General features: G+C 35.1%; 2 protein-coding genes across 2 annotated transcripts in view; both read right to left on the bottom strand.

The window, feature by feature from the left end:
• Positions 1 to 14,144: 14,144 nt before the first annotated feature.
• On the bottom strand, positions 14,145 to 40,024 carry LOC126964844 (protein spaetzle). Its single transcript, XM_050808164.1, has 6 exons — positions 39,825 to 40,024; positions 21,909 to 22,032; positions 21,223 to 21,371; positions 19,210 to 19,323; positions 16,701 to 16,801; positions 14,145 to 14,364 (listed from the first exon to the last, which is right to left on the bottom strand). Exons 1-6 carry the CDS (start codon positions 39,855 to 39,857, stop codon positions 14,190 to 14,192), a joined length of 696 nt encoding a protein of 231 aa, XP_050664121.1. The 5' UTR covers positions 39,858 to 40,024; the 3' UTR covers positions 14,145 to 14,189.
• Positions 40,025 to 57,526: 17,502 nt separating this feature from the next.
• Positions 57,527 to 72,089, bottom strand: part of LOC126964845 (uncharacterized) — a 14,848-nt gene continuing 285 nt past the window's right edge. Inside the window, exons 2-6 of the mRNA XM_050808165.1 lie at positions 67,146 to 67,194; positions 63,598 to 63,740; positions 62,757 to 62,846; positions 60,893 to 60,999; positions 57,527 to 59,517 (exon numbers count right to left, since the gene is read on the bottom strand). Of these exons, the coding sequence (XP_050664122.1) occupies positions 59,310 to 59,517; positions 60,893 to 60,999; positions 62,757 to 62,846; positions 63,598 to 63,740; positions 67,146 to 67,194 (597 nt within the window). The 3' untranslated portion in view covers positions 57,527 to 59,309. The remainder of the gene's footprint in view (positions 59,518 to 60,892; positions 61,000 to 62,756; positions 62,847 to 63,597; positions 63,741 to 67,145; positions 67,195 to 72,089) is intronic.

Here is a 72,089-nt window from a genome sequence, read left to right as displayed (position 1 = left end):
TCTTATACTACTAGATACTTCTACCGCTTCGGAAAGAAATGGAGCTCTGAGAGAGAAGAAGCGGCGCAAGAAACTCTCCCAGCATTCTTTTTTCGCTCTTTTCAATAAAAATATACAATATTGTACAGTAGTTAGTATAATTGCGAATAGCTCTCGAATTTGACTTGCTGTGGCCGTTTGGGCCGCTTCATTCATAGCTAACTCCCAATGATTATCGTTTTCTAGTAAACCCAATCTTTGACATGCTTCGCGATATGTCTCACAAATGTCGTCGAGCGACCATTAACCGTTTAAAGGTCTTCAAAACACGTTGGACCACGAATTGTGTGAAGTAATAAACGTAGATAGAAACATGCGGCATTTTTGGGATGCATTGAGTAGACTCGTCCTATTGTGGTACTCTTGAAAACTCCATCATGTCCTTCTACTGGCATTCCACGTTTTCGAGGACGAAATTGTTTATTTGTTGTATCCCATGTGTAATAGTTGTTCGAGTTTGTGGTTCCGTTGCAACTTTTTGTGCCGTTTCTGCTGTGAAAAACACACGTTCTCAATTTCCTAGATGTGTACAGATAAATGGAGAACCGGTGGATCTCGATCGTGTATTGGAAAATTAAAAATTCGCCAAATCGCTTCGTTAGTGTTAATGTAACGCCCCATTTGATATTGTACTATTTCATCGTACTGGTTTTCTTTGGTTACCGTGAAAACAGCCATATCACTGCCTTTATTAATATATTTGCATATATACTTTATCGATTTGACAGAACTGCAATATTCGACATTGATATGGGCATTGAACATTTTAGATAGAAGTGAATTATATGGTACTACACATTGATTATTAACTTGAATTTCCTCATTAACTCGTATTTTAATTTTGGCGGTAAATCCACATTGTTCTGGTGATCGACCTCTATATTTAGGATTACCGTCTTCGCCTGTAACTGTTTCATTCAAGAATGGCTTCGGATAACGTTTCGTACACTTTTCATCTACACGGGCCATGAACCATGCTTTTTACGATTATACTATAAAGATCAGGATCTTCTTCCGGGTTTGGAAACTCAGCCTTGATGATATCATCTATTTGATTCGGATGAATTTTGTTTTAAAACCAAAAGTTGTGAGAATGTGGCAGTCCTCGTTTCTGCCATTCAATTGAAAACATCCAACAGATAACAGCACCAAATATTTGATTTTTCCCGATGGCATCAATAAATTTAATTTGTTTTTGACGGAAAACTCGGGCAACAATATCATGTCGATCGCTGGCCGTCTGCCCTGAAGAATTGCATGTAAATGTTATAAATAGATCTAGTCTGCCATGTTTTCTGACATAAGTTATCGCATCCTGAGCATATTCATGCATGTGACGTGAACTTCCAGTAAATTTTAATGGCAGGATGACCAATTTTCCCATATTATCGACGTTTCCATCATTTATCATTGCATCTCTCCAATGAATGTATTCATCCGAACGTAACTTTCGTTGATTATGGCGAATAAATTATAATCTTTCCGTCTCAATTTTAGCATACATGTCTACAATAAACTGCTGAAATAACAGCCGGCAGTTTAAAATATGGAAAGAGAGAGAAATTTAAGAAATGGTGAATATAATTCACCATTCCTTTCTATTTTCTCTTTCACCATTCACCAGTCATAATTCGATATGCATAAAACTGCATAGCTGATACTTTTTTATTAGTTTCGGCACCTGTAGCTGCATCAATTTGTTGAATATTGAAGTGATAACCATCCTCGCCTTGCCAAAAAATTAGCGGATACTGTAGCGCATCATACCTACGATGTGTTTCAGCAATACGTTGTAATTGATTACTTCGGCGTTGAATAATAATATCACGACGACTACATTCGTTTGAGATGCATTGAATATTCTTTCGTGTTGACCGGCTGGTCTTTTATCTGCTCGAATGACGATCTTATAACTATCTGCACCCATTTGGTCCAGAGAAGTCTTAAACACATTGATTAGTTGATTATGATTATGAAGTAGACGTTGTAATTTTTCAATATTATCTCGTAGTAGTCCCTGAAAGTTAGAGCAACGTTGATCTGTTTCAAGTTCATCGTTACCAACAAAATATATTTGCAGAAATTTTGGAGTTTCATCAGACATCGGCGAAAGTGAGCCTCATCCGTGATAAATTTGGCCTTGAACCTTAAAAACCGGGCTGAAATTTTCTTCCTGGCATATTAATAAAGCTCCAAATGAAGTCATTTGGAAACAACAATTGTATCGACGTATTTTTTATAGAAAATTATTGTAATTTGGTGCTTCTCCAGTCATATATGCAAGTCATTGTGGTGGTGGTACATTTAATGCTGGTAAATTGACTTTGCCACTTGAACAGCATATACCAGCGGTTTGCCTTTAAACTTCCGTGCATGACAATACTCGCATATCGTATCCATTTTTCCGATGACAATATTTGGTGAACATCCATGTATTGTTTTTTGCAATCATAATGGAACGCCTGAAGTTCTAAATTCTCAATTTTACTTGTAGCAGATCGTTTTTTGCGTAAAGGAGCCATTCTTTCTTTACTTTTTCTATGTTCCACTTCACGTTGGACAATAGATTAACGATTTCTAAGTGTTCTCATTCGGGATCGCACTTCTTCATTAATATGTGTTCTTTCTTCTTCAGTTAAATTTTCTCTATTTTTTTTACTCCTTTACGAATATTTGAAAGGCGTTTCTCTCTTTCCTACTCGGACTATAGCCGCCCTCGCTGCGCTCGGGTGTCTAAATACCCTCGGTTAACAATCTACTATTTTACGCTGGCTTGGCATTGTATATATTATGAAATATAATTAAGTTACACAAAATTAATCATTTGAATACTAGTACGATATCTTTTTCTGTTCTTTCTTATTTGTCAAAATAACATGAATTTGTATAATAACTGATTACTGTCAATTCCAATTTATCTTTACTCGACTGCAAACACGATCAAACTGACATAAAGTCACTGAATTTCGGTTTATATATCCTAATATATCGAAATTTCTAGTACCAGAACACTCTAGAATATTCAAATAGTTTGTTCTTTTTCACTTCACAAAACAACTTAAATTTGTTTAATAACTGTTCACTGTCAATTCCATTTTTTTATGGAATATGAGGACAAACGAGCGTACGGGTCACCTGGTGTTAAGTGATCACCGCCGCCCACAATCTTTTGCAACACCATAGGAATCACAGGAGCGTTGCCGGCCTTTAAGGAAGGTACCCATGTCGCATCGTCCCGGAAACACCGCACAAGGAAGCTCATTGCACAGCTTTGTAGTACGTGGAAGAAAACTCCTCGAAAACCGCACTGTGGAGGACCGCCACACATCCAGATGGTGGGGATGATATCCTAACTTGTGGCGTGTCGAATTCGGCGATTTTGGGATCATTTTTGAAAACCAAGGTGGCCACCACCCAAAATTATGATTACAACATTATGGGTATCATATCCAAGGTTCTCGAAGGTGCAGAGAACGATCGTGGGATCATTTTTGAAATTCAAAATGGCCGCCGCGCAAAATTATGATAACAACAATATGGATATCGTGTCCGAGGTTCTCGAGGGTGCAGAGAACGATTTTGGGATCAGTTTTGGAATCCAAGATGGCCACCGCTCAAAATTCGTCCTCGACACCCTCGAGAACCTCGGATACGATACCCATATTGCTGAAATCATAATTTTGTGCGGTGGCCATCTTGGATTTCAAAAATGATCACACAATCGTTCTCTGCACCCTCGAAAGCCTCGGACACGATATCCATATTGCTGAAATCATAATTTTGTGCGGCGGCCATCTTGGATTTCAAAAATGATCACATAATCGTTCTCTGCACCCTCGAGAACCTCGGATACGATACCCATATTGCTGAAATCATAATTTTGTGCGACAGCCATTTTGGATCTCAAAACTAATCCCAAAATCGTTCTCTGCACCCACGAAAACCTCGGACACGATATCCATATTGCTGAAATCATAATTTTGTGCGGCGGCCATCTTGGATTTCAAAAATGATCACATAATCGTTCTCTGCACCCTCGAGAACCTCGGACACGATATCCATATTGCTGAAATCATAAATTTGTGCGGCGGCCATCTTGGATTTCAAAAATGATCACACAATCGTTCTCTGCACCCTCGAGAACCTCGGACATGATATCCATATTGCTGAAATCATAAATTTGTGCGGCGGCCATCTTGGATTTCAAAAATGATCACAAAATCGTTCTCTGCACCCTCGAGAACCTCGGACACGATATCCATATTGCTGAAATCATAATTTTGTGCGGCGGCCATCTTGGATTTAAAAAATGATCACAAAATCGTTCTCTGCACCCTCGAGTATCTCGGATACGATACCCATATTGCTGAAATCATAATTTTGTGCGGTGGCCATCTTGGATTTCAAAAAAAATCCCAAAATCGTTCTCTGCACCCTCGAGAACCTCGGACACGATATCCATATTGATGAAATCATAATTTTGTGCGGCGGCCATCTTGGATTTATCTATCTTCCTTAAAGTACATACATACAAATTCCCGCGTGGCAATATATTCAAAATAATATTACGTAAATATTATTTTAGTACTTTCCGACTTCCATTTACATATATATATTTCAACAAATACGCTGTCGCATCATCATTATTTTTTTACTATGATTCCCGCTTTGTACTTGTTTGCTTAAATCTTACGTAATATGAGCCCGAGAGACACGAACACGGTACCTTCCTTGACAGTGGTCACGGGCGTGCTGCTGGCATGAGCGAGAATGCAACCAAGGCGTCGCGTTTGGTTTATTACGAAAAAAATTAATATAAAATAATTCACAAAGCGTATTGATAAATCCCACAATGAAAACTTATAAATACTAATAAACTATCGAATAAAATAAGTTTTGTGTTTATAGCTATCATAGTTTTATGATAATATAAACAATTCAAATAAAAAAGACTATTTTTCAAAAAATAAATATATCGAGATTTTTTTTCGTAATCGTGTTTTCGAAACAGCGATGTCAAAAAATTGGAACCGTAGTATTGTAAAATGTTACCTTTTAGTTACTATAGCGCCTTAATTACAAATAGAAAATATCGTTAAGATCGCTATCGGCAGGTAAGGTGCCCATGAAGCTGGCAGCGTTACTTCTTTGTATAGCCAAACTTATCCTTTGACAGAGGTCCACCAGATCTTGGGTCACCTGTTAAATCGGTTAGACGCCTGGATAGCTCTTTTACCAGTTTTTGTGCCGATTAACCCCAAGGACCACATTTCTTTCGCTTTAGGTTTTCGGCATATTCCGCCGCTGCACCTCCCGCTCTCGATGAATGTTCAATATGGGAGGGGGCTAGCGTGTCCACACAAGTCACATCCCACACCAGTGGCTTTCCACGACTCCAAGGAATCAACGTCATGCCATCAGGCCTCTTACCATCGTCACGTGAAATTCCATTCGGCTCTAGGATAGCCGGCACGTTGACGGTAGTAAAGGCCCGACGCAAGACGTCGTTTAAGGCGGCATGGCGTGAGAGACCGCCCGCACTGCGGCGGCAAGATAAGCCATGGTGACCAAGGCTGCCTACATTGCCTCCGCAGCGGCACATATGGGGAACTGTTCTAGGAATACCCAGGCGTAAACCAACTGCGATTGAGAAGCTGGACTTATCAAGAAGTGTCCCTATGTTACTCGAAGGAGTGGCCTGAAGCCAGTACCCTGAATCTCGTTCGCTAACAGCAATAAAACGAGCCTGATCCGAAATATTGTGATTTAATAATAATATCCTTTTGTGAATGATTTTGCACTGTGGCTCATCCCAAAGCTTTTGTGATCGCATGTTTACAGGGAAATCTTCACTTGGACAGGCAACTTTCCAAGCATTTTTAGCAGTTTCCGCATACACCAGTGGCAGGAACTCTAATGACGGGGAGATAATTTTATCATATAAAGTGCTGACATTGTGAACAGAGGATAAGAATGCTGGTTAGGATATACTAGATATTTTTCTGATGCCAATTCTACCAATACGAATGGGCAGAGAAGCCTGGCACCAAAAAATATCAGACAATGAACAATTTAATATTTTTGATAGTAAATTTCGTAGAGAATCGTCCAAACTTGACAAAAGTATCTCATGATTCCAAAGAGGGCAACATCGGAGAACATAGGTTAGCTTGGGGACAAAAAGACAAAACCAAATTATATTAGGCCATGTGGGAATGTATGCATAGTAAGCGGTCTGAATATTGTTCAAATTTTGAATTTTGTTCATTTATATAATATGCTGAGAAAGACTCTTCCAAAATTGGTGCACCTAAAAGGCGAAGAGATTGCTTTTCTATAATTTTTAAATTTGGGGCAATGTTGAATTGTTTAATTATCGCATCTCTTCTATCAAAAGGTACCAAATCTGAGATAAAAAGTTCGCACATTGAAAAATTTTGCTCTAAACCAATTTCATAAAACTTTTTTATCAAAAAACTGAGATTTTTTTTGAACTGTATTTATTTCACCTCCTAAAGTGCCGTCATCTAAGTACCACATATTTAATTTAGAGTTTAGTAAATTAATTATTGGGTGTATAGCGAGACTGAATATTGCCGGTCCGAGTGGATCGCCCTATTGACAACCAGTAGAAGACTGGATAACATTGTCCCTATAAAATAATTTTGACTCCGTGACCTTGTTGACCATAACATTGCCAAAGATAGCTAAATGTTTCTGGAATCGAATTTTGAATTTCTGTTAAAATGCTTGATCTACTTACAGAATTGAAGGCATTTTTTACATACACTTTGACGACTACCTCACCTCCATCATTTTTCAAAAGGGAACGGAGCGCGTGTACTGCAGCTTCGCAGCCGCCTTTCGAACCAAATCCTTGCTGCAGTGGCTGAAACTTTTCAGCAAGTTTAGTCATAATAGATTAACAACAAACTTTGGAAGCTATTCGCCTAATGCCACCATCTTTCTTTTTAAAAGCACATAGGTTGGCACCATACAGAATGGAAGCAAAATTTTGGGGTACTTTGGCTGCCAGCATGACATTTATTAAAGCGGTGATATCTGACAGGAGGGTTCGGCCGGTGTCGCCGGTAGAACCGAAGACGAGATCTTTAATATGTTGCGGTGTAAGGCCATCCAGGCCTCCAGCCGAACCATTCTTGAAAGACATCACCGCTGTCCTAACGTCTTTAATTGTGACCTGTAAAGGTAACTGAGGTGAAGCAGGCTGGAAGAGAGGAGGTGTTGCTGATAAAGGATGTTTCTCTTTTAGGGCGTTCAGAGTTTCTTGCGAATCAGGCGCAATGACGTCGTTTGAGAATAATAATTTCGCTGCACCTCCTTTCAGGTCCCTATCACTCACTTTACTCTCGACTTTCTGGGATAAAGAGCGTGTTGATGTCGGTGGTTGTCTATAATTTTTCTTATGAAAAGTATTTGGGGAAGTAAAATTTATGTTCTGTGGAGCCGTGGTTGTACAATTATTTTTAAGTGTGGATGTTAATGATTTATATTTGGAATTGGCATGTAGAACCTGAAAGGGAATGTATAGCAGCTGCTCCCAAGCACATTCTGATTTTTCATTGATGGCTTTTTTAATTTTAATTGATAAATTCTGTGCTACAACTATCCTCGCACCACGAGGAATACGCTTAACTATTGGAGTATTTAATTTTGATTGTGAAATATTTTGCCAAAATAGTTGATGTTGCGATTGAGACAGAGAATGTGTTTGAGAAATTAAATGACTAGTTGAAGTTAAGCTGCGAATAGGGGGACTTGACTGGTCGCATTGGGAGAGTGCCTTATGTGCCTTACCAATGTGAATATTCAAACCCCGTTGACCTTTATAATGACGAGCTGGTGAACAATGTGGGCATACTAACAGAGTTGTATTATTTTCATCAGTCGTTCGAGTAACATGGGACGGGCCAGCCGACTGCAACATAATATTTTTGCAACGTAAAAGATACATATAATATAATATAATATAATATAATATAATATAATATAATATAATATAATATAATATAATATAATATAATATAATATAATATAATATAATATAATATAATATAATATAATATAATATAATATAATATAATATAATATAATATAATATAATATAATATAATATAATATAATATTAAAAATTAGCAAATATCACCCGCTAAAAGTGGAACTCTCCAGGCTATGGAACACCACCGTCTCAATTATTCCGATTGTAGTAGGAGCCACGGGTGCAGTAACGAAGAGCCTTAAGCGGTATTGTGACAAATTAGATGCAAATATTAACATACACATACTACAAAAACAAGCAGCACTTCATTCTTCCACCATAATTAGTAAGGTGCTTGGAGATACCGTTTTCGTTTCACAATCATCGCAGGCACATCAACAACACACAGCAAACTCAAACACACAGTCAACGTCTTCATACCATTCATCCACATCTGACACTCAACTCCAAGGATCGACCGTTCGATCACACAATATTTTAAATGGGGGGATAGAACAGGATCATAACTCTAGATATCCTTTTTCCTGAGGGTCTTGGGACGGGATATTTAGATAAGTAACCGACACAGTCGTGAAAAAATCAAATAATATAATATAATATAATATAATATAATATAATATAATATAATATAATATAATATAATATAATATAATATAATATAATATAATATAATATAATATAATATAATATAATATAATATAATATAATATAATATAATATAATATAATATAATATAATATAATATAATATAATATAATATAATATAATATAGGTAGATATGAAATTAACAAACGCTATGATTACTTGTGCTGACAATAACTTCCCTTTGAAGAAACTTATTTTAAATAAAATTTCAACTCCTTGGTGGGAAGCTGAGTGCACTGCTGCTGCCAAAGAAAGGAAGTTAGCGGATAATAATTACAACATAATCATGTCTTTTTCCAACTGTATCCACTATAAGAAAGTTGCTGCTATATATTTATTAAAAAAAAAAGAAAAACAACTTAATAACAAGATTAACTTTCGCCAAAATTTGTCTTCAAGCATTTCATCCTCAATGGTTTGGACACATTTTGCCTTCTTGCCTCAACTCATAGTTTAGAGTCTCCTTTCTATTTTTCTGAACTCCTTCTCGCTTTAGACGGTCTAGCTGATTCTGCTCCTGGCGCAAATGGCATCCCCTATTCTTTCATCAAAAACTCATCAACTACATCCAAGGAATATTACCTAGATATTTATAATAAATAACCTTATTGATTTTGGCGTCATCCCTTTAAAAAAATGATGATGAAAGATCAGATAATTATTCCAATACTTATACCTGATCAGAATCCATCTGAAGCCACAAGCAATAGACCAATTGCTCTCTCTTCTACTCTTGCAAAAGTTTCTGAAATCATGATAAAAACAGATTCGATTGGTTTGTTGAAAACAATAATCTCCGTTCCAACTCTCAATATGGTTTCAGAAAGGGCAAGAGTTGCCTAGATAGCTTAGACATCCTTGCAACTGACATTAGAATAGCTCTCCTTAGTAAAGAACATCTTCTGGGAGTTTTCCTTGACATAGAATCTGCATATTTTAACGTATCACTTCCTCTACTCAGGAGTAATCTCAACCAGCTGAGTATCCCCGTGAAGTTTACTCGTTTCATATGTAACATGATAATGGAAAGAACAATCACTATCAAAGGTCCATCCTCTTACCTCCCTTCTAAGTCAGTTTGGAAAGGCTTTCCTCAAAGCTCAGTCCTTAGTCCCCTTCTTTACAATCTGTATACATATGACCTCAATAGCTCTATATCGCCCTTCTGCCAAATACTGCAATATGCAGATGATATTGTACTAATGAAGTAGTTTTTTTTTACAAATAAAAGACTTTTTCCTCATTGAAATTTCATTGAAATTAAAATGTATAATGTTGAGTTACCTGTTGCTACCAATGTTAAGTTTCTGGGGGTTTGATTAGATCAAAAATTATCAGGCATAAAGCATTTTGATTGTGTCTCAAATAAATGTGAGAAAAACATCAATATCCTGCGCTCTGTATATGGTCTGGTGGGGAGCTCACCCCTACACCCAAAAATTATTGTACACAATGCAATCATTTGCAGCCACTATGTTCTTGATTCCAGGAAATAAAGCAGGTCTAATAAAATAGCTTTTTATTAGACCTGCTTTATTTAATATTAATATTTAACTATTAGATGCTTGTGTGCGTGGCATCTTAACACTCAATGGCATCTTTTAAATTTTGTACATACGTTTCGTGTTATTGTATATTGAAATTAATAAAATATAAAATTTATTTATTTCCTATAGTATAATTATTACAAAGTCTTACTACGCATCCCAGCATTTTAGTTTCAATTATTAACAAAGTTTAACAGAACATGTGGCACGTCACCGTCACACGTTGTTCGAGACTGGATCGAGTTCGCCTTTTTAGCAATAATAATTTTTTTTGTATAGATACGAAATTCGATCTAATAAAAGTTTATATTTTTACGATGGTCATAATGTGATCAAACAAATAGCGGATCATGAACGCATCATGGAGTGATTATGATATTTAAGTAGGTAAATAAAATATTAATTTCATTTAAAGATAGACCAACTAGATAGCAAGTTATAAGAACCATGTATTGATTATCCTTTCATTAAAATGTTTTTAACTAAAACAAACAAATAGGTACAGTAAAACCAGCTTATGACGATTTCATAGGTTAGAGATTAATACGAACAACTAACACAATATTATGTTCTAATATCGTATATGTTAGGTATTAAATTACACATTTATAATTATTTAAATTAAATATTTTCAAATTCAAATAGATATTTATTTACTGTAAACCTGTATAAGTTATTTAGTGCAAGTCAGGTTGTAGTACAAAGTTACAATGCCTTCAAGTGAATATTATTATTAAATTAAACATCATTAACAAAATTTAGAAACATTCATTCCAACTATCTTTATCATTCAAATAATCTTTCACATTATTAGCCTTAGATGTTAATTTATCTTTTACGATACATTAAAAAAATTTAATAGGTAATATTTTAATATCATCTAGGAGTTTATTATAAAATATAACACAATCCACTTTAAAAGATTTAGCAATTTTACGGAGCCTAGTAGATGGTATTGCGAGTTTATGATTGTTTCAAGTATTGACATTATGAACATTACTATTATTTTTAAATTGGCTAATATGTTTATGAGCGTATAGGAGGTTCTCGTATATGATCTGGCAGTGTACTATAGTAATATTAATTTCACCAAACCTTTCTCTCTATGAATCCCTTGAATGTTGTCAATATCTGCGGCCCTGTTGTGGGGACACAATATAATTCCGTAGGACATGACACTATGAAAGAAGCTGAAATACACAAGTCTGCCGTTTCAACATCTGTCAGCTGGCTAATTTTTTTGTCGCAAATACTAAGAGCTTAGTCTATTACATAAGTTTTTTTATATGAGCGCCCCATTTTAGCTTAAAGTCTTATGTAATGCCTAGGAATGTTGTCGTTTCTACTACATCAAGTTTGTCATTATAAATTTTTATAGGTGTTGTGATTGGTGATTTATATTTGGAAGTGTTAACCTCATATATTTTGTTTTCCTTTCCGTTAAAAGTAAGTTATTAACCTTAAACCAATTTACTACTTTAGCAATGTCGTCGTCAACCTGACAGATTTTTTTTGCTGGCGTTTTATTTTAAATAACAATGATGTATCGTCAGCAAACAGTATGGCATGTTTATTTTAAATAAGAGTTGATAAATCATTGACTTAAACCAGGAACAAAAAAAATACATAGTGTAATTTTAATTGCGTTATTTAAAATAATCACTTGTTTTGTTTTGACAGAAAGATCTTGATGCATTAGTATTACAACATTTTCAACATAATTTAACTTTTGCAGCGCGTCTTTGCTTTGTTTTAAAGAAACTGCAAGTCGTCATCACTACAAAATCGAAGTTGACTCCTCCCCGTCTTAATCATTCTCACTTAGGGCTCCTTTTTGTGAGTTATTCACATTATCAAAAAGATCTTCAATTAATTGAATTTCATAGGGTGCCACATTGTCATCAATGGAAGAACATCCAGAAAAAAAATTGTATTAACCCCCAATACAAGGTACATAAATATACTTAACCGCATTCAACGCGACTTTACTCGATTTTTGGCATTTAAGGATCGGAGTTCTCCAGTCACTCGAAAGTCGACGAAACATAATAGATGTCATAACATTACACAAAATTATTAATGGAAAACTAAAATGTCCAAACTTTTTAGCAAATATTAATCTATATGTTCCTCACATCATTCCATGACATCCCATTGATAACTCCTTCTAACACAGTAGAACGAACCTAGGTTTAAATTCGCCCCTCAACAGAATGAAACGATCATATAACAAACTGCAAGCTAATTACGTGATATGCGGCTTCTACTGGTATTAAAAGTTTCATTTTTATGTTACTAGCCATTGAGGAGGAAGAGTCTTATGTGCAGCTGGAGTTCATGGTGAGGATTGTGTCTTATTGAGGAAATAATAGAAGGCTTGTTTCAGCTTTTGTCGAGTTAACAGCTCCTGAAGATGCCTCGTGTAGAGGTGAAACATGTTTGGAAGTGATTTTTTATGAAGATTGGCGGAAGTAACACTTAATATAAATTTTAAAACGAATTGCTACTAATTAATAAGGAGTTACCTCGTGAGGTGACAATCATCACTGCAGCAGGAGTTCGTAGTGAAAACGTGATTAGATATAGAAACTAAACTTACATATAAAATTTCGTAATCGTGCTAATAACTGTTCAAGAGTTCCCTATGGAAGAGATAATACTGGCTGCAGTGTCAGATTATGAATAATCATATAATCATATGCCACCGAAGTTATGCAGGTGTACAAAATTTTTGCTCAAGCAGTGTTATAACTTATAAACATTACTTGTCTGAACTTAAACAATTAAGTACCTTCATAGTTATTTACACGGAACAGACTAGTTTTTTCTGTTCTGTGGTTACAGAGCTACCAACCCACAAACAAGTGTTAAGTACAACCTTGTAATAAAAATAAAATGGTGAAAACTTACCGTGATGTAGGCACTCTTCCCATAAACAAAGGGATCATATAAATATAAATATTATCAAATATTTACTTACCAATTGAGATAGTAATTAAAATATAAAACATTTGATTTAAATTTAAAATTAATAAATTTATTTAAATATGCAGACATAAAATCAAATATGAAAATGGCGATTCGGTCGTTTTGTGATGTAGACTGTTCTGAATTGCTATTTGACGAGATCGCTCCTGGCATATTTCACCATACCAACACACGCCTTGAATTAAAATGTCACCCTAACCTTCTGGATGTGATGCATATAATGCGGTTTTCAAATGTTCATCAACAAACAAGCAAACCTGTTTTCTGTTCTGATGGGCACGGGATCGTGGGGTAATGGAGGGAGTTAGAGAACTGCCTAATCTGGTAGCTGATATTTATTAATAGTTTCATCTATAATAAGATGTTACTTATGAATTCTTGATTATATATTATATTATATTATATAAACAGTTGATTAAAGTTGCAGAGAAAATAAAGACTATTTTAATAGACCGTCTACCAGGTCTAAGTCTAATAGGTAACGCATACCTTTGTTTTTCCTGATCTTCCCAAAATAATATAAATTGTACAGTCTTTTTAACACGCATTTTATTAGATTCACCTGTATGTATGTTTGTTTGTAACCGACTCATTTGGGCGCGATTCTGATCCACTTTAAACGGCCAGATTTCGTTCAAGATTTGTATATTTATAGAGGACCGATAATAATACATTAATGCGATAAAATTTTTCTAGTTTTAAATTTTCAAAATAAGATTTTTGTTAATTTATATATTTTTTTCATTTATCGTCGATAAGGCAGGAATCGATGTTCATTCAACCATTATCTTTTCAACCAAAGCGTGTTTTTTAGTTTTTTTAAACTACTTTTATAAATGAAGTAATATTTAAACGGTATAGGCTGTAAATGTTTGGCATTTATCAGTACAAAGAAGACGCACGTATATAAATTAAACTTATTTATTTTGGTATCAACTAAGTCATATTTCTCAGACGACCTTTGCAACGCAGGAACAACAACTTGGCACTTGAAAGGGTCGTTCTATCACCTGATTTTTCTCATTGAGAGCCACCATTGTCCTTAGCACATATTTCTGAATACACGAAGCCTGGTAGCCTTTTTGGAAGTAGGCTATCGGAGAACATGCAGAGTTTTCACCTCCTCTGTAAATTAAGAAAATTCGAGATTTATTGATGAACACTTGAAGTACAAAATAATATATTTGTGTAAAATAAGTTTAGTGTAGAACTTAAACTTGTGGTTCTGCTGTATTTTTTTGCGGATGACATTTCACTCATATTCAAAGTGAAAAGAAGCCAAGTTTTATATGACGAAGTAAACAATGCTCTATCTGACATCGTGCACTGGTTTAGCACCACATATTGTGAAATAGTCATAAAACTAAATATATTAAATTTGTCGCACCAAATGTCAATTTCAATGTAAATGCAAATGTTTTATTAAACAGAGAGGTGGTAAAACCGGTGATATCTGCTATATTTCTTTGCATTTCACTTTATGACTGTTGCGTCTCAATATATTCTTGATAATGTTCTATATGTTCATAAGCACATTGAGGAATTTGCTATAAACTGCCACAATCATAATGTTAACACGAGGGATAAACATAAACTTGTTATGCCTACTACTCGGTTAAGTCGTGTTAGTAAGTCTTTTATTGGGATGTATATGCTTTTACAACTTGGTCCCAGAAAATGTACAAAACAAATGTGTTACGAAATTTAAAAGAATTATTAAAAACGTTTGCGTGGTAAACGTATACCGTATAACATAAATTATTTTCTTACTGAGACTAAAGACTGAGAACGGAGCGAACATCCTGAGGCTATTTAATTATAAATGTTTAATGCACGATATTACAATGTAACCTATAATTTTATGAATAAAAACCCGCTGAGTTTCTAACGTCCGTTCTTCTCAAGTCTGAGGCATACTATTTCGAATAGGTGGTAGTTTTTGACGTTCAATAAATGATTTTAAATCTTATTTTGAATATTTGAATTTCAATTATGTTAAAATATGTTTGCCTGCGATTTTTGGCATTACGTATCTATTTAATAATGCGATATTTCTTTATACATAAGAGGGGGCAAACGGACAAGAGGCTTACGTGGTAGGGAGTGGTGAGGAAACCGCCCATGGACACCGCAACACCAGGGGTGAAGAGATGGGTTGCCTTTATTTGGGAGTATGCTCTTAGCTAGGAAAGTCGTATCGTTTCGGGAAAACTGCAGCCAGTAATTGATTCCACAAAGTGGCTGTACGAGGTAAGAAATTTCTCGCAAAGCGCGCGGTCGTGTTTGTTGCGGTAGGCGAAACGTAATTCTGAAATAGTTTGTCCGTCTAATTATTAATAAAACATTGAAAATGCCATTTGTATACAATATTCAAGAGTCACTCTTTAAATAATACAATTTGGTAAAATGGTTTATTGGAAAAAAAATTGTCAATAAATAATAAAATCATTAGCAGGGCACGAACGGACATCAGGTTTTATAATTCGTTATAATCGATTCAGATGGATTTCACACGCAACATACAAGCATATATTTTTATATTACTATTCGTATCAAGTCGTTAATGGATATGGGTTCATTTACCAGGCACCACTATCGCTCCTTATCAAAGAATGACTCGGCATGAAAGGTTATTATGGATCAAATGGTTTGATACATAATAATCTTCCAACGGCCAACCATTCCATACAAATATTTTTTTATGAAAATAAGGGATGAGACTAGCAGGACGTTCAGCTGCTGGTAACTGATACACACTGCCAGTTACAATGCAGTGCCGCTCAGGATTCTTGATAAACCCAAAAATTCTGAGCGGCACTACAATTGCGCTCGTCACCTTGAGACATAAGTTGTTAAGTCTAATTTGCCCAGTAATTTCACTAGCTACGTCGCCCTTCAGACCGAAACACATTAATGTTTACACATTACTGCTTCACGGCAGAAATAATCACCGCATGGGTACCACACCCATAATCTAGCCGGCTTCCTGTGCAAAGGAGCCTCTCTTTAGTCCTTATTTATAACTTCTGCGCACTTATACACCAAATCTATCCGTACATTATCTGCTGTAGTAATTTATTAAAAAGCTCACTAAGCTGAAACTAGGATATCATTCCCACCATCTGGATGTGTGGGGTTCTTTTCAAGGGACTTTCTTCCACGTACAACAGAGCTGTGGAATGAGCTTCCTTGTGCGGTGTTTCCGGGACTGCGGACTTTCGCAACTGCGCTCGTCACCTTGAGACATAAGATGTTAAGTCTCATTTGCCCAGTAATTTAACTAGCTACGGCGCCCTTCAAACCGAAACACAGTAATGTTTACACATTACTGCTTGACGGCAGAAATAGGCGCCATTCTGGTACCCATAATCTAGCGCGCATCCTGTGCAAAGGAGCCACTGGTTAAATCAGCAATCAGCCCTAAATGGGAGAGTAACAGGAATATTAGCTGAATGTATTACCGGCATATTTCGACGCGAAATGTCTGTCGCGGTCTTTTTTCTTCGTTCACTATAATAAACCAGTCCTTGTTGACATCTTGAGCAACCTTCGGCACAAATAGCTGGAACATATAAATATTGACACTTTAAAATAATGTTAATAAGAAATATTCTTTAGCCGCGTTGGGCACTTTTTGGTAGGGGAAAAAGTATGGTTTCGCGTCACCGACATGCTCATGACTGGCGCACGCGATAAATAAATATAAAAATATAATATATTATAGATAAGATACTTTGTGGATGGGTGAAATCTCGAGTTTGCGTCACCAAAATGCTTATAGCAGTATATCTGTATTCTGTAGTTGTTGTGCAATATTAGAGCTGTATAATGCATAATAAGAATTCTTTTTGATGTCATATCTAATATACTAGATACTTCGAAAACGTACTGGCGCTCTGAGAGAGAAGAAGCGGCGCAAGAAACTCTCCCAGAATTCTTTTTCTTGCGCTCTTTTCAATAAAAATATACAATATTGTACAGTCATTTCTATCGCTCTAAAACAATCATAATCTATTCCCAGGCTGTCCGATCACTTAGATATTCAGCTGTGGAGTAGTAGGATTTTTGACAGGGACATATTTTAATAAAACATTTAAATTTATTTATAGATAATGCCTGAACAGTGGCTGGGACTTTATTATAAAAGTGTTTACTTTTACCCTTAAAGCTATTATGTATCTTATGAAGCCTACTAAAATGAGTTCCAAGCAATCCCTTATTTCTAGTGTTATTATAATGAAAATCACTATTAAGAGCAAAAAGGTGACGATTTTTGTGAACTTATATTAAATTTTCATAAATGTGCTGACAATGGACAGTCATAATATTTATTTCTTAAAATTTTTCTTTATATACTGTGCATTGTTGAAATTGTGTTTTTGTTTGATTATTATTTGAATTGATTAATTGTAGGATCATTGTTCAGTATAATAGTGACTACAAAATTGATGTTGATAATTTTAATTCAAATATTATGACATTTCAAATTTTAATACGAAAAGTATTCACTTCTATAGGCAGTCTCTTTTTTTCATCTTATTTATAAAATACAACTTTTCTGTGACTCTATGAAGAGTTTACTATTGCAAAGACGTTAAATTTCAAATAAAACTATAGCAACCTAGTTAAAAGGTTGTAGAATTATTCCTTGTGGGGTAATCCTGTCATAGTCCAACTTAAAAATAAACTACTATTATGACCAATATTGTTACTCACACGCTCTCAAATATTTGTTATGGGTAAAGGGTGGCTAAGTAAAGGGTGGCTAAGTAAAGGGTGGCTAAGTATCAGACCGTACATTATTAGTATTTCAGATCTATGACAACACTTAAGGCTGTGATCTATAGACCGTACTTAGACTCTGCTCAGACTTTACTTACCTAAAACTAAGCTAAGTGTAAGGTCGTGTAGGTAAAGCATAATCTTAGAATTCGTTATTTACAGCCACTTGACAACTGAAATTATGCTGAACTGAAGCTAAGCCAGTCCAATGCAATAGTCAATTATACGTTTTATCACACATGGTCATGGTCATTAAAATCAAAAACCAATCGTATTACTTTTAATATTACGTTTGAAAACAATAAACAATAATAAAACATATCAGAATATACACATGACAGTTAAATGTTCCATTGTAATTGGTAAATATACCTCCTTATTACCTATACTTATCTTACCTTATCTAAGCAATTATTAACAATAATTATCTTATATTCCTACATATTACAAATACCTACTGTTTTAATAATCGCTCAAATAGAGCTATGGCATTATATCAAATATTAATCTCCGATAGATCGTAAGCATGCATACTTATATCTATCATGCTCTACTTTATGTATAAGCATAGTACTACTGAAAAACATGCACTGAACAAGCACGTAAGCATACCCTTATTAGGCATTTGATTAAAAAAAATGGGTAAAAAGTTTACCCTTTGGATACGGCACCCTAATAAGCGACTATAATTATATTTCAATATGATATTCTTGATTTATTCACATTGCCCTTGTTTTGCTTACTATTGCTCAAGTCCCTCAATAACCGGATCCGACAGTCATCCCGCAAGGAATTAGCTCTTAAAACATTCTATTAGACTACATTTAATGCTCGACTGACGGTCAGCGCTGACGTCGGTCAAGCGTAGCTATAAAAATGAAAACATATGAACACTGATGAATCGCTACGCGCGTAAAGCTACGTTGCATTGACGAGAATCGTCGGTCGAGCTCGTCGGCTTGCGTACGTCGGTGCGCTGATGCGCTATGGCGATAAAATACTGCAATGATTGTACACGCGCAATCAAGTTTGCTGTCAACTTAGCACTAAACTCAAAATGGTTAGCGCGTACTGGCACAGGCTACGCTGGACCGACGTCAACGCTGACCGTCGGTCGAGCTCTAAATGCAACCTTAGGTACCTGCTTAGACTTGTATGAATACAATCAATACGATATATTGACATTACCTTTTCAGATGATGGGCATAGTTCTATAGCTTCATCTCCAGGGCTAATTCTCTCAGCAATCTGTGGAGCTTCCAATACATCATGATTGAATTTGGTTTTGTTCTCTCTGTCAAGCTGTAAATTATATAATACACCTTGTTATAGCTGTGAATGAACGAGCGTACAAGTGACCTAATGAATAGAATAGTGACAATAACATAACATATTGCAACGACACTTGGTAAATGTTATACTTGGTAAGCTACATCAGTTCGTAAAGAGGCTTTGACACGTGGAGAAGAACTGAAAAGAAACTCCCAGTGCATCTTTTAAAATTTAGATTATATTAACAAAATTGCTTAGCGCGCTTAATATAAAAATTGGGTGGCCAGCGAAGAAACAGAAAATTACCATGTAGGTAAGTATTAGGTATTATATTCCATATAATCTGCTATACTATAGTAAGCCTTCTTTGTCAAAGAAGCTTTATTTTTTGAATTTGTGCTCAGAGGGTCGCGCTAAGGCCCGTCGCTTCTTTATTTTTAATGTCATCTATAGATTTTTGAATAAGTTGTATTTATTATAGTTTCGTTAATATTATTACAGTCGTCAATAACAATCATAATAGAAGCTGTACGATATGATTTTAAATTATTACAGTTAAAAAACGGATATTCAATAAAAGCCTAGTATAATATTTGAATAGCAATTCTAATAGTTAGCTAGTGTTAAGAGCTCCTTACACGGCACGTACAGTTTAATTTTTCTTCTTCAATTGAATGAATTCAAATCACAAATTTTCTTGAATTCAATAATATCTTCTAACATACATTTATTCATATATATCTATTGTGAGGGAGGAAGGGCAAATAATTACCACCATCCACACTCTTTTGGAACACTCGAGAGAGAGAAATACCATAAGTTTTTTCCTGAGATTACGTAATTCATCCGCTACTATTAAGATGTTATTGTGTCTAAAGAATCGCTGCCAAGATATTTAATATAGGGTACATAGGATTATTTTGTTTTACATTGATGCAAAAGCAAAAAAACATGCATAACGCAATATTGTGAAATCAGCCTTGCCTTGTCGAAGTTATAAACATCAAGTACCAAATTACACGTAAGTTTACCTTATATTATACTTTCACGCGCTATTAATTTGCAAGGTTAATATTTATGATGCCATTCAGAAATTCGGCTTCTCAAAAATCCTATGAGGCTTATAGTGGATAGGGTGATGAGGAAATCACCACAGAAACGTCTTCTTAATATAGTTCATCAACTATTTGTTGTACAAGAAGCAGTACTGAATGGAGTCTAAAACGTGAATTCACTACATGGATATGCCCACATGTAAGTCTGGCCATGCCCGCCGGGTCTCGCTACTATAGGTCTGTGCAATGTTTGCTAGTGTAGCACCAATGCAATCAGTATGGCAGTAATATCTGTTGCATCTCCGCGCCAATTTTTCTGTGGGGGGTACAGACATGTCATTAAGTGTTTGGTCATCGCGGGCTGTCTGATAAGTGACAGCAACCAGTGCAGATGCCCTATTTGATTTTATCTATCGAACTGTAACTGTAACTTTTAATGAAAATAAAGCAATCTCGGCAAATTCCTCGCGGAATACAAAAGATATCAATGTGTTTGTAAAATACAAAGCAAAGATGACGAGTCTGTGGAGTGTATGAAGTCGACAGCTTGTATTACAGCTGGAAGAGATCCACTGCTGGACAAAGGCCTCCCCCAAAGATTTTCACGACGATCGGTTCTGCGCTGCCTTCATTCAACGCATTCCGGCGATCTTGACCAGTTCGTCAGTCCATCTTGTGGAGGGCCAACCAACACTACGTCTTCCTGTACGTGGTCGCCATTCGAGGACTTTACTGCCCCAAATTCCTCCCTTAACGTGAGGTTATTACGACAAAGCAACATAGAAAAGAGAGCTTATCCACAGGGCTATGAACGGACACTTCTAAAATCATTGTCACTCCTGGCCCTGCAAGAATGTCATTATTATTTACTCACCCTATGTAGAACTTCAGTCACGACATCTACAGGGTAGTCGGGCAAATCCTCACAGATACCAACTCTCTTGCATTCGTCAGGTATCTGCAGTGCCAGATCATTACCTGACCTTGCCGACAGGTCTGGGAACACTATACTTGAGTCCATCACTGTAATAATCAATAATATGTCAAATTTCATTTTAATTAATTTTATAGCAATTCACCCTTTCATCCATGATATAATCTTATACAATGAATATTCCTAATCTTATAGATCGATTGGATAAAATTTTCTATTTAAAGGCAGATTTATGTTTTGGTTTTTAAGCTTTTAGGTACTTTCAAAAGAGATGACTCTAGAACTCGGTAATTACATGTAATTTCGAACAATCAAAACCTTTTAATTCTATGTTGTTTCCTTATTAAAGTTATCATAAGATAGGATCAGTATAGGTACAAATATATTAAGGGTATAAAAATCTTAAACTAAAACTAAAAAAAAATGAAACTCAAGCACTGGTAGCTATTTCAGCCAACGCGAACGAAACAGTCTAGCTATCCAAGGCAGTAATGCTGCCAGAATTCTTTGTACCCTCCTCTAGTTATAAGTATTGTTAAAAAAACTTATTTACAAAAATAGTAATTTTTTCTTTTATTAACGCTAAAACACAGAAAATCTTTTCAATTTAGCGCTGTTGTACACACCTCTTCTATTGGTAAAAGGCTTCACGAATCTGTTCAAGATTTTGTATGACCCGTTGTTCTCATGATGTGTTGATCTTTCATTTCTCCACTCAGAGTCAGCATAACTTCTCGTATGGTGTACTATCTGTAATTTAAAATTGACAAGTAAAAAATTATGACTAATTTTTTCCTCTTATACTAGAAACATTTTAAATCTATAGTTCGGTGTTAAAAATACTAGATTTAAGACCAATATTTATTAAATTTTATAGAAATAACTCCGGCTTAAGCTCTCCCAATCAACTCATATGTGTAACTATAATTAAATATTTCAATTAGATCATAACACTGATATTTTTTAAAATTTTAACATTTATAAAATACAGGTGTCCCCATTAAAAATATTAAATATAATAGGTTAGTAAATAAGTAAGTAGTAAGTCGTTAATTCACTATTTTTATATTTCTTAATTGTTATAGTATTCGTGTTTTAGTTCAGTAACGTTGTGCATACCTTTAGGCGCCGTAGCTAGTGACATTACTGGGCAAATGAGACTTCACATCTAATGTCTCAAGGTGACGAGCGTAATTATAGTGCCGCTCAGAATTATTGGGTTAGCATATCAATTACCATCAAGCTGAACGTCCTGCTCGTCTCGTCCCTTATTGTCATAAGGATGTATATTGACGAGACATTCGGACGGGATATAAAAAAGAGTTCCCCAAAAAACATTAACGTTAATTTTACATCATAACAGATGTCATCGAAAACTAACGTCAGATGTCTCAATACCTGTGTTCATATGTCTTTGTTTGTGTCTTCAGAACATTCTTTCGAAGAGACAAGAAATATCTGCGCGGGCGAAGGATTTGCATTAATTTTAGTCCGTATCAATGTAATAAATGTTCGCACCTACCGGGATGCGAACCCAGGACCTTCTAGTTTATTATTTAGGCAGGGTCACTAACCGGTGGGCTATATAGGGGTCGTCAAAGAGCTTAGAATTAATAATAAAGTTTATTTTGCTCATATCCGTGTGAAGTATATTTGCATATCATCAAGCATACATTGTCCATATTTATTCACTCACAAGTAAAACTATGCATAATCTAGCTACTACTTATTATAAATAATAGTTTCCTCGCAATTCTATAAATATCTATGACTTCATATAGTTCAGTATAGAGTTATGATTGTTTAGAGTTAAATCCATACAAGTAACTATGTTTTATTGTGAAGATTAAACTTTGCACCCTTTTGAAAATGAAAGGCTATATTTACAGCATTTTAGCAGTAGTAGATAGATAGAGATAATAAAGTTAGACAAAATTTAATTTTCAATATAAAAGAAGTATTTTTATTAAATCGCTAAAAAAGTAGGCTTTTCGATGTGTGTTTATCATCCGGATTGGTATTATTTTCCGCACTAGTGAGTTTTATTTAGTTAAATTGGCGTTTTAAACCTTTTCCTCAACAACTGTTCAAACTGTTAATATTATTTTATTCAAAGATTAAACTGTTTTTCATTGAATGCCTTTCGTTGTTTCATTTTTTCACAAATGTAATAAGTCTTCATTTCCAATTAACCAGTGGGAGGCTCCTTTGCATAGGATGGCGGCTAGATTATGGGTACTACAACGGCGCGTATTTCTGCCGTGAAGCAGCAATGTGTAAACATTACTGTGTTTCGGTCTGAAGGGCGCCATAGCTAGTGAAACTACATGAAAATAACGACTAATGCCCGCTACATACGTAACGATATATTATCGTGGCGATTTATCTGTGCCGATTAGCGCAGATCCATCCATCGTGTGTATGACAAGTCGTTACAGATCTAATGTTCATGGCTACAGTTGCATTATAAATATATTAGACAAATCGTTGTTGATTGCGTGTGAACAGTTTTATCGTCATGTGTGGGTATGTTCGTCAGTTCGTGGAGAGGCCCCCTTGCGTGCACACACCTACCCTAAGAAAATCCGAATACAACAGCTGTTAATGATAATAATACAATTCTAAACCAAAGGGTAAAAAACTGTGCCTACACAAGTCATAATAGACTGTAAAAACTATTAATGATTCATAAACAGGCTAATTTCAATCAATTTATTTTCAATTATTTTAATTTGATAATTTTTGATGAAAGCGAAGCAAGTTTTAAAAGTAAGTAGATAGTTATAACAATTAATCATTGAACGTGGAAATGGTGCCAGTATTCTTGGTACAATTCCACGTAACTATAGTTATAGTTAGTTACAAATTAAAATTTGTAACCAAAATTTATGATCTCTCTCGGGTCTGTCTGAGCGCTCTTAGCAACTGACACAACCATTTGAGTGACGTATGGATTGTAAATCTTGGTATGTCTTGTTCAACTCTCAGGATGTGGCTCCATCTATAGGATCTACTTTACAGTTTATTACCTGCTCAACCCCAATATTTGCATATTAGGATATTGACTTGAGATGTCGCTATTACAAATCTAAACAACTTGTTATTTTAAGGTGACACCCTCACTTCTGATATAATTATACAATTTAATTATTAAATTAATACCCGAAGTGGGGGTTATGTTTAGATTTTAATGTACACAATCATAGTATTGTTAATAAAGTTATTAGATTTGTTTTATCAATATATTAGTTTACAGAAAAAAAAACAATTAATAGTCTCTAATTGTAACGAGTCAAATAGATACAAATTTAATGAATTGAAAAACAATGTGACTGAAAATCGATTAACGTCTTATCACTAATCGAGCATTATCGAGGTTTTCTTTGAATATATTTAAATTCTATGTTCAAAAGAAAACTTTCCACACGTAAATAATTTGGTTGTAAATAATAATTAGATACTGTCGTAAAGTAAAATTGTCTACGTCTTCGTTGTTTGAATTTATTTCAAGGTTGTTGTGTGATTAAAATATTTCGACAAAGAAATGAAACATCGCAGCTCACGGACGAGTAAAAAAAGAAGGGCTCCCCGCCGTGATATAAGCTAGTGAAGCACCTTTATGCTAGTGTGTGTGCGGTTACGGGGTATACCAGTTACACAATTTTTTCTCCCTTAAATAATCATATATCCACAAATACTTATATAGTATTCTTTTTACACTTTTTCACAACGCACGACGGCATTTTTAAAATATTTTATTGAGACGCAAACTGATCCGTGACAGACGATGGCAAATCTCATTATGGCGGCTGATCGGCTTGTATTAGTGTAAGTGTGTGCGTGGGGCTGTGTGACATGGAGTCATTCTTTTTTACTCGTCCGTAAAATCAGCTGTGAAATCTGGATTTCATTAATTTTTTCTAATTATTTAAATACACTAAGGCTGGGTTGCACCAACAAACATTACCAATAAAAAACATGTTTAAATTGCGGTTAAGCCAAAAATAAGTTGCACTATTTGATGTGTTGACCTTTCAATATTGGCTGGTTAACGCTATTGTTAATGTTAAATAGCGAAATCGCTACCTGTTAAATATTTCAAATAAATTTTCGATATTGACTTGATATTTCACTTTTTAACTAGCGTCTTTTTTTATGGAATAGGAGGACAAACGAGCGTACGGGTCACCTGTTGTTAAGTGATCACCGCCGCCCACAAATTCTTGCAACACCAGAGGAATCACAGGAGCGTTGCTGGCCTTTAAGAAAGGGGTACGCGCTTTTTTTGAAGGTTCCAATGTCGTATCGTCCCGGAAACACCGCACAAGGAAGTTCATTCCACAGCTTTGTAGTACGTGGAAGAAAGCTCCTTGAAAATCGCACTGGGGAAAATCGCCACACATCCAGATGGTGGGGATGATATCCTAACTTGTGGCGTGTCATGCGAAGGTAGAATTCGGCGGCAGGAATCAGGTTAAACAGCTCTTCGGAACACTCCCCGTGATAAATGCGGTAGAAGACACACAATGAAGCGACATCTCTACGCAACGCCAAGTGATCCAGCCGTTCACAGAGCACTGGGTCCCCGACAATTCGAGCTGCTCTACATTGCACTTGGTCAAATGGATCGAGCTGATACTGGAGTGCGCCAGACCAGAGATGGCAGCAATACTCCATGTGTGGCCGGACCTACGCTTTGTAGAGCGCTGGAATGTGGGCCGGCTTGAAGTAATGCCGTGCTCTATTAATGACGCCCAGTTTCTTTGAAGCCAATTTGACTTTGCCCTCCAGATGGCCACGAAATTGGCAATCACTCGAGAGTTCGAGACCCAGTATTCCGATACTAGGCGAGGCTTTAAGGGAAGTGCTGTCAAAGAGCGGTGATACGACAAATGGGGTTTTTTTAGTGGTAAACGCGGAAAATCGCGTCTGCCAATTTTTGCGAGGGATACGGGCGAGGTGTCCTGGACGCGTTCAACATTAACAAATCTACATTCTATTGAACTGTAATATAATACGACTAAATTATATGATAAATGTGATATCTATATGCACGGAAGCAGCAACTCTCATGGTTTGGTAGCATTGTGTATGTATGTGCATACATACATTATAATTATTAAGTAAACTAAGTCAATTGTAGGTAGTCACCGGTGGTAGGTAATGTTATAGTTTTGGTTTGAACTACAGGTCGATAAAACTGAACGATTCGGCATTTTTGTCGCTTTTCGTCAGGTGTTGCACGTTCTGCGTCTGCATGATGACTGAACGTTCATGTAACATCATTTTGTTAGTAGAGGTCATTTGGTTCAAGAGGAGAGTATTTAAGGAACAAATTAAGTTTCAAAACAAAATTAATGAACGATGCGGTATCGAACCCGCAACCTGTGAGTTGAAAAAGACATGCAAGATTTATCAACGATACGTCACTCGAACTGGCTCAGTGGAAAGAGCGCTCGCACGGAGCGCGAGAGGTCGCGGGTTAAAATCGTTACGAAGCGATAAGCAATTATTATTCGTTAAAAGTAAGGAATAAAAGATGGGATGGGAAGGCTCTAAGATATAGACACATACACCATCGCGTACTTTTTTGTAGAACTTTTTAAGGTGTACAAATCTCTAGTACATTCATTATTTTGATTTATCTCATATGGTTCAGCCAACGTTTACAATGTAAGCGCAAAAAAAATGTATTCATTGACGACATCACATTAGAAACCTCTAAAATTATCAGTGTTTCTTTTCTATATTATGCAAGTATAACCCTTCCAGCAGGAAGCGACTTTGTTTTAACTATGTAGTGATATAATTTAGTTATATTATTTTATCAAATTGAATCTTACCGCCTTAACTTTTTATTTAAAAGGTGGTGCTTCTCGTGTAGTTCTTGTAGTATTGCATTTGGTCAAGATCTCACAATGGCATCTATGAGAAAACCATAAAATCTTAAATTTTCTATAAGAATAAGCGCGACAAATTTACGAATAACTCAATATCCCGCCAACCGATTTGGATTATTCTTTATTTATTGTCAATTATATACTTCAAAGATATTTTGATGAGAATTTGGTAAGGTTCTGATTATGGGATCTATGACAAAGTAACGGGTGCGATCTGTGGCAGGATCTCTAAATGTTTGTAATAAAATTGCAATGCGCTTACGTGCATCGCACACATCCCTCGTTTTTTTTGTATGCGCAAGAATCTAGCTCCGCTGAGCCGTTTCAACCAGAGCTGTGCTGACCGAGGCGAGGTAAATGAAGCGATAGTATTAGTTCATTACAAATACATCCCTCGCTCGCATCCTCACACATCTCTGGTGGAAAAAAGCCTTACATTCGCATGCGGTGACGTGACATTTACTGTTTTATCCATAGACTTAGAATATACTACCGTATAGACGACTTGACAGTCCGGTACTGCGCGACCAATTTGGATATGTCAATGTTAGATAGTGGTCTAATCTAATTTTAAAAATAGCGCTAATTTAGCCAAACGTGGCTGACTTATTACAACTTATCAATCGGTTACAAAAACAATAGATTCGCTTAAATTCTCTAGCTTTTTTCTTTATGAAAATAAGGGATGAGACGAGCAGGCTTCAGCTGATGGTAATCAAAGTCAAAGGAAAAAAAAGCCTTTATTCACTGCAAAACTTTATAAGTTATTTAGTGCAAGTCAGGATGAAGTACAAAAGTTATAATAGCATTCAAATGAGTATAACAATATTCATTAACAAAATTTAGAACATTAATTCCAACTATCTTTATCATTCAAATAATTATAATAGGCCTTTGATGTTAATTTATTTTTTACGATACATTTAAATTTTTTAATAGGTAATATTTTAATATCATTTGGAAGTTTATTATAAAATATAACACAATCCACTTTAAAAGATTTAGCAATATTACGGAGCCTAGTAGATGGAATTGATACGCCCTGCCCATACCTTCTTGATTCTTGAAAAAAACCGAAAAACTCTGAGTGGCACTACAACTGCCCTCGTCACCTTGAGACATAAGATGTTAAGTCTCATTTGCCCAGTAACTTCACTAGCTACTAGCTCTATGTTCGTTAGAGATGATCTACTCTCTTGAAAGCTTTATTCGTCTATACGTATATTGTAAATCTATAACCCCTCCTGAATTTTTACGTGTTTATCAATGTGTCTAGACATTTTTTTATTTCACACTAAATCAATGAACGGTATGTAAGTATTTACTTTGTCACTTTACGCCTTATGTACTTATACTCAGAGAGGACAAGGCCTAGGATGACGTTAAAATAAATTGGCTTTGTTAGTTCACGAGATACCGAAGATTTATTGTTTTGATATCATTATAAATTATAACTTTACTTTATTTTTATAATTACAAATAACATTACATACTTTCAGAGATTTTGATCGACGCTGAGAAAATGCAAGACTTACAGCTCTCCTGTTTGTCTTGGAAAGCAAAGTGAAGTCACCGATGGCAATGCAACAAGTGACAAGTGTGAAGTGGCAGTAGGACACAAATCTGGAAGCATGTCTCGTGGGGCAAAACGGTTCTGGAATGGAGTCCTTTGTGTGGAAAGAGACCTGACTGCAGACCACAGATGTGATGAAAAAATGACGCTTAGAATAGTGCAGGGTTGAACTGAAGCAGGTTAGGGAATTTGAAAGTAAATAGGGCAATCTGCAAGAGGTTTAGGTAACACCAAACTGGTGAAGAATGGCTGTGAAAGACAGCATTTTATTACCGCGGTGGTCGGTTTTATTTTTTTTTATTTTAAATTTAATAAGTACACTTTTAACTTATTGATATATCTTGCCAAACTTTAACAGTTTTTTGGCAAGTTAATGCGCTTAAAAAATATTTAATTATATGTACATACTTAACTACTACTTACTTTAAACTAAACTATTATCACTTAAAACTAAACGTTAGAATTATTACTATTAGAAAAAAGAAAAGATGTTTTTACGCTATTCTAAGTTAGCTAATAACTTGTTGAGTAACATTGAACAACAGTTAGTGAGAGTTATTCAATGCTATTCAACAGCTCATTTTCATTTTAAATTTAACTGCATTTTTTTAAGTTTGGGAACACTCCTCACCCACGCAATCTCGTTGTATGTTACTGGCACCACATATTCATTTAATGTTTTGCTTTTAATGGTTGCACTTTTGGGTGATGGAATAGGTTGAACCGTTGACTCTCACCTCGGAACCTCCGGTTCAATCTTGCTCGCCACCTATTAATGTGTCTTCGGTTTAATATTAATTAAGGTATTAATGTTTTTCTAATTCATATGTACGTGTATTCGACGTTTTGTAAGGTCGGCAACGCTCCTGTGACTCCTCTAGTGTTAGATGATAGTATGATGTCTTTGCGGTGATCATCCATCAGGTGACCTGAATGATCATCCTTAAAAAAACATTATTCAGGAACTATTCTTGATCAATTTGTTATTTTTTAAACTGATAACCCTCACTTCTGCGATTATCAATGTGTCTAGACATTTTGTATTCTTGAAATGTTTATATTACTTTAACTAGTCGAGCGATAAGTTATCTTACAAATATAATTGTATTTATTGTTTAAGACGCATTGTAATCTTAGTTAAACTTATACGTAGGTATTTATTTATTGAAGTCTCGGCAAGAAATAAATTAATAATTCTATTGATGCACGCCTTCTTTTTTATGGCAATAAGGAACGAGACGAGCAAGACCTTCAGTTGATGTTGATTGATACGCCCTGCCCATAACAATGCAGTGCTGCTCAGGATTCTTGGAAAACCAAAACTTTCTGAGCGGCACTATAATAAAATGTTGAGTATCATTTGCCTAGTAATTTCACAGCTACGATGCCCTGCAGACTGAAACACAATAATGCTTAAACATTATTGTTTCACAAAGGGTTGAGCAAATGAGAAGAAGTAGCAAGAAACTATTAACATTTTTTTAAATTAGCGTATAGCGTAATTAGCGTATTGCTAAGAGGTTTTATACAATCTAAGACAGTCTCTTTATACTAAAACATCAGATTCACTACATTCTCACAGTAATGAAGCTTTGTAGAATAGAATAGAAATGTACTTATTAACCATAGGGTAAAAAACATTTTTTTTTTATTTATACATAATCCACAGCTCTTAAAAATATTTAATTAATACATATAAATGTGATCTGACAGCCAAAAGGGATTAACATTTTAAAGGCCTTAATTTTAACAATCGACACAGTAAAACACCATGAATGTATTCGGATATTTGCTAGTTAGTATACAATTATATATACATGTGCGCATGTGTGTGGGTGTATGTGTGTGTGTGTCTGTGTGTGTATTCGTTTTAATGTGATAAAAACACAGGCCTTAAACTATGAAAAGATACCTAACTAACATGAAATGAACTATCTTAATAAAATCATAAAATTATGTTTCAACTAATATTCTTAATATCTCATTTTTGAATTTGAGTTTATTGAGGTGGAAAATATCAACCGAACTAAACTTATTATTATAGGTTTTATGTAATCGAGTTATTATAGAATGTTGTGCGTAATTTGAGGACACCAGAGGAATAGGAAATAAGCATGTGTGCCTTGAGCGTCTTTTTGGAGTACAAAAATTTAAAGTTTTAGTGGTAAGTTCCTGACAGTCTACATAACCGTGACAAAGCCCATGTAAAAGAGATAATTCAAGAAGGATACGTCTGTTTTCAAGACTAATGAGTTGATGGTGCTTACAAGATTCTTCATAACCTTTATTATAACTGTGAGTCCTAAAGTTAAGGTGATTTACGTATTTTCTTTGAATGCTTTCTAATTTCTTAATATAGACAGAATATTGCGGGTTCCATATAACACTACAATATTCAAGAATGCTTCTAATATATGAGTTATACAAAACCTTGATGCAATCCAAGTCAGAAAAGGGGCTACTTACGCGCAAGATGAAGCCTAAACTTTTATAAGACTTACATACAATTGTATCTATTTGTTCTCCAAATATTAGCTTTTCATCCAGAAGTACTCCTAAATCTTTGACTACTTGTTTTTATCAATTTGGTGATGATTAATTTGGTAACTAAATTCTGTTGGAAACTTACTTCTCGTGAAAGAGACATAGATGCATTTTTCATGGTTGACATCTATGCGGTTACAATTATAATAGCAAGTAAGTCTATCTAAATCGGCTTGCAGTTTGGAACAGTCCAAATTATCTTTGATTGAGATCATGGGGAGAAGAACTGATAAGAAACTCCCAGGCATACCAATCGCGAGAGTAAGACGTGAGAGAATCTGGCCTGTTTTCATCAGTTGTCTGACAGCAAAAGGCAATATCTAGACGTATAAATTATCTAAGGCTTAATATCTACACTTATAATAAATATGTAAGCGGCTAGTCTTGAGTCAAGTTCAGTGATTCAGAAATCACTAATGTGTCATCAGTCTCCCGCGCAATTTGTTATCGGAAGAACGTCTGTTATTTGATATTGGTTTCATTTTTCATACACACACATAGTCACGTCTTGTTTCCGACGGCGTAGGCAGACACAACAGAATGCCATATGCTTATATCCTCACAAACCTCACGCGCTTCCTCTACATTCATTACTCTTTTCATACATGCTCGCCGGATACGGATGTATTGGACATTTTGTTTTTTCAAAACGTCTCCAATTTGGTCGACTAATGTTCTACGAGATCTCTCGCGACCGACTTGCCCACACACACTTGGCTTATATATTTGATTTATCATTCTTTCTTCACTCATTCGCTCCACGTGTCCAAACCATTTCAGCATTACTTTCTCAATCATTGTCACTACATATTCTTTCAGACCACAGCGCGCTCGTATTACCGCATTCAGAATTCTATCAATGAGTCACCACACCTCACCCCACACATACTTCGCAGTGATCGTTTCATTTTTAACCAGAGGAGGTTCTCAATTCGATTGGTATTTTTTTTATATATGTACACTGATTACTTTGGGATTTATGATCCGATTTTCGTGATTCTTCTTCAGTTTGATGCGGAATGTTTGCCATTTGGTTTCCTTTTATTTTCTATTTTATCTTAGATTTATTTTTTTATTTTTATTTTAGTTTCTATTTTATCGACATTTTTTATGAATATTTTTGTTTACGTGGATGATGTAATTATAGATAGTGTTCCACTTTTTTAGGAGCTTTTAATTTAGGTTGAGTATATATTATTATTAACTCGTGTCCCAATAAGTGGGTCTTAGGCTACCTGCCATTCATAGCTATCAAACGTGCTGCACGATATTTCAGTGTCTCACAAGAATATGAAATAAATATATCTATATTTTTTAAGGCACGAGCAACCTTTTGTAGGCATACCCATACTAAAAAAAATACTATTTAATATATGACAGTAAAAAGCAACAAAATATTATAGTTTATAACTTCGTTTAAAAAGTTTGTATGTGCTACCTATTGATAGGCTTCAAGTCGGTGCCTAGCTAAATGTAATGGCAGGTACCTACACTCGCCACGCGTGACTTTGAGGGGGATAGCTTTGTCTAGAACTAATCAACCTAAGCGGGCAGGCACCGACTTAAGCCCTATCAATAGGTAGCACACACAATTAATAGTATTTTATAAATATTAAGCTATAAATATCCTATTACGGATAAATAGTAAGGGGTTTGCATAAGATGTGTATTAAATTAAATCTTTATTATGTTATTTTATACTTTTCAGTTTTTGAAGTTGGTTTTTTAAACGAAGTTTTTTTTTCACGTTCATATTTATTTGACGATTTGAAGGGCGGTCGTATGATTCCTCTGGTGTAACAAAAGAGTACAAGGCTGCAAGTGTCCCTTATACACATGGTCCTACACAGTTACAGCACCTCTTCCATAAAAAAAACACAAAGCGCATTAATAAATGTCATGCGAAATAATGGTCTCTTTTTAACTTTCTTTATATTAGCTTCACCTGCATACAGTATATATGTTTGTTTGTAACCGACTCTATTGGGCGCGATCTTGACCTACTTTTAACGGCCAGATTTCGTTCAAATTCCGTATTTTTATCGAGGACCGATGGCAATACATTAATATGTTAAAATTATATAATTTTCATCTATTGTCTATAAGCGAGGAATTGATGTTAATTTTAAATTTATTTTTTATTTTTTAGTTCGATTTTCTGTAAAAGCGTGTTTTTAAGTTTTTTAACCACTATTTATTTCAACTGGCCTATTGACATTTCAAATACTAAATAATTACTGTAATACAATAATAATATGCAGACTATTTTTCATAACTCTTAGGTCAAGAGATTAGTGATATTATTTTTGCTACGTATATTAATATTTATGTAAATGTATATATAATCATTTTCATAAGTTTTTGTGCATGCAAATTAACGGACGCTGTCATTTGTTTATATCAAAGTAGTGTAAGCAGGAAATGGACTGAATAACTAGAATATAATATATATTATACTCTTTTTCATTAGCTTATTTTTAGAAACTCTTAATAATTATTTGTTACCGAAGGCTCCTTCTTCGAAGATATACACAATTAAAAGTATATTGGGTACTATAGGGTACAAGACAACGATATATTTAATACAATATATAACAATGCAAACAAACACCCATTTTCATTAAATAAATATTTGCACCTACCGAGATCTGAACCAGTGGGATCCTCCTTTGCACAGGATGCCGGCTAGATTTTAGGTACCACAACGGCGCCTATTTCTGCCGTGAACCAGTAATGTATAAAAATAACATACTGTATTTCAGTCTGAAGTAGCTAGTGAAATTACTGGGCAAATGAGACTTTACATCCGATGTCTCAAGGTGACGAGCGCAATTGTAGTGCCGCTTAGAATATTTCGGTTTTTCAAGAATCCTGAGCGGCACTGCATTGTATTGCACAGGGCGTATAAATTACCATTAGCTGAACGTCCTACTCGTCTTGTCCCTTATTTTCATAAAAAAAAGAACCCCAGACCTCTAGCTCAGTAGGCAGGGTCTACAGGTCAACGTTTTATGAAATTATTTATGAAATAGATTACAAAGTAACTATGAGCATATTTAAAGTCCTAATTTACTACACTTGAGCATGTCGAATAATACATATAGCATTTTAGGCCAGGGTCGATAATTTTTGAAACCAAAAAAAATTACAGTAGGATAAAACCCATTGGTAAGGGACGAGAATATAACAAAAATAAAGGGAAAAATAAATTACGGGCGATCCGAGAAATATATATATATATATATATATAGTGGGAGGCTCCTTTGCACAGGATGCCGGCTAGATTATGGGTACCACAACGGCGCCTATTTCTGCCGTGAAGCAGTAATGTGTAAGCATTACTGTGATTTGGTCTGAAGGGCACCGTAGCCAGTTAAATTACTGGGCAAATGAGACTTACGTGTCGCTCAGAATTTTTGGGGGAATCCTGAGCGGCACTACATTGTAATGGGCAAGGCGTATCAATTACCATTAGCTGGACGTCCTGTCGTCTCGTCCCTTATTTTCATAAATATATATATTTCCGTGACAAGCTACGTCTTATACTCGCCATTTGTATGTTACTGTGTGTAAGGCTGAGATCTATAAACCCTACTAACGGCCGTTCCCAATATTCAGTCTATCTCTAACTTGAGATAAAAATACCTTATAATTACTATAATCAATAATTAATAAAATCACCTTATATTGGGACGCGTGAATTGAAATTTCCATACAAACTTCTATCGCTGGTAAGCTATACGTCGTCCCATTGACAGACAGCGTGTACGGATAAGGTGAGTTACCGTCAATAAGTTTATTGGGACAGAAAAGTCAACGATAGTTATGATTTTTATCTCAAGTAAGAGATAGACTAAATATTAGGAACGGCGGTTAATCTGTCCTAGTCGCGGTTTGACTCAAGTCTACAGGGCGCTTTTACATCCTAAGTTCTTCCAGTAGCGTGTCTGGCATTTGATCAAATCACTAGATTTGTTTAGAGAAATGATAAAATCTTGTTGTTAATTTAACATCCTCCCTAATAATATGATCAAATCACTGTTTTTATTTCTCTTCGACATATACACAATACACACACACAATAATTAAAACCTGTGTAGTTATTACTTTAAGTCTTTATTATAATTATTATATTTTAATATTATGTTTAGTAAAGTTTTAGTAATCAACTTGATGTCACAAACCGCTTGTATATTTTTATTTTCTGTTAATTCTACTATTATCCCAACGAGACAGCGACGCCTACTGTAGGAGTCAGCATAAAATGTAACTGTGTACATGTAAAGTGGAAAATAAATAGACTTAAGTGACCTTCCCAAACCCCAGTGAGTCCATGTCGCAAAGTACGCTAACCATATGTCTCTTTACAACGGCACTAACCGCTCAAGCCTAGCAACTAATATAACAGACCTTTACCAGAGGCTATCGACGAACAAGGTTCAGAAAATTGCGAAATAAAATCAATCCTAAAAAGAGGACAGCGGTAATCTTCGGTATCACGAACAAAATCAATGCTATTATCTATCAGGTTGAAATCTATAAAGCAGACTGTCCGATGACAGTGTGTTAGCTTAAGGTCAGCATAATCCACTTTAACACTAGTGCTATATTTATGTAGGTTTTTAACGAGGTAGGCACTGCCTAATTGCCTATATGGTATGCATGCCCCAGTTCTATGACAGGGCGTCAAACCATCTGAAATGAAGACATGTAGTAGTCAACCCGGATGACCATATTACCATTGCGCATGTAACACCCACTCTAACTCCGACACAAAACAAACAAAACTGTTCTCGATGGCGTGGGTGCGGCCGTGTACGCGAAACCCCCGTCTCTCGCCGCTCGTCACTTAGACGATGGCCAGCGGCTTGCAAATTAGAATAAATATCCGGAACGACCGAGCCATTCTCGGATTTTTAAGAATGTACAAAACTTGAACAAAAAAAAACTAATAGAACAACTGGATTCGAAACGGGGTCTTCTGCTTTCCGGATCACCCAATGAGATCATCTGAGCTATTATCGTCTTGTATATAGTGGTCAAAATTTACTGTTTCTCATTAAAACACGGATAAAACTATATTTTTTAAAATTGAAACCTAGCTAGATCAATTTATCGCCCCCGAAATCCTCCGTATACTAAATTTTATGAAAGTCGTTGGAGCCGTTTCCGAGATTCAGATTATATATACAAGAATTGTTCGTTTAAAGATATAAGATTTCAGATCTCACACCTTTATTTATACAACACACAACGAATGAAGACATCACGCATAATTATGTTGAGAACGAATCTTGTTTTAATTTAAATATCGACTCTCTTAAACAGACGTTTAACGTTAAACAAAGATCGCGTGCCCGGACACAAGCACACCTGATTTTTACTTGTTTTCATTATCTTAGTTATTTATTCATAACGTTGATCTTACACTAAATAAAAAAAGTGGGTGTGTACTTATGTTTGCACGCAAGAAGTTATACTTCTTTGGCCTCACGAAGCAAAAATTCTTAAAATGATTTATTCCTCGTGCTATGACAATATATAAATAAATATAGGCTACCTAATATTTATTCTCGTTACTTTTACTTTTAAAGCCTTTTTAATATAAATTAAAATCAGACGCTAAATTCAGACTTATAACTTGTGGTGTCAGGTCGACTATAGTTAAAAAACACTGTATTTGTTGGATGCAATTACTAATTGTGACAGTAATCACGACCATCGTGTTCACGAAGCATCCTTACACAAACAATGAGTTCAAGGTCTAAAGGTTGTCGCATCAAACATACGATAATTTCTACTTATACAATTTATTCCTTATTTCTTTTTATGACATACTTGCCCCCTTATTCATAATGGTCCGCTAACTTTAAACAGACGCTTAGGAGTGTTTTTTCTCATTCTGACTTAGGTCAATAGAAGAAGACAGAGTGAGAATAAACAATGCTTTAAGTGAGCAGACTATTATGAATAAGGGGGTTGATATTTAAAACCCTTTTAACTTTGAACGCGATTCATATATTTGATGCAGCACCTTACAAAGTAATTTCTTTTGTTTATTACAGCCATTGTAAAATACTCTATTGGATGAAAAGAGTGGCCGTTAAGTTTCTTGTATGTTCTTCTCACGAGCACTACTTTTTCCGAAAATATGATGATTCAGTAATTTAAAAGAAATATTTAAAGTGTTGATTCAAAAGCGCTTTTTTAAGCATAATTGTATAAAGTTTAAATAACTTTGTTTTTGAATATAAGTTTATTCAGTTTTTTCAATTCAAATTCAAATATTTTTATCCAAAATAGGATTCAAAATCCTCAATGTGCTTATGATCATATAGAACATTATCAAGAATATATTGAGAAGCAACAGTCAATATGTTTATTTCTTTAAATTTTTCTCTTAATGTTTCTTTAGGACCTAGGTTATAAATAGCGTGAATTTGCTCTTCTGCAGCATAAAGATGTTAAACCTTTTTTGGGGCATGCAGAGGTACAAACTCCTACAACTCTTCATGATGGTAAAAGTTCCCGGAAGAAGAGGCGTAGGTCGCAGAAAAAAGTCTTGGCTGCGCATCATCCGAGAGTGGACTAGCATCGCGAGCGCGGCAAAACTATTTCGCCTCGCGAAGGACAAAAAATTTAAACTACAAAGCTGACCGCCAACCTTCGCTAGTCGGACAGGCACGCGAAGAAGAAGAAGAACTGTTTTCATCTTTCTAATTATTCTGTGTGTATTTGCTTGCATTGATTATCATAAAGGGATACGGAATAACTGGTAAGTAAGTAACAGTGTGTCTGAAGACGAAGTTTTTCAACCAGTGTGTGCCAGTGATGACTTACGGTACGAAGACGTGGTTGCTAGCTATGGGCCTTATGAGGAAGCTCATGTGCGCTCAAAGGGCAATAGAGAGATCTATGCTCGGAGTTGCCATGGGAGATCTGGGAGATACTGAAGTAGCAGTGGGCAGGGCACAAAGTTCGACGGACAGATTGCAGTTGGGGCAGTAAAATCCTCGAATAGCGACCACGTACCGGAAGACGCAGTGTTGGTAGACGATCTGGTCAAGATCGCCGGAATACGTTCTATGAGGGTAGCGCAGGACCGATCGTCGTGGAAATCTTTGGTGGAGGCCTTTGTCTATCAGTGGACGTTTTCCGGCTGATGATGATGATGAAGCAACAGGGTAGAAGGCAGGGCTAGGCCGCTAGGCAAGTACCTACTACAGCAATTGATTCGACTACCATACTTTAAATCTACTACTACCATGATATAAGTACTAGCTGGTGAACGGTGCGCTTCGCGTCGCCTAAACAAATGCTTAAGATACATTATTTTACTAATTTTATTACAAATAAACTTGGTATAAAGTTATAACTGAGAATACACCAAGAATATGCATAGTGTTTTCAAATAGACACTGCTTATGATTGGTTTATTCGGACTTATAACATTTCCCGCGTTTATTTGCAAGGCTACCTGTCATTCGGAAAATATGTCGTTATATTGACAGTGTTGTCAACGATATAGTCTTAACATATTGCATACTCTTGGTTTATTCTCAGGTAAAACTTTATACCAAGTTTATTTGTAAGGCCGTAAATATTTTTTGTTACTTACGAAATTTTTAGAAGTTCAATCATTGAAATAATAATTATTTCGTTTTTCCATGTTCATTATAAGAACAATAATAATGTCAGAGCAGAACTGTCAAAATGTGCTTCAAAAAATTACTTCCTAGGATTACAAGAATAAAAATATATTTAGGTTCACGATTTGAAATAAAAGCTATCCTATCACTCAAATTGTATTATGTACGGTGTGCAAAATTTGATTAAAATCAGTTCAGTAGTTTAGGAGTTCATCGCGGACAAACAACATGACATGAAAATTATATATATTCAGATAAACACTTTATTTTAACGATTCATACATCACCTTAAAAATATCATAAACTCAATATATTATTGGACTAGATTAGTTCTTTTGTAGCTAAAAGCGTCCAAGCGAAAAACGTCGCGGGCAGAAGGCTAGTTGTTTTTAATTGTTAAGTAATTTAAGGTTTCAACTTAAGTATATGAGCCTTTCAAGTCTTACAACTTAAAATAAAAACCCAACCGGCTTTACATTTCTTGGCGGGGACACTACTGTCTATAATTTGTTACAAAATATTTCATCAATTCTTATTATCTAAACAAAATACCTCTTGCATAAAAATTCACATTTGTGTGCTATTTCTAAGATAACTTGTTCTAAACTAACTTTAAATTTTTCTATATAAAGATATGTAAACTTGAAATCAACTACGTAAACATAAACTACGTATGTTATAAACCAGAAATTATACCGAATAATATCAAAATAAATTTCAAAATACTAAACATTCAATTTGTGTAAACTATAATTAAATCATAACATAAAAACAATTAATTTTAATGCGAATCGCACTAATATGCACAACAAATAAATCTGACATTTTAATGGCTATCCTTGAGTTAAAATAAAATAAGTAATACGATATACTTACCAATGCAATCCAAATATAATAAAAGCAGGCCATAACTATACATATATCAAATCATGATCACAGAACATATCACAATGCAGATGCCATATCCATTATAAGTAACACTACAATATTCGTGTGTTCATGTAGAGTTCATAGTATATTACACACATTCACTTGTCTCCGCTGTCGTTTGCCAACTGGTTTGATATGACCGGTGATTGTATGCTATTAACAACAACCAATTTACTCTGACCTCTACGACACATATAATGACGTTTTATTTATATCTTTTGTTCCGCATCACTTAGCTAATGACTTGAGACTCTGTCTGTATGGCTCTTGCTTAATTGGTGTATATAATCATAATTATGTTGCTTTTTTATAAACTGGTAGTGGAATTGGAATATAAGAAACAAAAAGTAAATTTATAAGCAGAAAATCATAAAGCCCTGCTATGTGATTTCATCCAAAACATAACCAAACAAATGTGCTCACGAATACCTCCATTTAATAAGCAGAATCATCGAAATTGTGAGATAAGGTAGTCATTAGTGCCTACAATTTTCTTAATTTAGCTTATAATTATTAAAATAATAATATATTAACTAATTAATGAGTGAACAAAAATGTGATGGTCTGTCGATTTCCCTTAAACATAAGGTTTTATCTATCACAATAACTATACCTAGTATTCGAATTCCAATTTTTTTTTATGGAATAGGAGGACAAATGAGCGTACGGGTCATCTGGTGTTAAGTGATCACCGCCGCCCACATTCTCTTGCAACGCCAGAGGAATCACAAGAGCGTTGCCGGCCTTAAAGGAAGGTGTACGCGCTTTTTTTGAAGGTACCTATGTCGTATCGTCCCGGAAACACCGCACAAGGAAGCTCATTCCACAGCTTTGTAGTACGTGGAACAAAGCTCCTTCAAAACCGCACTGTGGAGGACCGCCACACATCCAGATGGTGGGTATGATATCTTAACTTGTGGCGTGACGTGCGAAGGTGGAATATTTATAATTTTTTTACAAATCCGTGTGTGTCTTCTACCGCATTTATCACGTAGGAGTATTGCTAAGACCTGTTTCAGCTAAACTAGCTACTCCTTTTAAGATGTGTAAGTAAGTTATACCCCTGTTACTATACATTATTATTCTGTGACACAACCCAGACATCAGCGATAGGACACCACAACGCCTATGACTTCGTAACCGCAGTCAGTGTCTGACCAACACATTTCACATAGACGTGAGTCAGCACACTGTCTATTAAATTGTGTTTCTCACTCTCCCTTAGCGTACATCTAGGTCGAAGTTCAAGTTTCACAGCTGACGCACCTTTGTCATAACTCATAATACAAGTAACGTAAAAGCGTAACTCAGCGGTCTCCTTGAAATGTAAAAATACCTACGTCTGGGAGGAGCGTTAGGGTTAGTACATACGTAGGTACTGCGTACGGCGTGGCTAAGTAGTTTTGTCTCCCCAAGATTACTAAGCGGCCGTGTAAATCGTATGTATGTGTGCGTGCGTCGATTCGGACGCTCTAGCATGAAGTTAAAGTATTGTTCTATTTGTATTGTGCCTTTGCCGTATGCTCAAAACACACTTGCACTCACACTCACACACACACACATATTTTTGGCTATTTAGAGTTGCCAGCCATAGATGTAACAAGAAGAAATATGCAAGGCTAATAACAATATCTTCCATATAAAATATGATTCAATTTATAAAGAATTGTTTGTTTCAACTTCAATTAAAACAACGGTCATATACACCTACGTCAAAGTTATATTCAGAGGAATTAAGGAAATTTAATAAGTTCCGTGAATTTAAGTTCAATAACTATCTCTTTAAATGAATCAATGAGGAAATGAAGTATTGTTCGTTGAAATCACACTAATATTAAAGTCAACAGTTTACGTTACTTGAATATTGTATCGGTGTTATTGTTTTTCCTTTAAGTAATAAATTATTTTGCGGTTTTAGCAATGAATTTACTTTGAATATCGAAAATTCACTCCAGTTATCACCGTTTAACTATATATAGGTATATATATATATATATATATATAATATATACAGTTCTTTTAATATTAAATAATATAGTGTCTTATACAATTTTGTGTCGGATAGTTGCTGTCCTTTTTAGAGTACTTAACATCTTACGTCTCAAGGTGATGAGCGCGATTATATTGCCGCTCCGAATTTTTGGGTTTTTCAAGAATCCTGAGCGGCACTGCATTGTAATGGGCAAGGCGTATCAATAACCATATGTTGAACGTCCTGCTCGTCTTGTTCCTTATTTTCATAAAAAAAAAGGTGAAACGATATAATATTATGTTTTAATAACAACAAGAATGCTCAATTGATTAATTCGTAAAGTCTGGGGATACGTTTTAAATAAAAAAAAAAAGTGGCCAGTGAAAAGTTGTTAGCAATAACGTATATTTAGATTATAAGTAGATAGTATAAAACAGGAACTTTTGTTAGGTGCCAATACCTCAAACGTGGTGCTGTATAATATAACATATTGTCACATTAACAGACAAACGGGTTCCCGGCCGACGGATACCTCACGATAAAAAGTTGTTCAAGGGACGCTCCAAGCGATGATATCTGCTCACATTGCATGAGCTGAGAGGGCTGATAGCGAGATATAGGCGGCACAATTTACTTAACAGACAGACGCTACCTCCTAATAAGATATGTGTAGTCAAATAAGATATCCATACATTCTTTAAATTTTTTTAATGAAAATAAGAGACGAGACGTTCAGCTGATGGTAATTGATTCGCATTACCCATTACAATCCAGTGTCGCTCAGGATTCTTGAAAAACTCAAAAATTATGGGCGGCACTACAATTGCGCCCGTCACTTTAAGACATAAAATGTTAAGTTACATTTGCCCAGTGATTTCCCTAGCTACGGTGCCCTTCAGACTGAAACACGTTAATTTTTAAACATTATTATTGCTTCACGGCAGAAATAGGTGCCGTTTTGGTTCTCATAATAACTTGATTTGCAGATTCTAGATATAACCGATGACAGAGTCAGCTAGGGCCATGTGCAGGAGTCGTAATGTGTCGTATGGTAATTTGAGTATACTTAAGTTGCTCAAGATTAATCTTAGTGGTTATTTGAATTTGAGTATGCCTAGTTTGCTCAAGATTTATCTTAGTTTTGAGCAAAAATTTGCTATATGTGTGCCCCAGGTCTGCCATCTATTATTAGGCCTATATACATTTGAGTTTGCACTTTTTTTTTCGATTTAAATTGTAAGTTAAAATGGATGTAGTATGTTTTCTTTAAGAGCCACACATACACACATACATACACACATGCCATCACGAACTTTTCTGTAGACAGCGTTTTCGTTCAAAGCTCCCAGACGGCTTTTTTTTTCTGACATCTCCAATAACTTTTGTTAATATGTATATACAAAAATGTAAACAAAACTTAACAAATGATATACTCCAACCTTCACCGAGAACCACGTTATCCATTGGTGAAAACAGCTTGAAGATAGGTGCTGTAGTTTTTGAGTTCATCGCGACATACAAACAGACGCGGCGGAGGACTTTGTTTTATAATATGTAGTCAAGTTAATTGAAACTTGTTAAATTTTCGATTTAAATGAATGAGGACATAGTGTAAAGTAATTTTTAGTCATCAATTACTTTGATTTATTTTATCCTTTAAATACGACTCGTACGCCCTGGTCACTACCCGCCCTTACCCTATGAGCAAGGTCACTCTCACGCATTGACGCCCTAAACCGAATTGTTAAACTTAAAACAAAAAGTTAAACCTCTTAATAACTAAATGTTGTTGTCTTAGAAATGACTGCTAATTTGTGATGATGTATATAATATCGTTGATCCATCTAAACGATGGTGACACAGTGTAGAGAGAGATCACTTACCATTAGTAACTCGTACGACCATGTGTGTATTAGTTTAGTACATAAATGTAAAACAATTTATAAAATATAAAGTCTCCATTGGCTGCAATACAGTCCTTTAAATGTTGAGGCCAGTTATCAATAGAAACACGCACTCTTTCCATGGTAAAATTCTTTACTGCCAATCGTACGGGTTATTTTAGGGACTCCAAATAATCAGGGCGTTTAGAGCAAGCTGTACTCTCTAAAATTTACTATAAATCATCATCCACCGGATTAAGATCGGGACTAGATGACGGCCAGTCTTCAGCTCTGATGAAGTCCGAAACGTTCGTTTGCAACCAAGGCTGCGTAGACCGAGATTTATGATCCGGCGCAGAGTATTGCTGGAAGGACCATTCTTGGTTAATGATCATGGTGTTGTTAAGGGGCTTCACTGCCTTCTCAAGAATGGTATCTTGATAAACTTTTGCAGATGCTTTGATACCTTTTTCACAAAAGTATGGCTCAGTCACTCCTTCATAGCTAATACCCCACCAAACCATCACTGAAGTCGGATAGTGCCCACGTTGCACTCTGTCGACTAATTGGGAAGCTTCCAAGCTTTGAGTATCAATAATGTCATTTTGCTAGTTAAAATATTACTCAATTGTAAACAAAATCTCATCCGTGAACAATTTTTTTCTGTGACCTCCCGTTGCGTACCGCTTAAGTAGTTGTTTCGATTTAATTACCACCCTATTCTTTTTTTAATTATCAGTTAAGAAATGACCAGTACGTCTCTTATGGGCTGCAAGTCCTAAGTCATCTATTAAAATACGTGACATGGTTCTAGGTGCTACCTTCATCTCTCGAGATAAAATCTTTTGCTTTCAGACAGGATTTCTTCGAATGATTTCCCTTACTGTTTTGACCACCTTTTTTGACGAACACAACATGGATGGCCGGATCTTTTTCTGTCACAAATAGATGAGGTCTCATTGTACCTATTAATAGCCCGGTACACAAACATTTTACTAATACCAAGCATATGGAGAGTTTTAAAAAATGCATTTGCAAATGCACTTTTTGTAATGCAATCACATAGTGTGTGTTCGTTTTTCTTTATCACCCCACTCAATGTTAATATCGCAAAATATTGTTCAATGTATTGGTGCTAAGATGAGAATACTCAATAAACAATCATATAAAAATGGCAGATTCTAAATTCAAATGTAATGTTTTGTTTATTTTTAATTGTAAGAGCTTTCATGGCCAGACTATGTATACAAACTTGTCTTAACTTATAAAGTAATTAAAAATCACATTAAAATAGTTGCAAAGTTATTCTTATCTAATTAAGTTAATTAAATGAATCAAGTCGGACGAGTGAAAGTCAAACGATAACAACTTAGTGCAACTTAGTTCTATAACCTGTTCAACTCTCACTATTTACTTTAGTAATAAATAAAATATATTATAATTTTGTTTGCACCTGATATTCGCTGGTGGAATGTCGTTTGTACGGTTTAATGTGTTGTTGTCGAATCAAAACCGACGATCATAACTATTATATCTATACCTCTTTGTACTTTGTTTTATGTTTGTTTATTTGCATATTCCTACACGCTGTACTTTTGAAACACATTTGGATGGCTGACGCTCGCCAGCAATTGGATTATTCTCACCACCGTTCACACATATTCTAGCGCTCTACAAAGCACAGGTCTCAGGCCACATATGGAATATTACTGTCGTCTCTGGTCTGGCGCACTCCAGTATCAGCTCGATCCATTTGACTGAATTGAATCGGTAGATCACCTGGTGTTGCGTAGAGACGTCGCTTCATTGTGTGTCTTCTTTCGCATCCATCACGGGGAGTGTTCGGAAGACCTGTTTGAGCTGGTTTCTGTTGCCGTGGAACCTTCGCACTACAGTTATGACAAAATCACCTGGCTGTGTTGGCTTTCTCCACAGTGCGGTGGTCAAGGAACTTTCTTCCACGTACAATTTTGTGCAGTGTTTCCAGGATGATACGACATGGGTACCTTCGAAAAAAGCGCGAACACCATCCTTAAGGACCAGCAACGCTCCTGTGCGTCCTCTGGTGTAGCAAGATAATAAGGGCGGCGCGGCGGAGATACTTAAGGGTGCTTTATCTGCCAACGGCCTTGAGTGTCTGGGCGGAACGAAACCTTGTCCCCGCACCTACCGCGCTCCTCGATATATTTCGCGGAGCTGGCCGCGCTGCAATCTGCTATCGGGTCATCGTTGCGTACGGGCTGCTGTTGTCGAACTATCGATACTTTGCTTATCGATTGATGGTTTATTATAAGCCGGAAATATCTGTAGGACTATTGAATATGAGAGGTTCAATAATTATAGTATTGCTGTGTAGTATACTATCTATAGTATTGCTGTGTAGTATACTATCTATAGTATTGCTGTGTAGTATACTATCTATAGTATTGCTGTGTAGTATACTATCTATAGTATTGCTGTGTAGTATACTATCTATAGTATTGCTGTGTAGTATACTATCTATAGTATTGCTGTGTAGTATACTATCTATAGTATTGCTGTGTAGTATACTATCTATAGTATTGCTGTGTAGTATACTATCTATAGTATTGCTGTGTAGTATACTATCTATAGTATTGCTGTGTAGTATACTATCTATAGTATTGCTGTGTAGTATACTATCTATAGTATTGCTGTGTAGTATACTATCTATAGTATTGCTGTGTGTCGCAAATATCGATACTATGTACAGTGTGCAAAAAAGTTTTTGTTTCCATTTTAATTTTTCGTACGAAAACGAATAATATTTTTAATTTTTTTAAACGTCTGATGTATGTCTATTCTTAAATAACATCGGTGCATCAGCTTTAGATAGAACTTGTAGTTGTTATTCGATTTATATGGAAATAAAACAATAATATATATATATATATCTATATATAACTATATATATATATATATATATATATATATATATATATATATATATAGTTATATATAAATAAGTAACAATAAAAAATCGTATTTAATATATATGTATATTTATAACGTTATACGTATTTTTGTTTGAGGTTTATTTATTTGCCACAGTTAAAAAGTTATATTTTTACTATCTTTTATTTGTACTCTATTGCTATGATTGTCATCTATTAGAAATGTCTATTTCAAGAAGAATAGTCCAAATATAACAAAGATAAAAATATTAAAGAATACAATTACACGCGTTGTTATCCTAAATATTTTATTTGGACAAAAACTTATGAAATACCTAATAATAATAACTTTAGAGCTTAAAGACACCTGCAACTGTAACTGCGATAATATAGCTTAGTGTGTTAAAAGTTATAACAGTTAATATAAACTGTTACACTGAAAAAAACAATAACCATGTTAATATTAAATGCTATAAAGGAATAAATTTAATTATAATTTTTTAAGTTAATTGTGATCTGTGACATCTATTAACAATCAAATTCTCCTAATAATACACTCGATAAATTTGAAAATCTTCACTATAAATATTTCTTTTAAAGGACTTAATCTATCAATGTTAGGAAAAAGTAGAGCTTGAGCGAAGAACTTACAAGAAACTCAACGGCCACGGATTATCAACAATAAGCATTGAGGCATAGTTTTGTGTCACGTTATAAGTCAGATGAACCGTCTGCCAAGCCTTCACTCATTCCCATTTTTATTTATCGAATTCTAGTAGAAATCTAAACACATGATATAGGTCAAACAATGAAGGAAATCTTAAATATTCGATAAGTTATCAAGACAGTTAAGGAAGACCTTAGGTTCTCTTACAGCCATTCCCAATATTCAGTCTATCTCTTACTTGAGATAAAAATCGTAACTATCGTTGACATTTCTGTCCCAATAACTTGTCGACGGTAACTCACCTTTTCCGTACACCAATAACGTCTGTCAATGGGACGACATATAGCTTACCAGCGATAGAAGTTTGATTGAAAATTGCAATTCACGCGTCCCAATATAATGACTTATCGGGTATATTGAGAAAGCTTCAGATTAATAACAGCTTATTACTGATAGTAGGAGATAGTTATTTATTTCTATCAGTAGATAGTATATAGGGTACGGCCGTTAGGCAATAAGAATGACTTATCGGGTATATTGAGACAGCTTCAGATTATCAACAGCTAATTACTGACAGTAGAAGATAGTTATTTATTTCTATCAGTAGATAGTAAATAGGGTACGGCCGTTAGGCAATAAGAATGACTTATCGGTTATATTGGGACAGCTTCAGATTATTGACAGTTAATTACTGACAGTAGAAGGTAGTAATGTATCTGTATTGGGAACGGCCGTTAGAGCCTAGACACATGCACAAATTTAATTTGTTTCTAAAATTCACGGACGATACTGGACTTGAACCCGCGCCTCTCGGGTTCCGTCCGAGCGCTCTTACCAACTGAGCCAACCGCCCGAGTGACACATCGATCGACATTTTGGTATGTCTTTTTCAACTCTCAGGTTGTGGCTCCATCTACAAGATCTACTTTACAGTTGATAACCTGCTCAACCCTAATGTTAGGAATATGACTTGAGATGACGCTCTTGCAAATCTAAACAGTTTGTTTCACACTTCTGGGGGTTCGAGGCCCGCATCGTCCATGAATTTGAGTACAAATGAAATTTGTATGTTTAGTGTCAGAAGTGAGAGATAGTCTGGACGGTTATAATAAAAATTTTGTGAGATGGATAATGCGACATACCATCCAATATGGTCTGTTATCAGACCGCGACCGATAGTTCGGCCGCACCAAATCCGAGCATGACGTGTTTAGATTTCTGAGGACTACTTATTTTATATTATCACGGACCGTACTGCTCACGTAAGTATTTTCCGATGAATCAAGATGAAACTCACGCCCCATTAATATATTAATTGTAATTTATGTCAAGATCCAACATCATTTATTATGAACTAGCTGCCCGGACAGACTTCGTTTTGTCAAAAGTTAATAGTAAAAATTAAATAAATTAACACCTTATTTATATATATTCTATAAAGATGATATAGATTCCTGTTATAAGTCTTCCAATTTACTTTCCTTCGCTGATGATATGAAAATATTCTCTTCAATAACATTTATCCTTGACATGAATACCCTTCAGGAGGATCTCAGCCGCCTAGAGGAGTTATTGTTTTATTAAGAAACTAGAACTTAACACATCAAAATGTTCAGTAGTCACATATACCCGTAAGATTAACATCCTACAAACAAATTACACATTAAGAGGTCAGGTGCTCTCTAGATGCAATGGTACGAGGGATCTCGGCGTTTACCATGACTCTAAGTTGCTATTCAATGATCACATTGATAAGATAGTTAACAAGGCTTCAAAGGCATTAGGTTTTATTAAGCGAATTTCAAAGAATTTTAATAATATTAAGACTATTAAGATACTATACTGTACTTTTGTTAGAAGTAATATGGAATATGCTTCACAAATTTGGAATCCTACATATAGTACGTATGTTGACCGTCTAGAAAGTGTTCAGAGGCGATTTTTAAGATACCTTTGTTTTATACTTAAAGTACCTTACGATACTAACAACTATGTTGATTTGTGTAAAAACCACTTAAAGAACGGCGAGATATAACTGACTTTTTATATATGTAAAAATTATAATCAATCATGTCAATTGCTCAGATCTGCTGCATAATGTTAATTTTAATGTACTTAAAAAAAATCTCTTAGATAAAGCCCTCCACTTAGTGTTCTTGATGTTAGTAGCAACTATAGGCAAAACTCATATATGGTGCGAGCGTGTAGAACAGTAAATGATATTAGTAGATTATTTGATATATTTGCTACAAGCATTTCCATGGCAAAGCAGCGCATAACGCTCAACTTTTTTAATTAAGTATTGTTTTTTGTTGTTTTTTTATAAGTATCTTTATTGGCATGAATTTGAGCCGAAAAATAGTGTTCACGTACATTGCCATATTTCATATTACTTCTATTAGTGAAAAACTGTAATTGGCTCTCTGTTACTATTTAAGTATCTACAGAAATTGTATTAGCTGTTGGTTTTCTTTAAATAAAATATTACATGCATTATGTATTTAAGGTACTTCATTGGATAAGAATTGATGCTGTATTGCTTGGAACCGCTTTAGTTTATTGTTAGTTATCCTTAAGAGATAAAATACTGGAGTACATTACTTTGATCTATCTGGCAGGGTTCAGCCAGCGTTTGCAATTTAAGCGCAAAAATAGTATCCATTTACAACATTACAATTAGATCTTCCAAAATTATCATTGTTTCTTACAATATTATGTAAAAACATAATATAAACCTTTCTCTTAAGTCACTCTATCTGCTCAATAAACCTCACCAAAGTCCCTTTCGTAGTTTTAAAGATCTAAACAAACATACACATATACACAGACAGCGGGAAGCGACTTTGTTTTAAACCACGTAGAGTGTAGACAATCTACACTACATTATGTAGTGATTTGTTTCCTTAAAATTGTTTTTCTCATCTAAATTGCTGTTTATTTAATAGCAATTATTCTGCTGGGTATGCGTCATAGATTACCGTTGCGTGACGATATATTCAATGGTTTAATAGCAAGCTTACCGTATAATTTATTGCATAATCCGTACGATTTCTTCCAAGTCATTTTTGGAGGAAATCGTAAAGATTCATCATTTCAGCTGCGGCATCCAATGCTGGACAAAGGTCTCCCCAAAGATCTCCACGATATTTATAATATTAATGGTAAAATCAATTTGACATATTTAAGCAAATAAAAACTTTTGACTTTTGGTATCAACACCGTTTGCCTGTTCTATTTAAAAAAAACACTGGATTCCTGCATTGCGATCACTACACGTAAGTAGGTACACGATATGTTTTTTCCAAATTGTACGCTGGGTTTCCCATATACAATGAATCAGCGTTAGACAATGCGACATTATCATTATTCTTCACACATTTATTATAATTTATGTCGCAAAAATTCAACATAAAGATTTCTTGTTTCGTACACACCTTAACACAGAGCTACGTGTCAGCACTACAGAGTTCGAATAGCGTCTGTATAATCCGCAAATAATTTATGACACGTTCCGGCTTTCAGTAAAATATTTCGTACTAGGTACTAATAGCTAATACACAAATACCACAATACAGTCACAGAACAGTACTTTTACTTCATACTAGAGCGCTCGAACCAACGCACGCACACATGCACACGATTGACACGAACGCTAAGCAATCTTGGGAAGACAAAACTATTGAGTGACACGCCGTACGCTGCCGAAACTGGAAGCTCCTTCGCACAGCTCCTATTTCTGCCGTGAAGCAGTAATGTGTAAGCATTACTGTGTATCGATATTAACGGCGCCGTAGCTAGTGAAATTACTGAGCAAATGAGACTTAGCATCTTTTGTCTCAAGGTGACGAGTGCAATTGTAGTGCCTCTCAGAATTTTTTGGTCTTTCAAGAATCCTGAGCGGCACTGCATTATAATGGGTGTAACAATTACCATCAGCTGAACGTCCTGCTCGTCTCGTCCCTTATTTTCATTAAAAAAAGCTGGGCCGCGCCGATCGCGTCGTCAATCTTTTTATATGTACCAAACCTAGCGCTTTGCCCAGACGTAGGTATAAATTACAAGGAGACCGCTGAGTTACACTACTGTTTTATAACTTGTACTAGCTGACCCGGCAAACGTTGTTTTGCCATATAGTTTATTTTTAGTGTTTATATTATAATATAGTGTTTATTTATGTATAATTAATTTTAGTTTCGACCGTTTTTTCTCAGATTTATTTTTTAAAGCCGACAACCACGACCACGAAAAAGTCTTTTCATTTTTTGGGTTATTCCTAAGAAAAACTTTAAAATCGTTTCAGTAGATCTAGAGATTATCATTATTAGAAAGTATTTTGTTTATTGGTCAACATATCAATGTTTTATATTATTTTGCTATTCGGAATGGAGACAAATCCAACAGATTAAAAATCATGAATATCAGTCCAGCTGTTCTTTAGATATAAGTGTACGAATAACTGTGTAATGTATGTAAATTGGAACTCCACGCCTCTTGCGTAGACGCTACGCATCATGTCAGGCTAAGCAGCAAATGCAGTTTCCAGTTTGTAGCACTCCGAGCCAGTGGGACAGTGGTACACCGTTGGATCCATTAAATATGAAAATATAAAAAAAAAAACATTAAAACTTATTTCATAAAATGCAATTAAACCGTAAACACTATGTAGTTTAACATCGTGTCATGTTCCGTCGGTCGAACCTGACCAAATGTCCCATTCCTGTCTAGAAAGTCGCAAATCAAAACGTATAAAAATCATAGCGTATATTCGTATTGGGACAGCTTCAAGGTCACAGAATGGCTCAAGCGGAAGATCGGCGCTGGACATACATGATGTGTGTCAGCATATGCCGAGCTTGTGCCTATTTGCAGCTGATGTTTGAGCTTCTTTTATTTCTATTATGTTTAAGTTTCATTTTAATTTTAAGCTGTAATATATTTTGTTTTGATTAGTTTACTTTTGTTAATTACACATTTTTTAGCTGCAAATAAAATATTTTATTATTATTATTATTAAATGTAAAGATCGCTTGTTATAACGCAATGACTGTTCAATTGAGTTATTGATTCACTAATATACTCGTAGTATAGTGGAGTAAATAGTTAACAATAAACTGAATATGTAAACAACTTGTTATGTAACAGCAAGTCATCCTCGGCGATGATTTTCCCAAAAATTCGACGTAGCCTTTGTAAGTATAGAAGTTTTCCAGAATCGTAAGTTCTTACGATATATTAATTTTCAATATGATTTCTAAGATGGTGGAATTTATTTGTCATAATACTGTTTGACTTGATCCCTGCCGCCGAACCTGCCTTCACATGACATACCACAAATAAGGATATCATCCACACCATGTGGATGTGGATGTTCATCCACAGTGCAGTTTTCATGAAACCTTCTACCATGTACTACAAAGCTGTGGAATGAGCTACCTTGTGCGGTGTTTCCGGGACGATACGGCATGTGTACCTTTAAAAAACCGCGTGCGCCTTCCTTAAATGCCGGCAACGCTCCTGTGATTCCTCTTTTGTTGTAAGAAAATGTGGGCGACTTCCATAACTAAAAAAAGTTACGATAATTAGCAGGTACAGTTAAGTATCTTTTTGTTTCTAAGCCTAGGCTGGTTGTAATATGTGTAGATACAAACAGTAGAAAAAAAAACATTAGGCTTGATAAGCTTTCACGCCATAACTAGACAAACACAGAATTTTATACACACCTTGGATTGCAGTTGGTTTGTATAGAAGGGAGGATACATTATTTGACATTTTTAAGATTTAAGAGTGATTTATATAGTGGATGAATATCAATTAGGCTTTGTAATGAGAAATACATAATGATATAACAATATTGGCCAGTGGGAGGCTCCTTTGCCGGCTAGATTATGGGTACCACAATGGTGCCTATTTCTGCCGTGAAGCAATAATGTGTAAGCATTACTGTGTTTCGGTCTGAAGGGCGCCGTAGCTAGTGAAATTACTGGGCAAATGAAACTTAGCATCTTATGTCTCAAGGTGACGAGCGCAGTGGTAGTGCTGCTCAGAATTTGTGGGGTTTTTCAAGAATCCTGAGCGGCACTGCATTGTAATGGGCAGGGCGTATCAATTACCATCAGCTGAACGTCCTGCTCATCTCGTCCCGTATTTTCATAGAAAAAAAATCCTCTTAAATTTAGATAATTTATATTTCTAGATAGAGCCTCTTGCTGCTAGACAAATGATGAACACGGGCCAGGTTTATTAATTTTGTGTGCGTGTCGAGCTATGTCTTACATTCTCGATATGTAAGTATGTGAATGTACGTTGTTAGTTGCTCAAAATATAGGTTAACTGTCAATCTCAATTTTTTTCGACTTTTTCACAACTTTCACAGTCACACGTATGTATGATCTAAGATCTTATGTTTGGTGTCAACGCGACGTGTGTATAAAACGTTTATTTATCAAATAAAATTTACTGGCAGACTTTACATACTTACACAGTTTTATAGATAAATTACAGTATAGTAGAATAGACAAGCCACGCGAGAGATAAGAGCATATCTACGGCAGTTTTCAATAACGTATCTCTAGTTACGGATACAATGCTGTCACCGCTTAATGACAAGATCTTATCTATCCATAGTTATATCTAATATAGTTATAGTCCAATGTTATCTGTCGATAGGTTATTGTAATGTAAGTAAGCGTAAAAGGATTGACTTGTCTACCTCTAGTAAGTTAAACTAAGGATAGATAGATTATTGAAAACGGCCGCTAACGGAGATACATCAAGATAAAAAAGTAAAGTAAATATATTGTTACTGTAACCGCTTTTACTTGACAAATCGTAAGCAGTCAACCAGTGGGAGGCTCCTTTGCACAGGATACCGGCTAGATTGTGGGTACCACAACAGCGCCTACTTCTGCCGTGAAGCAGTAATTGTAAGCATTCAAATTCAAATTCAAATATTTTTATTCAAAATAGGATTTATAAACTGCCTCAAACAAAAGAGACTGCCTCAGACCGGGCGCAAGAAACTCAGCGGGCTTTTTTTTTTATATAAAATATGGATTACAATGTAATATCGTACAATAAACATTTATAATTAAAGAGCCTGAGGGTGTTCGCTTTAATTTCAGTCCGTGGTGTCATTAAGAAAATCGTTTATGCTATAATAACCTTTCTCACACAAACGTTTTTTAACAATTCTTTTAAATTTCGTAACACATTTGTTTTGTACATTTTCTGGGATCATATCGTAGAAGAATATACATCGCCCAACAAAAGACTTACTAACTCGACCCAACCGAGTAGTAGGCATAACAAGTTTATGTTTGTTCCTCGTGTTAACATTATGAATGTCACAGTTTCTAGAAAAGTCCTCAATGTGCTTATGAACATACAAAACATTATCAAAAATGTATTTAGAAGCAACAGTCAAAATGTTTATTTCTTTAAATTTTTCTCTTAATGATTCTTTAGGACATAGGTTATAAATCGCGCGAATAGCCCTCTTCTGCAGCACAAAGATAGTATTAATATCGGCCGCACTGCCCCATAACAATATAGCATAGGACATAATACTATGAAAATAACTAAAGTATACTAATCTCGCCGTATCTATGTCAGTTAACCGTCTGATTTTCTTAACCGCATATGCTGCAGAACTAAGCCTATTCGCCAATCCTTCAATAAGGGGGCCCCACTGCAATTTGGAATCAAGAGTAATGCCAAGAAATATAGCAGATTCTACTGGTTTTACCACCTCATTACTGTGTTTCGATCTAAAGGGCGCTGTAGCTAGTGGAAGTACTGGGCAAATGAGATTTAACATCTTATGGCTCAAGGTGACGAGCACAGCTGTAGTGCCGCACAGAATTTTTGGGGTTTTTTAAGAATCCTGAGCGGCACTGCATTGTAATGGGCAGGGCGCATCAATAACCATCAACTGAAGGTCCTGCTCGTGTCGTCCCTTAGTTTCATAAAAAAAAAATAGCAGTCAGCCACGCTTGGCATCATCTCCTTTTTGAATATTTAACCTAAAGCTAACGCACATGTTGACAAATCATGATTGGTCACGCTGCACGCATTATCGTGCTGCCAGGTCGTCTATACTAGTTAGCTATTAGTTGTAATATATAGTTTATATTAGTATTTATTATAAAAGTAACCAATTGCGATTAGTCATTATCAAGCTCTTCAGACCCCGAATCAGAGAGCGAATATTAATATGGAAATGATTTATTTTATGTTTGGTAATCACTATCAAATAAAAGCATTTGTAAATAATTTATATATATATTTATGTTTTATGTTAATCATAATAAGTTTATTATTAAACTACCTAGAAAAATGTTGATAATCTCTGAATTGTCATTTTGACAATGACATTTCTTTGTTTACATTTTTGATCTCGAATTATATTTCCGTCTTTTTCTAAGAGTGAATTATATTGTGTTGTTCGATTTAAGCCTTAATGGCTTGTGTTACGTTTTTTCGTATAAGAAACAGTTTTTTTTATTATTTTCATTTCGCCAAACGGAACTATTGTGTGAGGTGGTCAGACCGATCTGCCATATAAGTTATCTAGTAATTAAATATAGCGGTGAAGTGATTGTGAAACGCAATCTGATTTATTATGTAATAATTTATATTATGTAATCATTAATTTATCTAGCCTATGACAATCTGCTTCTGTTCTTACGGCTGTTCCCAATATACTATCTACAGATAGAGATAAATAACTATATTCTACTGTCAGTAATTAGTCAATAATCTGAAACTGTCCCAATATACCCGATAAGTAATTCTTACCACCGTCGATAAGTTTATTGGGACAGAAAAGTCAACGATAGTTACGATTTTTATCTCAAGTAAGAGATAGACTGAATATTGGGAACGGCCGTTAGTCTATACCATAAATGCGATAACTACACTATTACATAATTAGTTTATAACTTATTTGCCAATTTAAATGAGCTCAGCAAAAAACTGTAAGGCTTTAATACTTATTTTTTAACGTCATAGGACAATATTGAGAGCTTTTAGAGCAGCCACGCTAGCAATAATTTTAAGCCAAATACCGAGGTTTAGGTTTAAAGAGTTTATTTGTCAAAAAGAACAAAAGTTCACTTACATGAGAACAATGATTCTAAATAAATATAAAAGAAAACATAAATTTTATAGTTACGGTGACTTTAAACAATAATAAATTCAAAACACGCTATGTTCTAAAGTAACAGTCTATCTTTTGTGATTGACAGTGCTTTTTTAATTTAGCTTTATATTTTGGATAAGATTTTTCCTCAAATATATCTTTCGGCAAGTTATTATATAGTAAGGCTCCCTCTGTATAGTTCTCGTACCATAATTTGTCCTAGCTTTAGTTAATTGTAGTTTAGGTTTGTTTCGGGTACCATGTTTATGTGATTTTGTCTTAAAATACGGGAAGTAGTAATCGAGTTGGAACAAAACTTTTAACAGTTTTGTTTGAGATATTTGAAGTTCTTTTAAATAAGTTTTATATGGACATCCTCAAATCTCTATTAAGTATTCTAGCAAAGGCTTGGCTAATGAGTTATAAATTACTTACTTACTTACTTTAACTCTCATAAATTACTTCATTTGAAACAATTTGGCTTTACTAGGGGACGTTCTACAACGGATGCAGGTGTTGAGCTAACCAAGAATATTTTTGATGCCTGGGAGGAAATTTACAGTACCAAATGTCAAAAATGATGATGGAAGTGTTCTGTTAAACGGAGAGGTGATACACCGGCGGAATCTGCTATATTTCTTGGCATTACTCTGGAGTCCATATTACAATGGGGCCTCCATATTGAAGGATTGGCGAACAGACATAGTTCTGCAGCATATACGGTTAAAAAGATTAGACAATTAACTGACATAAATACGTCGCGACTAGTATACTTTAGTTATTTCCATAGTATTATGTCCTATGGTATATTGCTATGGTATAGTCCAAATTTCATATCTGTACTGTTGACAGATTAAGAGTTCCTTTGTGTGGAGGTAATCATGAATGTTGATCAAGGCAATGTTTGTCATAGAAATGTATTTAATATTATATTATTAATTTGCCGACAGAAGTGATAACTTAAATCGTTTAACTTGAGAAAAGCCTAGGTTATTATTAAATTTTATGTAGCATTATTATAATTATGTTTATTAATATGATAATGTAAGGATAGGTTATTTATTAATAAAAACTCTTATTGATTATAAAAGATATTTTATTCTTAGTTACAATTCTTGAATATATATATTAGAATTTAGTGTATGTACATTATTAGTATCATTATTTAATCATATAAAAGTAACAACTGTTGGAGTGAGAGAGGAGCAGCCTGCCTACCGCTGCTGTATGCGAGAGAGACAGATAGACTGGCGCCGTAACGCGTTACGTTACGAAGTGGCTTAGCCTGCTATAAGAGGTTATCACTTCAATAATAAATATATCATTCCAAACAGTATAATAAATATGAAAAACTAACACATCCTATAATTTTAAAGGCTTATTCTCTGAGAACGGATCTATCATTCTGGCCACAATCGAAGGCCAATCCTGCACAGGGTAGTGCCGGTATAACTACACACTTGATCGAGCCACTGATTAGAAGCAGCTTCAGAAACCTTAGAGCTTGAATTATTTGAGCCTTTGTCTCCCCAGGGCATAAAAAATAGGGTGGTCGCAGACCCAAGGATGTCGTAATAGGCAACTAAGGGCATTAACCAGTAGGAGGCTCCTTTGCAAAGGATGCGAGCTAGATTATAGGTACCACAACGGCACCTTTTGCCGTAAAGCAGTAATATGTAAGCATTATTGTGTTTCGGTCTGAAGGGCGCCGTAGCTAGTGAAATTACTGGGCAAATGAGACTTAACACCTTATGTCTCAAGGTTGATTTCTATGGTTTTTTAAAGAATCCTGAGCAGCACTGCATTTTAATCTGCACGGCGTATCAATTGCCATCAGCTGAACGTCTTCCTCGTCTCGTCCCTTATTGTCATAAAAAATATCCTCAGAACAGAGGGAACATTGAGATTCCAGGAAATAATAGCTTCAATCAACAGATATAGTCCTTTGCAGATAAATGCAACAAAATTATTTATACCCCATTTAAAAGAGTCTCAGTAGTTCTTATATCAATAATAATATAAATGCAATTATTTTAATAATTAGAAAATAATACGTATAGGATCTAGCTTTGAAAAGTTTGAACCAAAACTGTCGCAATTCACTAAAGACCAAAACGCTGGGAATCCAGAAGCGGGAAGACCTTAGAATGGATGCACTGAAGTACACAGTCGACACACTTGTAATCGTCAGAGGCTTAAACAAAACTCTCATTTACCGTTCACCAAAAAAGGACCACATAAAACTGGAGCTCTAGGCAAAAAAAAAATTGGAATGGCTCCAAGCTAGAATTTTCAGCTGTGGAAAGGTAACCACATTCTTTCCTTGCAATTCGCTTCTCCCATAGATGTCAGCCAGAAAACTTCAGACAGGCAAAATATCCTGCAAAATACCACCATACTGCTAACCGGGGCTATGACGCCCACCAGGACATTGAAGCTCTGCTCCTTTTGACTCTCTCACTGAGCAAGCAAGAGGTAAAATTGAGTAAAGTATAGTAGTTTGATGTCGTAAACACTCAGAACATTTGAAAGCTAAGTATTCCAAGAACATATATTAATCTTGATATTAGATCAAATTATTCCACAAATCATCACTATCAAATACTTAGTAATGAAAATGCGAAGACTATAATATTACATAAAAAAAATTATGATTAATTTATTCAAATAGCGATATCCATTTACTATTTAATATTATATTTACTAAATATTATAATCCTTCGTTTTCGCCCGGAGTTCTGTAAAACGTCTTTGAAAAGGTGCCAACAAGCTTTAGAAAATACATAATTATTATGCGCCTCTTTTCGCATTGTAGACGTTTCTCTACTATTTTTTTCATAATCTTCTCTCAATATATTTTATTTGCGTCTATTTCTACCAAATCTATCCCCTAATTCTAATTGCTTGTACTGGCAAGAACAGCAAACGGGAATATCTGCTCTGAATAGTTCGGTTTCATTATCGCCTTTAGACACCAATACCTCCCATGTATTTATTTCTTGATTGCAAAATGTGACGTAATCAAACACAGGCAAGAATGGCTTGAAACATTCAGCTTTAGGTTCCCTGAAAACAGTTTATTATTTATAATACATATAATTTAAATATTATCTATAGATATGCATAATAAAATTATACCAAAGTGATAACTGTACGTAGAATATTGCTTAAATAATATTTCTGTGTGTTCTAGTAACAATACCGAAGCAAAGAAGTACCGCTCGAGGTTTCGAGACCCAATATTACGATACTAGACGAGGCATTAAGGTAACTGTTCTCGCAGAGCGGTCATACGCCAATTGGGGTTGAAAAAAAGTCTTCTGGGGGTTACATTGGACAAAGTTCCCGCGACCTTCCTAAAAGAGGAATCGGTAGACGACAGTCTACATTTTCTCTGGATATATTTGGAGAAGGCTTGATTTAGTAGGAGTGACTTAAGCTGAACAGCTGAATTGCCATATAATATGCCAATGACACACCTAAACTAATTCGGTAGTTTATTCTAAGTCTGGGCCGCTACCATAAGAAAAAATAAAATATTTGTATCCAGTCATTGCGATTGGTTGTTATTTCTTGCTTTTTATTCCAAGATTTTCTTATACAAAGTGTTTCTGAACTGTGAGCTGAAGTAAATTTTGCCCCATTCTGACATCAATAATGTATAGAACTTTTGGAACGATTTTTATAATGCAATTATGGCAATTAAATAAAAATGTTGTTGGAGTAGTACAATTTACAATGATACCTGCATTAATTTTATAGAGTCTCATTTTTAGTAATATTCCACAGCTTGGTTGTACGTGGAAAATTTCCTTGAAAACCGCACTGTGGAGGAACGACACACATCCAATGGTGGTGGGGATGATATCCTAATTTGCTTTTCGGAACACTCCCCGTGATAAATGCGGTAGAAGACACACAATGCAGCGACGTCTCTACGCAACGCTAAGTTATCTAGCCGTTCACAGAGCACTAGATCCCCGACAGTTCGAGCAGCTCTGCGTTGCACGCAGTGAAATGGTTCGAGCATCAGCTCGTATCAACTGGGGTTGGTACCTAGTGCGTTAGACCATAGATGACAGTAATACTCCATTATAACACCTAGTTATGACAACAGCTAGTTTCTTCGCAGCCAATTTGGCTTTGCCTTCTAGATGCCCGCTGAATTGGCAATCGAAATTGCGAGGTTCAGTATTAGGCGAGGCATTAAGGGAAGTGTTCTTGAAGAGCGGTGATATGAGAAACGATTTTTTTTAGTGGAAAACGTGGAAACTTGAGTCTTCTGGGGGTTAAATTACGTGACCTTCTCAAGAGAGGACTCGATAGAACAAGTGGACACAAGTATCTTCCGGCACTCACTTCCGACCTGCAAGGCCCGTGTATACGGCATCACCAGTGCTGTCGTCTGCATAGGAATACATATAGTAATAGGGATACTTACGTGCAAGTTTCTAAGCGCACCTTCTGGACATAGTCATGATCCGGTGCTTGCACTACCGTCCTCCATCTGTCATCTCGCTTGTCTCGTACTGTGTACAACGGCTCGAACTAAAAGCAAATCTCAGGTTAGCGCGATAAAATCATCCAACTAGCAAACTGACCTGGTCAAGTGCTTGATGATGTTTTTGAAGTGAATACTTTTCCAGACTTAATGAGCACTTTATTTCATAATTTTTGAATAAGACTGAGTCGTCACGCTCGTTTGAGTTAAGTTGGCTTAAGTCGACTAATGTAGACTCTCTCGGTGATTATAATAGGGTTTAAAGTAAAATAATACCATTTTATTATAATAGTTACTTCGAATTGACATAGAACCTTCATGGTTTTGGATTTTTGAGGGAAACTTATTTCACATGGTACCCATGTAGTTCACATTTTAAAAAATATGCAACATTTGACTGTCGACTTTCAGTTATTTTTTTACTCATCTTAAACAAGAAAGATGGATACTTCGAAAATTGGAGTGGTTTTTGAATACGAGTCGGAACTCGTATTCAAAAATGCGTCGGAACGCAGAACCGTTAGTTCTGGGCAGAAACAGCTCGCAATATCAATGTTGCGTTTGGAGAGGGGTTGCTTATGAACTGAATTTTGGTTTAAACGCTTCCGTGATGTACACAGGTGGAAGCTGATCCGAGCCAAACTACCCAGGAATTAGCGGCATGGTTTAAGGTTACCATACCAACAATATTGACTCATTTGCGTCAAATCAATAAAATAAACAAATATGAAAAACGTGTGCTTGATGATTTGACTGATCTGCAAAAAGAAACGCGTGTTGAAACTTGTGTTGCCTTGTTAAATAGATACAGAAATGAAGGAATGGAGAAAAGTTGATTCTTTGCGATAACCGTAAGCGAATGCATTCTTTGCTGACCCCATGTCAAATGCCACAAGAGTGTCCTAAAGCAAAGCTTACCAATAAAAAGGTAATGGCAATCGTCTGGTGGTCTCAGCAGGGTGTTTTCACTATAGCTTTCTCCGATCTGGTCTAGCAATAACAGCAGATTTCTACTGTGGCGAACTCCAAACAAAGATAGCAAAACTAGCAGTCAAACAGCCCTGACTCATGAATGGATCTTCACAATTATTACTCCATGATTACGCGAGACCTCATACAGCACGAGAAACCGTTTTAGCTCTACAGGAACTGCAATTAGAAACCATTCGTCACCCTCCGTATTCGCCAGACCTTGCTCCAACGGACTACCATTTTTTTGTGATTTGGACAATTCTCTACGTGATAAAAAGTTTCCATCTCAGATGGCAGTACAAAATGCTTTCACACAGTTTGTCCAATCTAGATCACCACAGTTCTATCGCAAAGGCATAAATGACCTTCCTATTAGATGGCAGCAATGTAAGGATAATAATGGTAATTATTATGATAAATTAAAAATAATTGAATTTAAATTTTTCAGTACAAATCGACAATTTCAAACTTTAAACCCTAATAAATAAAATATTAATTTTATTTAATATTATAAACCTCGCGTTGATGAAACTTTCACCTCTATCCAATAACGCACAATAACATACAGACTCACAATCTCGCTCAAAAACTGACTAAAGCAAAACTCTGCCTGCGCGTCTATTAGGCAGCGTTTTCATTCAGATTCCACAAGACACAAACATAAATTGGGTACTGATTAATTTCTAATAATAATAATTGAGAATAGGATTATTTATTTCATTTCTTTAACTCGTGATAATTGATCGAACTGCTACCACGACCTGCTCATCATGATTTGAATGGACAAGCCATCACTCCTTAACAGGTAGTAAAAATGTATAAAAATACTTACAGTTACTCTACTCTCGCAACCACCTGTCTCGCTTGGGTCCCCGTGACGGTTGCCAATGTTGGGCACCAGAGATGGTTGAGCCATTCCTTTCTAAATATTAATAAAAAAAATTGATATAATATTCAAATGGAATTTCTGCTTAATATCGATTGCTATTTTCTTGATATGATGTCTAATTTAAGATAAGGTACTACGAAGGTTATTCAATCAAAATTAAATCAAATTAAAATTTATATTGATGTAGGTCAAGGAGATGACATTTAAGAATGTCAAAATTTTCCTTTTTTTTTTCTTTCGGAAGGGGTTGAGCTTTATTGACAAGAAACCCATTACCACTCTTTTAAATCAACATGTACATCTTGATCGTTTTACAAATCATTTAAACTACAATATAATATGTAAAGTGATGCAACAATATATATACACTATACTCGTTCAGAATTTAGATTCTATGTGATCCGTCAATGGATACCTGAATCTGCATTTTACTATCAATATTATATTCTATTCTCCCTACTGTCACTGTTACATATAACAGTTTGCATACTTTTAAGTGATTTATCATTTTGTAGGTTTCAAAGGTTTATGGAGTAGTCAGTAATTAATATATTATGTTATGCACTAATAAAATATGAAAACAAAATTTTATGAACGATGCGGGGCTCGAACCCACGACCTATGGCGTTCCGTGCCAGTGCTCTCCCAACTGAGCTAACCGTTTGAGTGACGTATCTTCATAAAATCTTGTATGCTTAGTTCAACTCTCAGGTTGTGGCTTCATCTACAGGATCTACTTTTCAGTTGATAACCTAAGGCTTTAGGTAAGCAATACCATACTTACAAAACCCTTAAGCATTTTGTTGAACTTGTCTTGTGGGTAGGTCTTCGGTCTGATGGTGCAGTAAGTGAGATCTTTACATGCCTCTGGGATGTCCTCATAATCGTGAGTTTCTTGGATCGGGCCTTCATATATTATTTTGCTCTCTGATCAAGTAAAAGGATTCATTATTATTATTAATTATATTTCAGAATTACTTTCTGTTAAGCATATCACGTTTAACTGATAATTGGTGGATTTTCAAACCAACAACATGGATGGGGACCACAAGGGAAATTTTATGTTTTTTATGGAAGATGACAAACGAACGCATGGATCACCACCGCCCACATTCTCTTGCAACAACAGAGACATTACGGGAGCATTGCTAAACGTTTAGAAAATTATACGCGCCTTTTGAAGTTAACGAAGCCAAGTTTTATATGACGAAGTAAACAATGCTCTATCTGACATCGTGTACTGGTTTAGCGCCAATAACTAACTTATTGTTAAATAATCATAAAACCAAATATATTAAATTCACCGCGCCAAATGTCAAAAATGTAGATGCGAATATTTTATTAAATGGAGAGGTGGTAAAACCAGTGGAATCTGCTATATTTCTTGGCATTACTCTTGATTCCAAATTGCAGTGGGGCCCCCATATTGAAGGATTGGCGAATAGGCTTAGTTCTGCAGCATATGCGGTTTAGAAAATCAGACGGTTAACTGACATAGATACGGCGAGATTAGTATACTTTAGTTATTTTCATAGTATTATGTCCTATGTCATATTGTTATAGGGCAGTGCGGCCGATATTAATACTATCTTTGTGCTGCAGAAGAGGGCTATTCGCGCGATTTATAACCTAGGTCCTAAAGAATCTTTAAGAGAAAAATTTAAAGCAATAAACATTTTGACTGTTGCTTCTAAATACATTTTTGATAATGTTTTGTGTGTTCATAAGCACATTGAGGAATTTTCTAGAAACTGTGACATTCATAATGTTAACAGGAGGAACAAACATAAACTTGTTATGCCTACTACTCGGTTGGGTCGAGTTAGTAAGTCTTTTGTTGGGCGATGTATATGCTTCTACAATATGATCCCAGAAAATGTACAAAACAAATGTGTTACGAAATTTAAAAGAATTGTTAAAAAACGTTTGTGTGGGAAAGGTTATTATAGCATAAACGATTTTCTTAATGACACCACGGACTGGGATAAAAGCGAACACCCTCAGGCTCTTTAATTATAAATGTTTATTGTACGTGAAATTTTAAGATGCGCGCGCATCTCTGTAACAGGTTGAAGTTGGTTCCTAAAATTTTCTGACGTTCGCGTCATTCGTTATTTCTATTAGTTTCTTCGTCCATTATAAGGACAGGCATAGGGTTGAAGCGCATTCAGCCGTATTCATTATTTAATAATTAATTGTCAAAGTCATCATTGCGAGATTTTTACAAAATTGTTCTGTCTAAAAACGTAGAGTAGCACGGGGACTAAGTCATTTTAAGGCCGCTATCCTGAGAAATCGCCCAAAATAGCGCATAATTGAAACCATTTCTTAACGGTTTATATAAAACTAATATTTTACAAAAAATAATTATGTCTACAGAATATGAGAAGAAAATTCATTTTTTTTTACATTTCTATTTTTAATAGACATTGCGAAAAAAACACCAAAGTACCTCTAACTCGTACAGTTGGAACCATGCTTATCATTCAATCTAGATAAAAACTGTAAAAATTATGAACTGCTTACGAATACTATTTAACGTCACATAGTTTTGTTATTTTTGTAAAGAAAATTGTACTATATTTGTAATAAATTAAAAATTCTTCTTATTCTGCAATAAAACTATGGCGATCTTGTGCGAGAGAGGTAATCTAGCACCGATGGATTCCTCAAGGCCGTTGGCTTGGTCCCTAGCCTTAATGATTTTTTTCCTTCGTTTACCCAAAGTATAACTTCTTGCGTGCATACATAAGTACACACACACTTTTTTGAAATTACCCATGTCGTATCGCCCTGAAATACCGCATAAGGAAGCTCATTCCACAGCTTGGTTGTACGAGGAAGAAAGTTCCTCGAAAACCGCACCGTGGAGGAACGTCTCACATCCAGATGGGGGGAATGATATTCTACTTTGTGGCATGACACCTGTTGTTGCGGATGTCTGTTTATTCTTGGTACTAGAAGTAAAAGAAAGGTCGCCTGATAATTATTTACCGTCGTCCACCGTCTCCTGCCACAGCAGAGGGATCACAGGGTAGTTTTTAAAGTAAACTTAGTTATGTTGTATTGCTATGGACATACCAAACAAGGAAGTTAATGCCATAGTTGGGTAGTACTTGGAAGAAAGGTCCTTGAAAAACGTACAGGACCAAAGATCCCGCATCAGCTCCTCGTGACAAAAATGTGAAAGAAGACAAACAGCTAAGCGACTGAAAATACTGTTGAGGGCCTTCGCTTTATCCAGAGTAACTAACAGACCATCGGCATGAGACCGTCAGCAGATTGAATATCAGCTCATCAAAAAACTCCCCATGAAAAATGCGGTAGAAGACATACAACTAAGCGATTGAAAATACGGTCGAAGGTTTATCCAGAGCAACAAGTCCAACATGTCATTGATATGTTAGACACATAATATATGTATGTCATGAAAACTTATATGTAGAAGAAACAGTGTCAGAGATAGCACACAGCCTTGGGGCACTCCAGCATTAACGAGCTTCGGGTTTGAGCAATAACTTTATCACGTGGAGTGTTTAGAAGAGCTGTTTGACCTAATTCCTGCCACGGAATTCCATCCTCGCTCGACACGCCACAAATTAGGATATCATCTCCACCATCTAGATGTGCGGCGGTCCTAAACAGAGCGGTTTTCAAAGAATACTCTCGGACGTTAATCAACTGGAGACTTACAAATACTCTCCGTGATTGTGGAGAGCAGAGAGTGGGAAAAGAGTAGAATAGAGTAGTAGTATACTTAAGAGGGATATATCTATGGTGCTGGATCCAGCGGACTTTAAATTACATTCCCCCAAATACCTGGATTAAAATTATCTTGCGATATTGTATACCCTAATCATATTAAATAGAAATTATATGGCGCATAAGTAGAGTACAATTAACGTTTTGCGTCATTCCTATCTTTTTTACCTGGTATTGAATTAAAAGTGATGTATAAAAGGCATAAAAGGTATTTTTAGAATTCTTTTTGATGTCATTTCTAATACACTAGATTACTACTACCGCCTCGGAAACAAATGGCGCTCTGAGAGAGAAGAAGCGGCGCAAGAAACTCTCCCAGCATTCTTTTTTTGCGCTCTTTTTAATAATATATGTTTATAAAGTTTACTTTTCCTCTTTTTATGAAGAAGTTAGGGGGCTGGTGATAATAGATATAACTACTATCTGATGACGACTTTTCTATGTAAAGATGGAGAATGGATTTTCCAAGGTGCTGTCCGACGCTAACTGGATCCATAGAGCATCTTTACTTTTACTAAAGATATTCTCTTAAAAGCTTTTTACTTTTGCCATAAATTATACTAAACTCACCTTCGGGAACATTCGCTGCATTTAAATACGGCAGAACATACGCGACAGTCTGGAAAAATAAAAATAAATTAATGAATTGAATATTTTTATATTACATACAAATATAATACAAAAATACAAATTTGATTGCAGTAAGGTATTCGAAGCGTATTTAAATGTGGTGTGTTGTGCAATAATTTTTAGACACCATTCAATTTTAGTTGATCGACTACAAATTAGCATGCTTAGATTAAAGATTGGTCTCCGCTGCGCTCCAACTAGATACCGCAGGCGTAGTCGCAAACTGCGTCAACTAATAATGCGCCCAAGTGGGCGTACTCGAGCCAGTCTGAAATATGTCATTTTTTCATACAGCTCATTGGGAAGGCAGATTTCCTCAGAGAAGAAACTCTAAGGTTGCTCATTTCAAAACAGAATGGTAAAACAAGTTCTTATTTCCAATTATATTTACAAATCATTTCATTTACAAAAAAAACATGAAGCAGACCGGTTACAGGATCATCCTGTCACCACAAGTAGGGCCCGTTCACGAGCAAGACGCATGTACCAACCATCGCCTCCCTCGACCATATTTTAGGGAAGGGATTGACCTGCCCCATGTCACCGCCAGCAGTGGCATTAAGGCTTAAGCATGCATGACGATGCTTCTCACAAGAACCCTACCAAATAACAAAAAATAATGTTCATCTACATATTAAGGAATAATATTCACTAAATGCTTTTACTTAAAATTTGAGTTTTGCTTTCATTTTGTTTAAATTTACATTATATATAAATTATAGTTATTACTTTCTTTCCATCAGGATACATTAACGGCTCAAACCCTTTAGGCTTGCTTAATTCATTTGAATTATTTTACTATAATTACATTTATCAATCTGAGACAGACATGTAACACCCCAGCAGCTCTGTTGTACCAAGGATTACTAATATCTATATATTCAGATATATTAATTAGTACCCTTTTGTATACAACTTTTTCTTCAGCACTGATTAATATTCATTTTTAAAGGTAAGTTCTGTATGTCATTAGGGACCTTATTGTAAAAACGTATACAAGGACCTCTGAGTGAATATGTGACTTTATGAAGTCGACTAACATGACCAGCCAGCATATCCCTATTTCTTGTATTTACATTATGAGAGTTACTATTTTTTTTAAACGAATTTATATATTTTTTTACATTTACAAGTTTTTGTTTATGTATCGCTATGTCAAAGTCCAAATATTTTATTTCCTTAAATTTATTTATGACACTCTTGGTCCTAATTTATAGATGGCACAAATATCTCCTTTCTGCAAAGTGACAATAGTGTTAACATCAGCAGCATGTCCCCAAAGTAAAATGCCATATGTCACAGCCTCGCGGTATTTTCATCAGTAAGTTGCCGAATTTTTTTAACTGCGTATGCTGCAGAACTGAGATTTAACAACAAATTAAAAATATAAGGACCCCACTGACGTTTAGTATCTAGTAGTAATGCCCAAAAATAACGGTTGCGTCTCTCTTGTACTTCATATTATTGTGTTATTACTCTAATAGTAGGTATTGCCACTGTTATTGGAATGATGAAGCCATACATTTGTTCTGTGATTTATATCATATTAAAGTTATTGCTAGACAATAATTAATATAATGGGCAACTATTTATATACAACTAAGAAAACATGCACGTGTTCAAAGATCAAGGTCCATTAAAATTAATATGTACTATGAATGCCATGCAATATGAAGTCTTTGGTTTTATTTGACTAAAACAATAAAATTGTAAAATGTGTTTTTACATTTAATATATATTTTTATATGTATTAATTCCCAATTCAAGTCATGAGTCGCCTTTTACCATTCCGTTCTGTAATAATAATGTGTCCTTCATAACCCTATCTATAGAATTTGAAATATACCCTTACCATAATTATTCACGTCTATTTGTCCAAATATATATTTACTCTGTCTATTTTCTTTTATAATATTACCTTAAGCTTGTTTTAAAATCGCTATTATTAATTAAATAGTTATTTATTTCTGCTAAGCATGTTGTGTGCACACCTTCGTGAAGTTGTAGCCTATCTTGTATTGAGCTGATAGTTTTTTTGCTAATTATGTATTTGTTCGAATTCTGTTGTGTATTAAATAAATAAAAAGTAATAAATAAGTTGGTTTTTGCGTAAAAGTTACATTTTCATATTTATTTTAGCTAACCCGACGTTTTAGAGCACGTTTTCAAGGGCACACTATTTTTATTACCACAGCAAATGAAATGTTGGAGTAGTATTGTCAATATTGCGTTCTCTATCACACTTTAAGATAGTATTGAAAGACAAAGCGTTTTATGGAAAGTTTGTGCTGATATTGATATAACAATGATCATCCATACAGATAAAAAATTATGATATTGATAAGAATTGAGGTGTCTGTTTGTAACATATTTTACATAAATACTGTTCGCGATGAACAAAAGAAAGATTGATATCTTCTTAAAAATATTTCGTCTGTCTTAACAGGATTATTTATAATTATATAGTTTAATATTTTCTTGTGTAGTTCAGGTGTCGTGTGCAAGTAGTGAAAGTAGAATTGAGTGAATGAATGAAGATTTTACTTGACAGTTAGATGAAGGATGAAGTATGATTGACAGAGAAGGTAAACGAAGTAATGTTTGAGTTATTTGATGGGTTTTAGATGTACGGCTCGATATAATAATAAAATTAAATTTAATACAGTCAAAGATTGGAAATCTGGCGTCGACATGTACATAAATAAAATCGTAACAATTTTAGCAGGTTTTTTTTATTATTGTCTATCTGTTGTTATGGCTCATGTTGGTAGCGGAATTTTACAGGAATTTCATTGGCAGATGGTAGATGTATCATATAAGTTATAACTTATGTTATTGTTATTTTAGAAAATGAATTGTATCGGCGCAAAATATTATAATTTATGAAAGTCAATTATGTAATTACGCGCGTAACTTAAAATTCATGTTATAATTAAACATAATATTTTGTTAAGCCATAATATCTACTATTTATAAATTGGCGAAATTATTAGAAACCTGCGAAGTGCGAGGTGGACTAGAACACTAAGGGTTCCGTACCATCGTACAGAGAAAAGCTTAGACGCTCAATTTCATTATTTATCATTATCAATATATACTTTTTATTTATATGTGTGCATATGTGTTAGTGTATATAAATCCATATATCACTAAATAACACTAAACAAGTGTTGTTTATTGCCTTATGTCAAGTTATAATAAATCTCCTACAAATTTAGGTTACCTGGAAGAGATCGCTGAATAGTGATAGGGTCGCCAACATGTGCTACAATAACTATTATTATGCTATAACAAACAAATTATAACTTTATTTAATATGTTTAGTGCAATAAATAATTTTCATTGATTCATCGTTAAATGTAAAATAAGCATTTTTTTTTAATTCGCATGGCGAAAATATTTTTCATTAATGATAATTTTATTTATAAAAATAAAAAAATGACAATGAAAAGATGCTTCGCACGTGGTTCCTCTCTTTTTAGTGCTCATCATAAAAATTAAATTAAATCAAGACTTTTTATCTTGTAAAACTTTGAGGCAGTTCAGTAAAAACGAGAGTACTGGTCATCTGTTGTTAAATGATCACCGCCGCCCACATTCTCTTGCAACACTAGAGGAATCACAGGAGCGTTGCCGACTGTCGGGCTTTTAGAATACTGTGTTCACTTCTTTTCACTTTCTTTTATGTTTCCACATGTCGTATAGTCCTGGAAACACTACACAAGGAAGCTCATTCCATAGTTTGGTTATACATGAAAACCGCACAGTAAAGCAACACCAGACATCCAGATGGTGGGGATGACATCCAAGTTGGGATTGTAATAAAAATAATGGATAGCAAAACACTGATCGAAATCAAATAGCAGTCTTGCGAAACTCTAAGAAAAAAGCCATTCACTCGATTGTATGAAACGTGCAGTCATTGAAAGATTGACAGATGACGGCTATAATCTTGTATGAACCGGAGATAGCCGAAATCCACTACGTTTTAAGCAACTGTTCGCTTTCAAACTTACAATACAGTACTTACTTACAATATATATATATATATATATATTGTCAAATAGGCTATTACTGAGTAGACAGGAGAATCGACAAGAGAAATTAATAAATTATTTTTATATTATTAAACTTTGAACTTCAATAATGGTCGTGTTTTGGGCAATTTCAATGATAAGCCAATACTGAGGTTATGTTATCACTAAAATGTAGTGTTGTTATTGTTTTAAACTAAATTTTAACATTAACATTTAAATGAGTATTACAAGCGTTATGGCCGTTCCCAATATACTACCTACAGATTGAGATAAATTACTACCTTCTTCTGTCAGTAATTAGCTGTCAATAATCTGAAGCTGTCCCAATATACCCGATAAGTCATTCTTATCGCCTTATATTGGGACGCGTGAATTGCAATATCCATACAAACTTCTATCGCTGGTAAGCTATACGTCGTCCCATTGACAGACATCATGTACGGATAAGGTGAGTTACCGCTGATAAGTTTATTGGAACAGAAAAGTCAACGATAGTTACGATTTTTATCTCAAGATAAAATCGATTTTTGTCTCTTAGACAGACTGAATATTGGGAACGGCCGTCAGAAAGTTATTTTAGGTATCTATCATAATAATAATAGCAGTAGGAATAAAAACTGTACCGCAATTAATATTTTTTGAATAGAATGCTTCTTGTGTGTTCTTAGAAGCACCACCGAATCCATAAACGTACCTAGAGTAAACGTACATAGAATTTTTGCCTGTTTGTCAGTTTGTCTGTTTGCGTGAATGTATTTCCGGAAACTACTGAATAGATTAAATTCTTATATTGCATGCATATTATTTGGGTCAACATAAGCCACGGGAAGCATCTAGTAATATTATA

This window comes from Leptidea sinapis, chromosome 6, assembly GCF_905404315.1.
Source record: "Leptidea sinapis chromosome 6, ilLepSina1.1, whole genome shotgun sequence".
NCBI lineage: Eukaryota > Metazoa > Arthropoda > Insecta > Lepidoptera > Pieridae > Leptidea > Leptidea sinapis.
Note: the sequence above shows the minus strand (reverse complement) of the source record. Positions and strands in the feature narration are given on the sequence as shown.

What these genes read in the sequence shown, in the direction of transcription:
- LOC126964844 (XM_050808164.1), bottom strand. Translation starts at nt 39,857, where the DNA reads ATGGCCTGCTTTTATTATATTTGGATTGCATTG. An exon ending in GCCTTTTACCAATAGAAGAG is followed by an intron (nt 21,372 to 21,908) that starts GTGTGTACAACA and finishes TGATTATTACAG; the next exon opens with TGATGGACTCAAGTATAGTG. An exon ending in TTTCGCGTCGAAATATGCCG is followed by an intron (nt 14,365 to 16,700) that starts GTAATACATTCA and finishes CTTAATTTACAG; the next exon opens with AGGAGGTGAAAACTCTGCAT.